Source organism: Paramormyrops kingsleyae, chromosome 24 (genome assembly GCF_048594095.1).
Source record: "Paramormyrops kingsleyae isolate MSU_618 chromosome 24, PKINGS_0.4, whole genome shotgun sequence".
NCBI lineage: Eukaryota > Metazoa > Chordata > Actinopteri > Osteoglossiformes > Mormyridae > Paramormyrops > Paramormyrops kingsleyae.
Genome location: NC_132820.1, coordinates 14,281,725 through 14,353,813, shown reverse-complemented (window position 1 = coordinate 14,353,813; position 72,089 = coordinate 14,281,725). Strand labels below are relative to the sequence as shown.

The 72,089-nt window shown below is 40.7% G+C and overlaps 1 protein-coding gene across 1 annotated transcript; it reads left to right on the top strand.

Annotated features, from left to right (window-relative positions):
* The first annotated feature begins 29,646 nt into the window (after window positions 1-29,646).
* On the top strand, window positions 29,647-50,431 carry LOC140582485 (interferon-induced protein 44-like). Its single transcript, XM_072706903.1, has 6 exons — window positions 29,647-29,660; window positions 29,755-29,950; window positions 38,904-39,056; window positions 39,313-39,484; window positions 44,606-44,706; window positions 50,255-50,431. Exons 1-6 carry the CDS (start codon window positions 29,647-29,649, stop codon window positions 50,429-50,431), a joined length of 813 nt encoding a protein of 270 aa, XP_072563004.1.
* The last annotated feature ends 21,658 nt before the right edge of the window (window positions 50,432-72,089 follow it).

Sequence of the window (72,089 nt, the reverse complement as noted above, 5' to 3'; positions counted from 1 at the left end):
GCCATTGTAGTACAGTGAACTCATTGTCATGTTCAAGAAACCAATTTGAAATGATTCGAGCTTTGTGACATGGTGCATTATCCTGCTGGAAGTAGCCATCAGAGGATGGGTACATGGTGGTCATAAAGGGATGGACATGGTCAGAAACAATGCTCAGGTAGGCCGTGGCATTTAAACGATGCCCAATTGGCACTAAGGGGCCTAAAGTGTGCCAAGAAAACATCCTCCACACCATTACACCACCACCACCACCAGCCTGCACAGTGGTAACAAGGCATGATGGATCCATGTTCTCATTCTGTTTACGCCAAATTCTGACTCTACCATTTGAATGTCTCAACAGAAATCGAGACTCATCAGACCAGGCAACATTTTTCCGGTCTTCAACTGTCCAATATTGGTGAGCTTGTGCAAATTGTAGCCTCTTTTTCCTATTTGTAGTGGAGATGAATGGTACCCGGTGGGGTCTTCTGCTGTTGTAGCCCATCCGCCTCAAGGTTGTGCGTGTTGTGGCTTCACAAATGCTTTGCTGCATACCTCGGTTGTAACGAGTGGTTATTTCAGTCAAAGTTGCTCTTCTATCAGCTTGAGTCAGTCGGCCCATTTTCCTCTGACCTCTAGCATCAACAAGGCATTTTCGCCCACAGGACTTCCGCATACTGGATGTTTTTCCCTTTGCACACCATTCTTTGTAAACCCTAGAAATGGTTGTGCGTGAAAATCCCAGTAACTGAGCAGACCCCTAAATGTATTGAAGCAACTGCCATGTGATTGGTTGATTAGATAATTGCATTAATGAGAAATTGAACAGGTGTTCCTAATAATCCTTTAGGTGAGTGTATATTAGGTCAGCATTCACGGGTTCGACTTCTGATATTCAGATCGAGTTCTAGGTTGTGACGGATCATAAGCCGCTAGCTGGGCTCAAAAAGCTTCCTCTGGACCACGACCCCACGGGTAGACGTGCGTGCTGGGCTGTGGAACTTGACCTTTATGATTGGACCATCGTCCATCGAGCGGGTGCTAAGCACCTTAACGCCGATGCTATGTCCCGCCGCCCTGCAGAGGTCCCATCAGACATACCTTGACTCCCAGATGCTTTTTGCCCGACTAGCGTTACGGTCACCACTCAAACCTCTGCAGATTCTCCTACACTGCAGCCGGGGACTACACTAGTCGAGCCCATTGTGACCACGACGCCCACTTTTCTGGGTTGCGCCTTGCCGAACACCACTGCGGGCTTGGTGCAGATACACAGCGATCTGGAGTTAGGTAAGCACCAATGTGATGATCCAGATCTGGCGGTTGTGGTTGCTTAGTTGGAAAATGGCATGAGACCCCCCCTGTGGCGTTTGCGGGCTGCCTCCCCAACGTTAAGGAAGCTGTGGTCACAGTTTTCACGTCTCTGTCTGTGTGATGGCATTTTATGCCGGCATTTCTATCATTCAGCTAGGCGTGCTGTCTGCCATCAGGGGGTTGTACCGAGATCTCTTGTTCCCAAGGTCCTGCACATGGTGCATGGTCACCCTGCGTCCGGTCACTTCAGTCATGCGAAAACGGTTGACAAGGTTACGCGTTCCTTCTATTGGCCTTACATGTCGTCTGACGTGGCACGTCACTGCCAGTGCTGCGCGGCTTGTCAGTCCTGGCGTTCCCCAGTCCCTCGCTTGCAGGCTCCCCTCGTCCCCATTTCTCCGGCCCACCCATTTCAGATTGTCGCCGCCGACATAACAGAGCTGCCAGTGTCCTCTAAAGGGTACCGCTACGTGTTAGTCATGCTTGATCTCTACACGAAGTTTGTCAACCTGTATGCCCTGAATGTATGCCATCAAACGGCAATTTCCGTGGCTCGTTGCATATTCGACCACTACCTTCCCCAACATGGGGTCCCAGAAGCTTTACATTCAGACTAGGGCCGTCAATTTGAATCGGACCTTATAAAGCACCTCTGTGGTTTAATGTCCATCGCTAAACTTCGGACATCCCCTTATCACGCACAATGTGATGGGGCAGTGGAGCGCCAGAATCGTGTGTTGAAGGACGAGCTGTCGAAGTACCTTTTTGACTCCGGTAGGGATTGGGACGAACATTTACCCCAGGTAGCGCTGGCCTACAACACGACAACTCATTCGTCCACAGGTTTTACTCCGTTTTATCTGGCTCATGGCCGAGAGGCGAGGGTCCCTATTGACGCGTTTCGGACACACAGTCCTCTGACCGCTGCCACACCTGGTACCCCTGCGGCATATGTGTCCTCTCTTTGTCGCCCTTTGGACCAGGCTTATCGTGCAGCTTCGGCATTTAGGGATAAGTCTCAGGCCTCTCAACAGCAGCACTACGACCGACACCTGAGATATGTCCCATACAAGACGGGTGATCTGGTGTTAGTTGACGACCCGGCGCACCGTCGCAATAAGCTTGCGCCCCGCTGGGTTGGGCCCTATGTGGCGTTACGCGCCATACCCGTTAGGGATGGATTCCCCCCTGTCAATTTCCAAATCCGTAACCCCTCTCAGCCGAATAGCACACCAAAGGTTTTACATTACAACCGTCTCAAACCTTATCACACCGGCCCCAACTCCATTCCATCTGCTGACCCTTTCGCTACATTTACGCCACCCGGCCAACCTGTTGATTCGGGGTTACGTTGCCCCTTGTGGCCGTTGCCCTACCCTCAGTCACCTCAGTTTCCTACATCCCCTCCACAAACAGACAGTACCACGACCCAAAACTCTCCCCCAACTGCTGCATCAGACACACATGGCCTTAGCCTGTCACCGGTACTACCACCTCCTTGCCTGATGCCACTGGTATGTCCCACGGGACTGGCCCCAGGAATGGAACCTGTGCCTGATGTGCCTGCGCCGCCTCTGCGCGCATCAGACGTGTCATCGGAGGCCAGGGACCTGACGCCTGCGTCGCAGTCCTCATTGACTCTCCCTCGCCGGAAGACCCGCCTGCCGAGCCATCTTCGTGACTTCCGGCTGTATTGACAGAACTCAACACTCCGACCTGTGTTGTATCTCTGACTGCTTTGGGCGTTATGTTTGGGGGTTCTGCTCGATGGGCGGATGTTCCTTACCCTTAGTTTACCCCAGGGCAATGACACCACGGCCTTTGTTTTGGCTGATTCCTGTTAGGCTGTTGTTCCTAGGACTGCCAGTACTGTGTTGCCACCTTATCACTCTTGTCCCCTTCTGTGAGTGCATCTTTGGCACTGTTCTCTCCCTTCTCTTTCTTTATTTGTTTTTATTTTTTTTTTTAAATGAGGACATTTCTTTTTGGGTAGGAGAGTATATGTAAGAGTATAATTTGGTTATGTTGATGGGGAAGTGGGTCTACTTTTCTGAGCTGGCGGATGGAGCGGAAGGGTGAGATGAGGGGCGGAGGAGAGTGAGAGGTTGTTGGCGCGGGAGCGGGGAAGCAGGAGGAAAAGTGTAGTGCGAGCCGGGAAAGTTTGTACTGTAATAAGGGGAGTAAATATATGGGTATATCTTAATAACTATCGCCTGCCTCCTTATTAATCACGAAGCCAGAACGAACCCCAGAGATAGGTATAAAGGTAATATACCTGTGAGTTGACGAGGAGTAAGCGTCACAATAATACTAAACCTTGAGATCATGGGAAAGTGACATGGGTTATGTCGAGATCACAAGAAAAAAATAAGTCGTGATCTCGAGAAAACGACTTTGGTTATGTTGAGATCACGAGGAAAAGTCAATTGTGATCTCGAGATAACGACTTTGGTTATATGGAGATCACGAAAAAAATAAGTCGTGATCTCGAGGTAATGTAAAGAAAAAAAAAGAGTTTATGCATGTCCTCTACAGACTTCCGTACTGTTAGAGCATTTATGTAATTTATTTAAACTTTATTTTACCAGGTAAATGAACTGAAAACCAGTTCTCATTGCTTTACGTGCTTTTCGGGAGAAATAGCAGATAACGCATTGGAACTTCCTGGGATACAAACGTCACGCGTGTGACTAAAATCTTCAGCCAATAAGGGCAAAGTAGTGTTGTAGTCAAGACCACCTAAACCAAGACCAAGACATTGCCGAGACCGGAGGGTATCAAGACCAAGACACTGCCGAGACTTGAGGGTACCAAGACCAAGTCCAAGACCAAGACACACTAAGGCGAGACCAAGACCAAGACTGGTCGAGACTAAGACCAAGGCCAAGACCAAAAACAGACTAGGGCTAGAATCAACATCACATTACTCAGATCAGCTGTAGAGAAAAAAGGCATTGCTGTAAAGTGTCATTACTCGTTAAATCAAATTCATTTTATCTTTTCAATTATATTGTCCATATGTCCATATGTCTCTCATTTAAAATCTCCCAGATTTGTCATAGGTACGAGGCCTGATGGAAAATAATATTCTCAGCAATCCTCTCCAATAACCATTTTATCAGACCTCGTCAAGGGAAAGAGATGGGATGTACCAGAAAGATGTTCATATTAAGTCTCTTATACCAGGGACAGAGGCCTCGGGTAAGCTATGAATACGGCTATGTAATGATCCTCTGCTTTGAATTGAAGAGAATGAGCCTCCAGATTGACTTGCACCTCCAAGACCGTGCTTTCTAATGAATGTAAAATACCTAATTTAATTGAATTATAACTATGCTATTAGTGCTGGGCGATAAAACGATCTCAATTTTTTATCGATAAAAAATAAGGACGATCACGATACACACAGACTATAAAACTCGATCAACCAAATTTGCTCCGTTTTAGAGAATGCGCTGAGACAGACAACTCGATTGCCTTTTTGTGGTCATTGTATCACATGCTGTTGATCCTGTGCTTTGTTCCTGTGTGTATTGGATTCCTGTGTAGTTATTTTCCCCTTAGTTCTGCTCCCTGGGTTGCTGCTCTTTACTAGTGTTCCCCTGTGTTTTGTTGTTGTGGCCTTTTGACTAGGGATGGCGAAAACTAAAAAATTTCTTGACCGACCACCGAGCCTCAGTAGCCGGTTGAAACCGGTTAACCGATTAGTTTAAAATATGGTACGCTATTTGAAATAACAGCCATTTCGAGCCGCGCCTGCAATTTCGCAACTCTGTCGCATCTCTCTGCCGCTCTGCCTCCCGCACACACACACACACACTGCCACTCACGTCACTTTTTTAAAATCCCCTACACCGCGAAACATGAGTCCCGCAAACGCGGCGCCGAAGAGCTTGTTGTATGTAATTGTAGGACAAATGGCTCCTTAGTTTCAAATGGTTTGGGTACAAGGTGATCGCTTTGAAAATAAAGGCGTTTGTCTAGGTTAGAAGCTCATTTCAAACATTGCCACGGCTCATTTAAGGAAATGACAGCTCCGAAGAGACGCTGCTTTAGTTGAGGTAGTGCTAACCATAATAAAGAAAGATGATGATCATCATCACCTTATCGGTTACCACTGAAATGTAGATGTAATGTATTTCCAAATCTAAGCCCATCTTATGCGGAATGTTGCCTAATAGACTGCAACATGATAAAACCAATGGATAAAACAGGCACCTTCAGAATGCGTAAAAGACGCACCAGCCAAGGCAGGTCTAACTCACTGTGTGCCTTCTAATAACGGACAGGACAACTCTGTTGTATAATTAATATTATTTTTTTATTTTTCAAAAAGACAAGTGTCAACTTCTGTTAAGGGCAACATCTCCTAAACCATAACAGACAAAAACCTACAGCTATTCTTAAGAATAACATTAAATAAACGAAAAATTATTAGAATCTATGAATGAGAATACTGTAGCCAACAAACAGCTCACAGACAGGTGTTAAGGGTGCTAATTATTAAAACATAACACAACGATTTGGCCATTAGTTATTCTTGGAAAATAAATTAACGAAAAACAAGTTAAAGTTAAATTTCGCAAACCTTGTGAGCGTGCGAACACAAACGCTGTGACCTCGCGCAAAATGTTTTTATTGGTTTATTAAGTACAAACAGGCGAGTTATGAAAAATTGAGTGTGAGGGATAATTTGTTCACTTAACACAAAAAGATGAGGAATGAGATGGCTAACTGTAGTAGCGTATAGTCCACTGTCTATAATAGCCTAATTTAGATATCACTTTTTTTTTTTAACCGACTACCGACAACTTTGACCGGTTAACGTTGATACGGTCAACCACCGGTCAAACGGTCATCGGTTAACATCCCTACTTTTGACCTCTCGTGGTTCCCTTTTCTTGTAGCTTGTGTTTGCCTGTATGTCTTTTGACTGAGAGTCTGAGTGTTTTAAACAATGTTTTAATGTATATTTACCTTTGATCTGTAGGAAAAGGTCTTTCTCTGAAGCGGATTGGTTTGTCCATTGACCAGTCACTCTTCATGGAAACACAGCTGGGTACAGGTGAGCCTGCTCTCTCCATCAGGACACTGGACAGGCAGAGGAAAGATCCTCATTATATAAATATAACCCATATACTGTGGACAGGGTTGCGTTAAATCTTCAGCTGTTTAGCCTTCTGCTCTGTCTTCATGTACTTTGATATGCTGTGAAGCTCTTGATGCAAACATGCTTGTTAACATTAAGCTTTAATGTGAAATAAAGTGTCTCACCTAAAACGAAGATCCCAATATGAAAGGTTTAGTTTCATTGTTGCAGCCTCCATTACTAGACTTGCCTGTTGTTGCTTGATATTATATAAATTTCGCCTTAAATTGGGTTCTCCACAATTAGTTTCACCAAGTTACCTCGATCTACCAAATTTGCTCCGTTTTAGAGAATGCGCTGAGACAGACAACTCGATCGCCTAACGAGCAGAGGTTTACTGAACGCCAGCACAACAGCCAATCACCGAAGACGTTGTAATTTTGCCCATCCTCCCTTAAAGAAGCGATGGGTGCGTTCGACTTGGGCTTAGGTCTGTCTGCAGCTGACGCAACGTGGAACGCTATCTGCCAGTGGCTGCAGGGGTATAAACTGACTGCAGCCAAGTCGGACAACTTCTACTCCTCGTAGTCTGTGAGACCTGACTGCAATGGCAGCACTGCCAGAAGGGTGTAGATCAGGGTACTTCAACTCTGGACCTTGATTCCAAATCCAGGCCGTGTTTTCAGTTCTCCCAGGTAGTTGTTTAACCCTGGTGTAGATAAATCTATACAAATATCACCTGCATGTCTTCTTCACAGATTGGACGATTAAACAAATAAAGCAGCACATTACAGTAACTAACAATAAATAAACCACTAACTTACGTGTACTGTTAGAGCATTTATGTAATTTATTTAAACTTTATTTTACCAGGTAAATGAACTGAAACCAGTTCTCACTGCTTTATGTGCTTTTCGGGAGAAATAGCAGATAACGCATTGGAACTTCCTGGGATACAAACATCATGCGTGTGACTAAACTCTTCAGCCAATAAGGGCAAAGTTGTGTCGTCATGGAGGCGGTTCCAGTTTGTGCTGCACGGTCTGTCTCAAGTCGTCTTGCTCTCGCGAGGATTTTGTACCATGTGACATGGTGACGCGTGGTGACGTTTTTGAACATTTCTTTGCCAACTTCGCTATCATGCGATGTGTATGAAGTGTGTGGACTGTGAAGCACTGGCAGTGTCCATTGAGAAACTATATACAATGTAACATTTTTAAAGTAGATGCATCTGACTGGTTGCATTTGAATTGAGGCGTGTAATAAATAATGATACTGTTCTGTGAGGATGTGCTGTTTTCTCTTTTTTTCCCCATCCCATCGAGACCGCTATGTCTGAGACCAAGACAAGACCGAGACCAAGACAAGGCCGAGACCAAATAGAGTCGAGACTAGGGTTGGGTACCGAAATCCAATATAACCGGTATGTACCGGACCGAAACAGAACGCGAATTTCGGTGCCTTATTTCGGTGCCGCTTAGATGCCTGAACTGTCGATTGAAATATTTGTTCTCTGGAGCTATGATGACACAGTTGTAATAAGCATCAGATTCATCAACACACACGTGACATCATCAGGAAATGAGACCATCCGAGATGCGCGTGAATGCAGCAACTAACGTTACACTTGCTCTGACGGCAGCAGGTGGTCTACCGCTATCTTAGCTTGCTAAATTAAATAACTTTCGTTATTACACGGCTCTCTGGAATGCTTGATTCTGATTGGTCAGTTGAGACATTTGCAGGTTCGTTATTTTCAAATAATAACCGCTCCAAAGTAATAACGCATAGTGACGTGGTACTATATTGTTTCGCGGAAAGATAAAAATGTTATTTTAAAACAAATATGCCAATAAAATGTTTCAAATGTCAGAATCCTTTTTTTTTTTAAATATAGCCTCCGCTTCGCGTCGGGTCCTGATCACACTGTCGGGGCTTATTTCTGCGATAACTACCGGCTGCCTGTACATTATCCCTTACTTAAAATGCCTAAAATTAAACGGTCGAAAGTGTGGCTATATTTAAAAAAAAAGGATTCTGACACCACGACGTGCAGCAAATGTTTTACAGCAGTTGCGTGTAAAGGGGGAAACACGTCAAATCTGATTAAATATTTGAGGGCACACGGAATAAATTTAAAAGCAGAGGGATGCACTATGTTTGACAGCTTGTGGACAACAGCTGGCACTATCGGTGTGGATAACCCCAGCCCCAGTCATACCAACCGTAGCAAAAAGGAGTCCACCGATTATGATGCCGACAGCAGGCTTTCCGCAGGTTAGTAGTAGGCTAATGTAATGTTAAATTAACATTACATAGGTGGCGCATGTTTTGTTGTTGTTTTTTGTATTTACATATACACTCACCTAAAGGATTATTAGGAACACCTGTTCAATTTCTCATTAATGCAATTATCTAATCAACCAATCACGTGGCAGTTGCTTCAATGTATTTAGGGGTGTGGTCCTGGTAGGGATGTGCGGTATACCGGTACTGTGAAAATACTGGTATTTATTATTTTTCAAACGGTACAATATCAAAAGTTTGCTCAGTTCGGTATTTCATCCGCTGTTCCGATTTTCACCACTATGCGGCAGTGTTGCGCAAACTGGCGCAAAACTGGCAAGCGTGAAAACAGACAAATGGCGATGGATCACACAGATGAAACGCGCTCTACACGTCCGAAATTAATAAATAACGAGAGTGGTAGAAGTGAAATATGGCATTACTTTGCCTACAAAAGTGATGAAAAGGGTGAACCCACAGACCTCAATGCACCAGTCTGCAAGCGCTGCTATAAATCATGTGCTGCCAAGGGAGGCAACACATCAAACCTTAGCAAGCATTTGTCACTTGCCCTTCCTGATTTGTTCAAGACGTTAAGAGAACAACAGGTGAGTTTCAACTGATTTAATTTAGACTTTTATTTTAAAGAAATCAGTATTATTATTTTTAGTAATCCTACTCTGTAGGGTTTTTTGTTGTTGTTGTTGCATTCTGGTTGCATTCACATTTTCTTTGTGATAAAGACTGAAAATATATTAAGAGATTACTTTATTTTAATTAGATCTCTTCAGTTTTGTTTCTTCTAAAATCAAAATTGTAGTTTTTATTATTTTTTTGTAAGAATTTCTTTGCACAGTTGTTCATAGAGTTTCATGCACTGTGTTTAATAAAACTGTTTTCAATTCACCTATATTTGCCTGTCTCCTGTTTTTTTATATATGGTATCGATACCAAGGTATTAGATCCTAGTATCGTACCGAAGTCAAAATTGTGGTATCGAGCCACTCGATAAATAAAAGAGTTAGAATAACCTTTTTGTTTCTTGGGCTGCCGCAAAGTCTTTTTGTCTGCTGGCAAAATAGCAAAATGGTTTGGACACGCCCATAACTGTTAGTTCCACTTTGCGCTGTATGCTTTGCATTCGATCATCAAAATAGAGCCCTATATATTTCTAGCACTCCTACCAGTCATGGTGTAGCAGTGTTCATGTGTTCAAACAGCAGACTGTGAACTCAGGCAGTGGCCAGCAGTATAAAGACCAAAATTTACACAACCTGCTTGTCATCCATAGTGGACGAAAAATATTTCAAGGGGGATGATGGAGTCCAGTTTGTGCGGTGGGGGGGGGCTTAGTAGTACATATTTAGCTAACCCTCCACAGTTGCATATTAACTCTTTAGCTGCCGGTAATGAAGCTTTCCACGCTTGCTGGTGCAAATCATCAAAATGACCGATCATAGTTTTTTATTGTGTGGAACATAAAAGATCAATCTGCTGGCCAGATTTAATAATGAATTATAATCATATTGAGGGCTGGTAATTTGTGACCTCTACTAAGAATGTATGTCCTCCACTACGGATGGCTGATTCTCCAATGTAGTCATCTCCATCATTGTAGTAGTTATGTATTTTGCTCTGGTGGTGCTAATTTTGAAAGTTTAAATATCGACTAAAATTGACACATCAAGCCATTTCAGATATCTTGATTTTTAAGGAATATCACCATATATCAATATTTTAACCAATATGTTATGCATCTAGATCAATACATATTTGTAATTTTCAGTCACATCTCTAATTTTTTTGCCTGAAACACGATCTATTTTTTTCCCTAAATTTTGCATATTTCAGACGCTTATCATAGGCTATGCTCAAACTTGATTATTTAGAGGTGCCGAAGCCAAATGATAAGGAGAGTATCCTCCTTAGACGAGTCGGAACTACCAGGATCCATGCGGAGCCATAAATCTGTGGCAGACTTCCAGGTCAGGCTAGGTGCAACACTCAGGGAACCATCTGTCTCTGGCAGGATTCCCAGCCGGACTACCCCCTCCTGAAGGACCCTTTGGATCACACTTTTGGATGCATCACAAGGGACTGAGCTGTTAAAGAAGCCTGCTATGGCCAGCAGGTCGTCTTTATGGCACAAGTTGAATTGCTCCTGTGTAGGAAAGAGGCTGACTTCAGCAAGATCAAACTGGGCCATCACCAAAGCTGCTACCCTTCACAGTACAAGTCCCCCCCCCCACAAAAAATACACCTGACAAACGCAGGAGAAAATCAAACTAGAATGAGGGATGTTACGATTTTGGCAGCACTGTGCTGAAATTTTCATTTGAGACTACCATGACTAACCTCTGCAAGCTTCACCAGTGTAGATGCAGTATAGCCAGATTTAACAGGGGATGCTTTTTCTGGTGGCGGGGTGCTAAAACAGGCATCCCCTGTAATCCACTGCTCCTCCAATAAAACATTTTGTCAATGTGTCTGCAAGTATGATCAGAAATTTTTTGACAGGGAAGGGAGGGGAAGAGGGTAAACTACCCCCCTTTTGCTAACCGGCACGTCAGTGTGTGTGTGTGTGTGTGTGATCCTAGAGTGGAAATAACAGTTTTTACATTGTAAAACTGCCCCAACTTCTTCTTTAAGCGATTGCGCATAGGACAATGGTTCAAGATTTATTGTCATATGTATAAGTACAGGATGTACTAAAATAAATGAAGTTCTTACTTTCCCGCAATGCAAATATTGTTGGTGACTTATAAACTGTAACATCGTGGGTGCAGCCTTCAGTCTGTCCCCCTACACAGGCCAGTATGGAAAACATTGAAGGACTTTGGCCACCTTACTCAAGCCAACATTGATAACAGAGTCATTGGTGGACTTTGTCTTGATCCAGCTTACATCTTGCATTTAGCAAGCAAGTCCATTCTTTTCTGTTTTCAGTAATGTTATCATGCCCAGGGGGGTTGAACAGCCAGCTGACCTTGGACCCCCAGAAGTTTTTTTTCTCCTACTTTTTGGTTCCTCCCCTCCATTCCTTTCTTTATTTAATTTCTTTCCTCCCTTTTTCCCGTTCTGCATTATTGTGTGTATATTAATGTATCACAACACACTGATGTAAAGCACCTTGGGGAGAGACTGTTGTGAATTACGTTATATAAAAATAAATGGAATTGAATATATACCGTACAGAGTGTAGGCTAGTAAACCACATAACTCCTTCATTTAGTCCTTATGTTTTACCTTTTACCACCGTTATCCATGTGACTATATAAAATGATTTTGAAATTCTACTTTCACTTTCACAACCTGCAAAGTACTGTGGCGGTCGAAGGTCGTAGGAAAACTGACGTTGGCAAATTCATTATCTGGGAGCCAAATTATAGTTTACACAAACCAGTTTTTAAATTATCAGCTACAAAAAAAGATTTCACAGTTGATTTGCTTTTAAGCAATTTATTTGATAAAGTGTAACTGCTTTTCTGTTTATATTAGGCATTACCATAGCATTTTAAATCAATAATTTAATGGCAACCCTGAAATGAGAATTGCTGCAATATTAAATATTCATGAACAGTGGTGTGGCCACCGTTATCTGTGAGTATATAAAACACTTTGAACTGCTTTCATTTTCACAATTGTCTGTAAAGCTGCAGCTTTCAAGGCTCATTTGGAAAAGGTGAGTTTGTTAAACAAATAGGCCCATATATCGTATAACTTTATAACTCCTTAATTTTGCCCGCGTGTGAAAAGTTTTTTTCCTGTTTTTAAAAACATTTGAGGTATTTTTCTGCTGTTCTTGAATAATATTATATCAAGGGAAATCATGTAGATGTGTAGAAGGATTTTAAAATCTGTATTAATATAAGAACTTAGTCTAGCAATTATACAACTGATAAATCCCAAACGTACTTATATTTTACCTTTAACCATCGCTCTCCGTGTGAATATATAAAATGCTTTTGAACTTCTACTTTCACTTCCACAACTGTCTACAGAGTACTGCTACAGTCAAAGGTCGTTTGGAAAAGGTGAGTTTTTCAAACAAATATCTGTATATTTCAAGATCGTGCAAAATGTAAGAAACCCCCATAACTCGTCCTGCTAAACAATCTTTTTTGAAAAGTCTGTGGATGGAACTGATATTTACCAAACTTCTCAGGGAACTTCCTAACCATGTAAATTTTAAGAAAGATTTCAGCATTTGTATTGATATAATTGCTTATTATAGAAATTCTTAAACGAATAAATATCAATCGACCTTATATTTTTCCTTGTAAAGTAAAACTGATGTTGACAAAATCCATTACTGCAGAGCCTAATTCTAATTAACACAAACGAAAAGCAACTTATAAAATAATTCATGAACTATGGTGTGGCCAATTATCTGAACTATTATATGTGACTATTTAAAATGCTTTGAACTTTGTACTTTCATTTTCACAATTGTCTCTAAACCTGCAGCTTTTGAGGGTTGTTTGGAAAATGTGAGTTTGTTAAACAAATAGGACTGAAAACCGTACAAACTGTAGGCTACACAGCAAATGTGCCAGTGTTAAATTAACACTGCATGGTGTCTATATGTGTCCACACCATTCAGTGTTACCTTTAACACTGTACAGTGTGCAGTGAGTGTTGGTTTTACAGTGTTAAACTTTATGAACTCTAATAGTGTTCAATTTACACCATAGTGTGTTAAGTCAATGAGTCTCCAACTCCACACATCTGCCCCAATTTAATATGCGCAGAAGAAGTCATGAGGATCAGAAAAGCCATCCCAGATTTACCCACCGTCATGAGAAAGACTCTGACCAAAAAGGACGTTACAGTTTTTTCTCATTTTATGTTGAAGATTTGCTGGCTCAGTTCTGACTGATCTTGGAGGTTAGTGATCTGTGGTTTCTTAGTATGTTTGTGTTAAGTCTGAGTAAAGCTCTTGGGGACGTACTGGATGTGTCTTCTAAGTGGTATATATTTTAATAGGATGGGGATGCATTTGATTGCTGGTCCTGCCCATGGATGGTTAACATATGTGGAAAAGTGTTAGGACAGTTGTGATAGTCTTTTCTGTGCAGCTTCTGATACTGCCCACTCCCTTGTAGATCAATGGTGTTGGATGTATATTTGCATAACATGACACACTACTTTTTTTGACTTAAAAGTTTTTTTTTTTTTTAAATCCACCGCAATTGTGACGAATAGGGCAAGAGAACAAAAACCACAGAAATGGCTCTTGCATGCCATATATTTCAACTCCTGTATTAGCTTAGTCATATCATCTTGTTTGTTTGACTCATCTGCCGGTCCCTGGAGGATGGGCTCCCCCTTTGCGTCTGGTTCCTCCCAAGGTTTCTTCCTCTTAGGTAGTTTTTCCTTGCCACCGCTGCCTTTGGCTTACTCACTGGGGGGTCCTTACGTGGCAGAAATGTAAAGCGCATTGAGACAATGTAATGTTGTGATAATGCGCTATATAAATAAAATTGAATTGAATTGAATTGAATGCTCCCCAGTGACTAGGCTAGATGGTTAAGCCTCTATAGCTTAACTAGAGAAAGCATGAAAAACAATTATTTTGTTTCTTTTCTAAGTCTAAGGCCATATGTACCTTTTCAATTCAGAAGGCTTTGGGGATGTGCACACATAAGAACTGCACTACTCAGTATGGAGGGAAATCCCGGACATTTTTCAAAAAGAATTGCAAAATGCATTTGCAATTGCATTTTCCATATGTGGACGCATAAAGTGTGACATAATTCAAATGCAATTGCAAATTTTGCATTAACGTTTGCTTTTTCACTTTCGCAAACGAACACTGACTGCCACATTTCAAATGAAAAAGCAAAGTCCATTTGCAATTGCATTTCCCATGTCTTACAAGGGTCAGGGGTGGGTCTATACTGTGGGGCGTGATTGTATGGGGAGTGACGTCACTCGCAGTCAACGACCAAGAGGGGTGTGGAAGTAAAGTAAAAACAAACATTAATGCAAAATTTGCAATTGCACACTTTAGGCATCCACATATGGAAAATGCAATTGCAAAAGCAATTTGCAATTCCTTTTGAAAAATGTCCGGGAACAAAAAATAATTAAAAAAGAAAAAAAAAAAAAAGTGGTAAAGACTAATTTCAGAGTCATACCATACCCGATCGTGATGGGTTTCTAAAAATGAAGCTTAATGAAAATCTGAATATTAAATGAGCAAAGTTATTTGATTTGTTCTTTGATCCCAAGTTGTGGTCTAAAAGCAATAAGGAACCACCCATTATATCTGCTTTAGGGGAAATACACTCCTTAAGTCATTAAGATAGCTCTCACCTTTTCTCAGCCCTGCTAAATTATATTATGCTGTGTAACACAGTCTAATTTCATAATCTGTGTTTGGTGATTGGTGCCATACATCACTCTCTTTTATATACAGGCAGTTATCAGGAGAGCTTGACTGGTACTTACTAATCCTGACAAGTTTCTTCAATCAAACACATACTTAAATAAACACATTTATAACAACAGTTTTTCCAATGCCTTTCTACTTACATGAGCACAGTTTCTTGGGTATCAAAAGCTGAACTGAAATTAAACTTGTATATATACAGTATATAAAAAAAAGAAATGGCTATGTTGGTCTGAGTCTTTCTTATTATGTGGTTTAGTAAAGCAGCTGAATGCCAAATGAGTTCAAATGAGATTACATTAAAATGGGGCAGATATGGGCTACCCATTTTGTACTTGTGTGCCACCCATATGGGCTTGCAATTTGGGAAGAGGTGGAGACACATTGTCCTAACACTCTAGGTTGTAAATTGAAAACTATAAGAGTCAATACTCATTAACACTATAAAAACAACACTCACCGCAGACTGTAAAGTGTTAAAGGTAACACTGAATGGTGTGGACTAGAGCCCGACCGATAAAGGATTTTGAAGGCCGATATATATATATATATATATATATATATATATATATTATGGCAAGCCAAACAGGAAATATTTAATCATCTTTGATATATATGGAATGAAACCTGATATATATGGAATGAAACCTGATATATATACAATGAAACTCGGAATATATGGAATGAAACCCGATATATATGGAATGAAACTCGGAATATATGGAATGAAAGTCGATATATATATAATGAAAGCCGATATATATGGAATGAAACCCGATATATATATAAGGAATGAATGTCGATATATATATAATGAAACTAGGAATAAATTGAATGAAAGCCGATATATATACAATGAAACTCGGAATATATGGAATGAAACCCGATATATATGGAATGAAACCTGATATATATACAATGAAACTCGGAATATATGGAATGAAACCCGATATATATGGAATGAAACCTGATATATATACAATGAAACTCGGAATATATGGAATGAAACCCGATATATATGGAATGAAACCTGATATATATACAATGAAACTCGGAATATATGGAATGAAACCTGATATATATACAATGAAACTCGGAATATATGGAATGAAACCCGATATATATGGAATGAAACCTGATATATATACAATGAAACTCGGAATATATGGAATGAAACCCGATATATATGGAATGAAACTCGGAATATATGGAATGAAAGTCGATATATATAATGAAAGCCGATATATATGGAATGAAACCTGATATATATACAATGAAACTCGGAATATATGGAATGAAACCCGATATATGTGGAATGAAACCTGATATATATACAATGAAACTCGGAATATATGGAATGAAAGCTAATGGTATCGCCCTCGGTGAACAGATCGAGTGAACGCTGAAAACTGCCTAAAAAGTTTTTTTTTTTTTTTTTAATTATCTTTGTCGTTTATATGATGAACAATTTCTGTCTTTACACCGAATGTCTGTAAAATTTATATTTTGAAGAACTGCTGTTCGTACGCTAAAAGCTAAGATGATTTTGAATGAAATACATCCACAAACAAAGACAAAACCAAGAACTGACGTCAATGACCGGACTGGGGAAAACATACCTAATGCAGACAAATACAAAAGACTAATGACTACAACAAGAAACAACTGATCACATGGGGATTCCACACGGGCTTAACGAGGGGGCGTGGCACACGGAAGGAGCGGACGATCGGGGCATGACAGTGCTGTTGCTGCATGCATTTGCAACAGTTTCTATACAACCTTCATTGTTTAAAAGACACTGCACTACAGCTCGCGCTCTTTCTGCTATGTTTAGACTTCAGGCATCACAATGATACGCCTCCCTCATCGCGCGCCTTGAAGTGGAAGACCCAACGAAGTTGACCAAAGCAGTGCCTATCTGTAATTTCACGTTCATTGTATATATATCATACTTTTCATTCAATATCATCTTAGCTTTTAGCGTACGAACAGCAGTTCTTCAAAATGTAAATTTTACAGACATTCGGTGTAAAGATAGAAATTGTTCATCATATAAACGACAAAGATAATAAAAAAAAAAAAAAAAACTTTTTAGGCAGTTTTCAGCGTTCACTCGATCTGTTCACCAAGGGCGATACCATTAGCTTTCATTCCATATATTCCGGGTTTCATTGTATATATATCAGCTTTCATTCCATATATATCAGGTTTCATTGTGTATATATATCGACATTCATTCCATATATTCCGAGTTTCATTGTATATATATCAGGTTTCATTCCATATATATCAGGTTTCATTCCATATATTCCGAGTTTCATTGTATATATATCAGGTTTCATTCCATATATATCGGGTTTCATTCCATATATTCCGAGTTTCATTGTATATATATCAGGTTTCATTCCATATATATCGGGTTTCATTCCATATATTCCGAGTTTCATTGTATATATATCAGGTTTCATTCCATATATATCGGGTTTCATTCCATATATTCCGAGTTTCATTGTATATATATCAGGTTTCATTCCATATATATCGGGTTTCATTCCATATATTCCGAGTTTCATTGTATATATATCAGGTTTCATTCCATATATATCGGGTTTCATTCCATATATTCCGAGTTTCATTGTATATATATCAGGTTTCATTCCATATATATCGGGTTTCATTCCATATATTCCGAGTTTCATTGTATATATATCGGCTTTCATTCAATTTATTCCGAGTTTCATTATATATATATATCGACATTCATTCCTTATATATATCGGGTTTCATTCCATATATATCGGCTTTCATTATATATATATCGACTTTCATTCCATATATTCCGAGTTTCATTCCATATATATCGGGTTTCATTCCATATATTCCGAGTTTCATTGTATATATATCAGGTTTCATTCCATATATATCGGGTTTCATTCCATATATATCAAAGATGATTAAATATTTCCTGTTTGGCTTGCCATAATATATATATATATATATATATATATATATATATATATATATATATATATTTTTTTAAATTTCAGAAACGTGCAACAAAACATTAACAGATTTCCCTAACATTATTTATTTGTAGTTATTTATGAGTTTTAACTAACATAATATGATAATGCATTTTAAAAAGAAACTTGTTTCTTTTATTGTCACAACAGAACAGAGGAACATCAAAATATATTAAAGTTCTGTTAAATAAAATGTATAAAAATACAAACTTAAGATATGAAACGTAAAGTCCTTTGAACAAAAACACAAAAACAACAACAACCTACTATTTAGCGATCTAAATCCATTATGTGACTCGTTAATGCTGCGGCTGAATGACAGTCTGCAACGCACACTTGGCGTCATTGGATTTCACACACGTAAAAGAAAAGCTAACTTTTATGCACAAGCTACGTTTGATACTTTTTCTCTATGTCTAAATGTTCACTCCTCGCAAATGTCTAACTTACATTTTACAATGCAGGGACTGTAACTAGAGATATGCTAGTTATAAATACAGTAATCATTACTTTATTTAGGCAGAATAAGTTCGTTGTGGTTTCCAAGCTCATTAATGTTAACGTTAGCGGTCTTCCACTGATAGTGGCATTAGTTAGCTTTGTGGTTAGCTAGTCTATGATGAGCCATAATTTAGCAATGGATAACGTCATACTGCAAATTGTAAAACATACATTTTCAATATAATAGGCCAAGGAGAGATGATACATCTCACTGCTATAACTGTCACGCTATTAAAGAAATACTTCAGTCTCATTGTCAAAAGTTAAAAGGACAGTCAGTCAACTACACTGTAACAACGTAACGTAATTACTAGCTAATTCCGCTTCACTCTCGGTTTATTTAACAGCAGCAAAACTGGACATGATAGTCACGAATTTTGTCATGCTTATTTGAGTTAAGAGAACTGATGGGGATGTTCTTTTAATTGTTATTCAAGCAATGTATGTCTCGTGACCAACTCACCATGAACACACTTCACCGATGATCTCACTGGCGGATAACTGGTTCTCTCTGCCCGACTCTGGCTGGATCAGCAGGTTGCAGGATGTGTGGCGCGTTATACACGAGTGTTGCCAACAGGGACGGTGTAGAGTGCCCTCTGGTGAACAAACTATACAACGCCAACACTCATGACATGGTTGAAGGGTGTTTCGTCCGTTTTTATTTTATTTTTGAAATATTCATTTATCGGCCATTATAAATGCCGATACCGATAGTTTGGAAAATGCCTAATATCGGCCGATAATATCGGCCTGCTGATAAGTCGGTCGGGCTCTAGTGTGGACCCATATAGACACCATACAGTGTTAATTTAACACTGGCACATTTGCTCATGTGTATGTCATTTCTGTTCGAACGACAGAATCCATCTTGTCACGATAGATTACGACTTGCCGACTGCCGCTACAGAATCAATCTTGTCCCGCATATAATTCTTAAAACGCGGTATGTATGGCTTAACAGTTAAAAAGTTAATCCACATCGAAATACGCGTGTTTCTAACTCCTCTCCTTACTACAGGCAACTCGTGTTTACCTTAAAGTCCTAAGACTACTGCTCAGTCACATAATAAAGTCAGCGAAAGTCTGTTATACTGTATTCTGTTGGGTTTGAAAAATAAACAGCTTTCCTTTTGCTGTATTGTGAGAAAAAATTTTTTTTTATTAAAAACAACATAGTTTGTATATAACTAGAATAGTAGTTTATCTTGTAGAAATTTTAATGAATTCTCATCGGCTCCTTGGAAAAAAATGTCAAACATCATAAAAATATTGTATTATGGCCAGTACCATATGGAGGGCTAAGAGTGCCAAAATTAAATAAATAAATACACCAATAATTAATTAATTAAATGTGTCATGAATTGTTTAAAATGGGAAATATAAAGATAAATTATTACTTAAATGTGTCATGAATTATTTAAAATGGGAAATAAAAATATCGTTAATTAAATGTGCCATGAATTGTATCTACCATTAGAAATAAAATCATTATTAATTAATTACATGTGTCATTTACAATTATTTCACTATTTATTTAATTTTGGCACTTTTGGCGCTTTCACCACATCATGAATTAATTTTATCTGTCAGTGTGACCCATCAAAGTCAGTAGGCGGGTCACTGCGGGTCGTCAACCGAGAGTAACATCTGATTGGTTACCCTGTACAGTAAGTCAAAACAAATAGATCCCAGATAATGGATCGGTACGGGACCCGTCAACATACTCCGAGACAATAGATGGCAGTATTTGTTTTTACATTGCTACCTATAATAATCAAGAAGAAGAAGAATTTCGCAACGGCCTTAATTGAGCTACTACGTATGCGCACGCTTGCGACTTCTTTATGGCATCGCGTCACATTTCATCGTTTGTTGATTTTTGGTGATAATGTCGACAGAGAGGAAAGAGAATTAACAGGATAATGATGGAGTCCTTCGACTTTAAAACATTTTATTTCGCATTAGGCCTTTAATGCCAAATGTGCTTCAGAAGGAGCGACTTAAATACAGGGTATGGCCATCAATTTTACAGTCAAAGGTGACATTACTTTAATGTTACCCAGTTCGATGTGCTGTGAAGTTACTTAAACTAAGCCTGCTTTTTTCTCCTTAGTCATTTCTTTTTTTATATGTATCAGTGTAATTACTACACACTCGTGTCAGTTACAGTATTGCAGCTGTGTCTTGTGGTGCTAAATGAAGCAAATTATATTTGTTTCTGACAGACGACCGATTGTGTTTATCTTGGGCCAAACCGCACAACATAAACATTGTTTATGCTGTGCAAATAAAAGTTCTTAACTATTATTTTGGAGTAACTTTTTTTTTTTTAGAAAATGCTGTACATATATCACAGCCCCTTGATAAGCAATATGGGTACACAAGATTGATATACACTTCAATTTTATTACAATTTCTAAAGAAAAGGCATCTATTCAGCAATACCATTGGGAAAAACTTTATGTAAGATTACTGTCAGGCACTAATAGCAACGCGCACACAGATGCAAATATTACAATCTGCAAAACAATATGGTTTAAATACCACAATAAAGTGACGGCTGAACTATAAATATAAACATCAATGACCCATCTCACAATACGTGACCAATGAATAATGATACACGAAATCCATGCCCTGAATCACGGTCTACCGCAAAATGTGAATACATGCGCAGTATTGGGCCTGGTCCATGATTGGTAGCGCCATGTTGGAAATGACACAGCTTCAGACCAAAACAATCGGCTGCACAAGATCCAGATAGATCATTGTTTGTCCCGCCTACTGACTTTGATGGGTCACACTGACAGATAAAATTAATTCATGATGTGGTGAAAGTGCCAAAAGTGCCAAAATTAAATAAATAGTGAAATAATTGTAAATGACATGTAATTAATTAATAATGATTTTATTTCTAATGGTAGATAATAATTCATGGCACATTTAATTAACGATATTTTTATTTCCCATTTTAAATAATTCATGACACATTTAAGTAATAATTTATCTTTATATTTCCCATTTTAAACAATTCATGGCACATTTAATTAATTAATTATTGGTGTATTTATTTATGTAATTTTGGCACTCTTAGCCCTCCATAGTACCAAAGCACAACTATTATATTTATTGGCAAACGTTTATTTAAATTAGGCAATTGTACAACTATTGCAACTTCACATTATATTATTGTCTTCACAATGTAAAGTATGAGTTCCCACCTACGCACGCACGCACACACCCACCCAGTTCACATCCATACGTTCACCAGAAGTAAAACTTATCAGAAGGAACTAGAGTGTGTTGAACGATCTCAGTAGTCCTCCACCATTGCACTCGTTGCTGGGAATTGCTCCTGAAGATCGCCACCGCAAGCCAATCGTCGCATGAATGTCAAACCCGTTCCGATCGTCCTTCCTGTCACTCCCGCCGCTGTCGCTCCCTGTGGTGTCTCTATCTCCAGTCCTGCCCATCCCACAGCTCAATAACGTTCGGCATATCTGTCATAGGAACTCAGACACACCCATGCATGCCACCCCCACATAAAAACAAAAATATTGCCATTTGCTGGTTTGTTTGCGACCCCCTTCCGCATAATACATAGTCACTCCCCGTGTACAATTCCCTAATAACAACTCTATACAAACATTTAAATGCTGACATTATTAAAGTACAATATTTCACGGCATAAATATGGCACAAGAAAATAATTATATAAAAGTACATATTAGCTATAGTCTGATGTCTCACAATAATAACACATACAATAGCACTATATTTATACACATATGTACAACGGTATTGTTCCGGTTTGAGACGGATTCTGTCGTTTTAATGGAAATGACATAGGGGCTTAAGAGTAGGCATGGCTCGATACCACAATTTTGACTTCGGTACGATACTAGGATCTAATACCTTGGTATCGATACTAAATCGATACCATAGGTAAAAAAAAGGAAACAGGCAAATATAGGTGAATTGAAAACAGTTTTATTAAACACAGTGCTTGAAACTCTATGAACAACTGTGCAAAGAAATTGTTACAAAAAAATAATAAAAACTACAATTTTGATTTTAGAAGAAACAAAACTGAAGAGATCTAATTAAAATAAAGTAATCTCTTAATATATTTTCAGTCTTTATCACAAAGAAAATGTGAATGCAAACAGAATGCAACAACAACAACAACAAAAAACCCTACAGAGTAGGGTTACTAAAAATAATAATACTGATTTCTTTAAAATAAAAGTCTAAATTAAATCAGTTGAAACTCACCTGTTGTTCTCTTAACTTCTTGAACAAATCAGGATGGGCAAGTGACAAATGCTTGTAGGGCTGGGCGATATCATACCGGTATTATATCACGCATGCGCAGTAATCACTAGGGCTTCAGATGACAGGCGCAACATTTGGCCGTGCGCCAGCTTTTCTGTGCTATACGGACATTTATTTACGCCCACAATTTAAGCAGCTTAGTATAGCTAAATTATTAATGAGGCTTTGTATCAGAGCATGTGAGCGGAGTGGAGCTCATGAGGCTGTTGGCCCGCTTCTCCGCTCATAGATCTTATAAATTTCACGTAACGCTGTCAGTGAAATTTTATTTTATAGAGACGCAGCAGCAGCATCAACAGAAAAAAATTGAGGAATTTAAAATGTGGATGCTTAGCCTGTATATTCTTTAGGCTATTAAGCCCGCTGATTCCTTTATTTTTAAGCCTATTTTTGTATGGAATGCCATTGCCAAACCTGTCAGTTGTTGCTTATATGTTGCTTAAAAATAATTATTTTCTGAGTGGCAAAGTTGCCGTTACTCATATAGCGGCTAAGTGCGAATTAGAGCAGAGAAGCGGGCGGAGCCAACAACCTCGTGAGCTCCACTCCGCCCACATCCTCTGATACAAAGCCTCATTAATAATTTAGCCATACTAAGCTGCTTATACTGTGGCCGTAAATAAATGTCCGTATAGCACAGAAAAGCTGGCGCACCACCAAATGTTGCGCCTGTCATCTGAAGCCCTAGTGATTATTGCGCATGCGCGATTTAATCGCGATTTGATATCACCCAGCCCTAGTCCGAAGGACCTGCAGGCATCCACCTAAACTTACGGCACGTAACAATCTGTACAATTGAAAAGACTCCTTGAAAGATACCAAATCATAAGAAAAACTACACTACTCATACCTATTAGCACACACGCACACACGCACACACGCGCACACACACACACACAAACAAACAAACAAAAAAAAAAACCAGCAGTAACACCATGTGGTAAAGACTAATGTCAGTGCCATACCATCCTCGATCATGGTGGGTTTCTAAAATATAAGCTTAATGAAAATCTGAATATTAAATGAGCAAAGTGATTTGGTTTGTTCTTCTATCCCAAGTTGTGGTCTAAAAGCTATGTTTCACTCACTTTTATACTACAAGCATTTTTCAGGAGAGCTTCACTGGCTCTTTCATACTCTGATTGAAAATTACTCATGCGCAGACTTATTTTTTTGACAGTTTTCCAATGTTTTCCAAATTATATGAACACAGTTCTTTAGTTAGTAGGAACTGAGCAGAAGTAATGCTTACATGAAAAGAGAAAAGGCTATGTTAGTCTGAGTATTTCTTATTATGATGGGTTAGTAAAACACAGCAGCTGAATTCCCAAATGAGCTCAAATGAGAGTACATTAAAATAGGGCAGATATGGGCCACCATTTTTCTTATGTGCCACCCATATGGGCTTGCAATTTGGGAATATGTGGAGACATTGTCTTAACACTGTATGTTGTAAATTGAACACTATAATAGTTAATAAATATTAATACTGTAAAAACAACACTCACTGCACACTGTAAAGTGTTAAAGGTAACACTGCATGGTATGAACACCATGCAGTGTTAATGTAACACTGCCACTTTTGCTATATACCCACTACTCAGACCATCTGACCCAAGTCTGTCAGTCAGTTTTCTGTCATTTTCTGTCATGTTTTGGTCAATATCTCATTAGTCTCATTAGTCCTACATTTAAAAAAAATTTCTGCACATACAGACAAACATGCCCTACCAAGTTGCCATTTGGACTATAAAGCTCTGCCTACTTAGTTTTTTTGCTAATTTGCTACTTCTGCCTTAAAATCAGACAAACCAAAGTTTTATTTTAGTTTAGCTCTTAATAACCAAAGAACTGTGGATATGTAAATTGAAGAACATTGAAAGACACTCATTATAAATGTATTTATTTAAGCATGAATAAGAGGTTTCTTCAATCAGGATAAAAAAGAACCAGTCAAGCTCAGCTGAGAACCGCCTGTAGTATAAAAGTGTGTGAAATGTATGGGACCAGTCACCAAACACAGATTATGAAGCTAGACTGTGTTAGACTGCATAACATAATTATTTAGCAGGGCTGAAAAAAGGTAAGAGCTATCTTAATGATTGAAGGAGTGTATTTCCACTAAAGCAGATATAATGGGTGGTGGCCTCATTGCTTTTAGACCACAACTTGCGATAGAAGAACAAATAAAATCACTTTGCTTATTTAATATTAAGATTTTCATTAAGATTTTTTTAGAAACCCACCATGATCGAGGAGGGTATGGCACTGATATTAGTATTTACCGCATCTCATTAAATGGTTTTTGTGGTTGTTTGTGTTCGCTGATTGGTCTGAGCATTGGAGTTGTTCTTACACATGTGCATCCCAAAATAAATCGTAATTGCTGAAGTACATAAAGACCCAAAAACCTTCCTAGAGAACCCAGGTTTTGAAAAAAAACAAAATGATTGATAAAGTTACACCCGGAAAGACGAAACCAATTCCAGCTGGTCTTTGGCCGGCATACAAGAGCCATTTCCGTGGTTTTTGTTCTTTTGCCTTACTCATCACTATCGCGGTGGATTAAAAAAAAAAATTACATCAAAAGCAGTACTGATTTATGTTATTCAAATATACATACAGCACCATTGGTCTACAGGGGAGTGGGTGGTACCAGGAGCTGCACAGAACAGGGTGTTGCAACCGTCCTAACACCTTTCCACATATGTTAATTGTCAAAGAGCAGGACTAGCACTTAAATATACCCCCACACCATTCAAATATATACCAGTCGATAGACATGGCCTGTGTATCTCCTACAGTTCTTCCTCTGACTCAATAGCAATATACTATAAGACCACAGCTCTATAATCTTCCAGATCACTCAGAACCAAGCCAGTAAAGATTTAGTGCAAAACAAGAAAAAGTTATAAGGTCCTGTTTGGTCTTTCTCATTATGGTGGGTAAATTTGGGATGGCTCTTCTGATCCTCATGATCCTCTGATCCTCATGACGTCTTGTGTGCATATTAAAATGGGGCAGATATGTGGAGGTGGAGACTCTTTGACCACACTCTAGGTTGTATATTGAACACTATAAGAGTTAATAAATATTAACACTAAAAACAACACTCACTGCACACTGTAAAGTGTTAAAGGTAACACTGAACGGTGTGGACACATATAGACACCATGCAGTGTTAATTTAACACTGGCATATTTGCTGTGTAGGAATAGGTCGGCCTCGGTCTTACGGTTTAGGCTGCCAATTCAGTTTAGGGAAGAAAAATTATAAAACTTAAAAAAAACTAAGAAATACAATAAGGGTCCATTGTAATACGTACTTTGGACCCTTAACTAGAGGGCTACAGCATCTGAGTTGCATGCTCAACCCACTGGGCTGTGTGCCGGCCAGAGGAGCAGGAAAAACACACTAGGGACACAAGATAGTGAGGGGGGGTGGGAAGCAGGATGATGAATGACACCTGCTGGCCAAAAGGGGGCAAGACACATAGGACAGGGTCAATGGGCACCGACCCTTACAGATGTACAAGTACAATACTTGAAGTGCACTGACACGGCTTTCTCTTTTTCTTCAGAGTACTAGGACTATTTCTTGTTGGCAGCAGCACCTGTTTTTTCTCACATCAAGCAATTTACAAATACATTTAATGAATATTATACTCCAACACAACCCTTAGGAAGTATTGAAAATGTATAAGGTACACAGCAAATTTGCCAGTGTTAAATTAACACTGCATGGTGTTTATATAATTCTCACCAAATCAGTGTTACATTTAACACTTTACAGAGTTCAATGAGTGTTGTTTTATAGTGTTTCATTTAATTAGCTCTTATATGGCCAGTTTCCCAGTCAAGGATTAAGCCTAAGCCTAGACTAGCTTTGAATTACAATGGTGAATCTCCATTGAAACGGCAATTTAGTCCAAGACTAGTCTTAATCCTAGTTCGGGAAACCGGCCCATAATAGTGTTCTATTTGATACTACAGCGTGTTAGATTACTGTAACTCCACCTCTTCCCAGATTCCAAGCCCATGTAGGTGGCACCCAGGTAAATAATGGGTGGCCCCTATCTGCCCAATTTTAATGTGCACACAAGAACTCATATGAGACTCATAAGAGCCACCCTGATTTACCAACCATCATGAGAAAGACTCTGACCAAGAAGGACCACCCAGCCTTTCTTGTTATATGCTAAATTTTTCTTGTTTCAGTACTGATTTCTTTTCGAAGATCGAAGAGCTGTGTGTCACGATGTTAGACAAAGCTTTGCTTTTCATGGCTTTTTCTTGCATATGATTTTTGAGTTAGATAAAAGCTGTGTTTGTGTATATTATAATGGTGGGTGTGGTATATTTGTTAATATAAGCTGATTTTGCTTACCCGTTCTATGGGTTTTATATATGGAAATGTGTTATGTGCTACTATGCTGCTCCTGGTACCGCCCACTTCCCTGTAAACCAATAATGTTGGATGTTTATTTGCATACCATGATATTGTACAGCCTTTTAAGAGATTTCTGGGTTTTTTTATCCACCATGATGGTGTTGAATAAGGCAAGTATAAGAAACCTTAGTAAACTCGAAGACTCTAAACAATCAGAGAAATGGAATTTTCTGGAGCCTGTTTGAGAGTGATTGGTGCTTTCCGGTGCAGCTTCCTGGAGCCTGTTTGAGAGTGATTGGTGTTTTCCGGTGCAGCTTCCTGGAGCCTGTTTGAGAGTGATTGGTGCTTTCCGGTGCAGCTTCCTGGAGCCTGTTTGAGAGTGATTGGTGCTTTCCGGTGCAGCTTCCTGGAGCCTGTTTGAGAGTGATTGGTGCTTTCCGGTGCAGCTTCCTGGAGCCTGTTTGAGAGTGATTGGTGCTTTCCGGTGCAGCTTCCTGGAGCCTGTTTGAGAGTGATTGGTGCTTTCCGGTGCAGCTTCCTGGAGCCTGTTTGAGAGTGATTGGTGCTTTCCGGTGCAGCTTCCTGGAGCCTGTTTGAGAGTGATTGGTGCTTTCCGGTGCAGCTTCCTGGAGCCTGAAAGATAAGGCAAATATTAAGAGATGTGGAATCTAAAACAATAAAGCTAAATTGTTTTCCAGGAAAAATGTCACATTGCATGTATTTAAAATAGAAACAAACAAATCTCACACCTACCATAGTCACTACACTAACCAACTGGCATGCATCAACTAAACCATAGGCAAACATTCATAATGTTAAAATGTGATAGAGACTAATATCCATGACATACCATCCTAGAACACGGTGTGTTCTAAAATTTAAGCCCAATTAAAATATGAATATTAAATGAGCAAAATAATTTGATTTGTTCTTCTATCCCAAGTCGTGGTCTAAAAGCTATAAGGCCACCACCCATTATATCTGCTTTAGGGAAAATGCACTCCTGTAGCCACTAGGGGAGCTCTCACCTTCTCTCAGCCCTGCTAAATAATTATATTATGCATTCTAACAAGTTTTATTATCTGTGTCAATAAGCACTGCTTTTACACTACCACTCCCGCTGAGAGGCTAGTTTGATTACCAGTCTTGGCCTTCTCATTAGGAACACATGACAACTTGCACAGTGCTCTCTCACTGGTTTTCCCCAAGACTGGTACCATACATTTTATTCAGTTTCATACCACAGGCAATCACGAGAGGGCTCAATTGGTTTACTTTTGTACTGGTACAATAAAACTATTTTATAAGTTAAAAAAAAAAAAATAATGAAATTTGAAAACATTATTCCACTAACTCAATCCCAACTTTAATGCATAAGCAAAGTAAGAGTCAGAAAGAAGAACCGTGTTCAGCTTGCAAAAACACAATAGGCTGGTCTTCTGAAAAATCAAAGCTGAACATGTAAAGTTTACATAACAGGTGACAAGGCTTTGTTGGTCATAGTCTTTCTTATGATGGTGGGTTAATCAAACACAGTAGCTGGCTGCCCCAGACATAAGCCACCCATTATTTACCTGGGTGCCACCTATATGGGCTTGGAATCTGGGAAGAGGTGGAGTTTCAGTGATCTAACACTCTATGGTGTCAACTGAACACTATAAGAGCTAATAAAATTTAATACTATACAAAAACACTAATTGCAGTGTTAAATGTAACACTCATTTGGTGAGAATTATATAAACACCATGCAGTGTTAATTTAACACTGGCAAATTTGCTGTGTATATTGTTAAACTGGTTGATGCATATGGGTAATGGGTAATTTGTGACAAACCTGTTTTGAATTGAAAAGCAAAACACAGTACTTTCATTTAACAGGTCTGGAAGTTGCTGTTGGAAAATGTCTGGAAGTTGGTGGTGGACAAAGGGAAATGGAGAAAGTACCCCAAAGACAGTAGAGAAAAAACCAGAGCTCCTTGATAAACCATGGAGGAATGTTATATGGGAACCTAGGTATAAAACCAGTTTTTATCAAATTTTATATACAGCTTTTATTTTTTATTCGTAGCAGTTTTATAATTTTTTGTATATATTTCTAAAATATGTTTGAGCACTCCTCCCACCGCCCGTGATCGGAGGGTCACTAGTTAAAATCCCGTGGTTCACTGTTGGGCCTTTGTGTGAGACCCTTAAGTCTAACTGCTCCAGGGCCTGGCTGACCTTGCTTTCTTATATGTGCATAGCTTTGGATAACAGCATTGCTACATAAAGAATTAGGCACTTTCTAATTAGAATGCAAGATATTTCATTATACGATTTCAGTAACAGATGGCTAATGAGATGTAAGCTATTGTAATATGTTATAAGATATGAGATTATTTATATTCCTGATGAAAAACTAATTCCTAATTCTAATTCAAATATCCACTCCTTTAGGACAAAAATCGAGCTCAAGAAATCCGTGCAAGAATACACACCCACTATTCATTCAGTGCCCCAGGCTCGGATTCTTCTAATTGGTGCTATTAGTGCTGGAAAATCAAGCTTTTTCAACTCCATCAACTCCATCTTCCGTGGTAATATAGCAGTCCAAGCAAGAGCAGGATGGAGTCATTTCAGCAATACAACAAAGGTAATATGATCATTTGTGCTTTCGTGTCATGGTGTGAGATTTTAGCATCCATCATATAATATTCTTGCTAGAGAGGAGGGATGATATTCTCATTTGGTGTTTGCTCTACATCTGCTATGTTTAGTTGTATGACGCAGACTGGGAATACACATGATCATGGGACCAGTTCACTGCTGCAGGTGCTTTCAAAAAGTATTCAAATTTTCAGAATGTATTTGACAGATCTTTTCCAAACTTTGCATGCACGTTGTCTGGGGGATGTACTGGAACTGATCAAATTTAATATTGCACCAACTAGGGATGTTAACCGATGACCGTTTGACCGGTGGTTGACCGTATCAACGTTAACCGGTCAAAGTTGTCGGTAGTCGGTTAAAAAAAAAAAGTGATATCTAAATTAGGCTATTATAGACAGTGGACTATACGCTACTACAGTTAGCCATCTCATTCCTCATCTTTTTGTGTTAAGTGAACAAATTATCCCTCACACTCAATTTTTCATAACTCGCCTGTTTGTACTTAATAAACCAATAAAAACATTTTGCGCGAGGTCACAGCGTTTGTGTTCGCACGCTCACAAGGTTTGCGAAATTTAACTTTAACTTGTTTTTCGTTAATTTATTTTCCAAGAATAACTAATGGCCAAATCGTTGTGTTATGTTTTAATAATTAGCACCCTTAACACCTGTCTGTGAGCTGTTTGTTGGCTACAGTATTCTCATTCATAGATTCTAATAATTTTTCGTTTATTTAATGTTATTCTTAAGAATAGCTGTAGGTTTTTGTCTGTTATGGTTTAGGAGATGTTGCCCTTAACAGAAGTTGACACTTGTCTTTTTGAAAAATAAAAAAATAATATTAATTATACAACAGAGTTGTCCTGTCCGTTATTAGAAGGCACACAGTGAGTTAGACCTGCCTTGGCCGGTGCGTCTTTTACGCATTCTGAAGGTGCCTTGTTTTATCCATTGGTTTTATCATGTTGCAGTCTATTAGGCAACATTCCGCATAAGATGGGCTTAGATTTGGAAATACATTACATCTACATTTCAGTGGTAACCGATAAGGTGATGATGATCATCATCTTTCTTTATTATGGTTAGCACTACCTCAACTAAAGCGGCGTCTCTTCGGAGCTGTCATTTTCTTAAATGAGCCGTGGCAATGTTTGAAATGAGCTTCTAACCTAGACAAACGCCTTTATTTTCAAAGCGATCACCTTGTACCCAAACCATTTGAAACTAAGGAGCCATTTGTCCTACGATTACATACAACAAGCTCTTCGGCGCCGCGTTTGCGGGACTCATGTTTCGCGGTGTAGGGGATTTTAAAAAAGTGACGTGAGTGGCAGTGTGTGTGTGTGTGTGCGGGAGGCAGAGCGGCAGAGAGATGCGACAGAGTTGCGAAATTGCAGGCGCGGCTCGAAATGGCTGTTATTTCAAATAGCGTACCATATTTTAAACTAATCGGTTAACCGGTTTCAACCGGCTACTGAGGCTCGGTGGTCGGTCAAGAAATTTTTTAGTTTTCGCCATCCCTAGCACCAACACTCAAGCAGCATAATAGAGTGATGGGAAATGGCAATTTTGACATTTGATCCTGTTTGTGCAATAGCTCAAACTATGCAGACACGTTATATGGGTGAATAACTGGAACTGATCAAATCTTGAGGCAAATTGCCCCAAAATTGAAGCAACACCTCATACTGACAAATAAGGGATTAGTAATGTGCTCAAGTCACTTACAAAGTGAGTTAACGGGACCATAATTGTTTGAAAAGACGGCCAAGTAAATCTGAGTATCATCTGCATAGCTGTTGAAAGATATTGTCTTGTAGGATTTGGCTACAGAGCAAGAGTCAAACCCTTGGGAACACCACCGGTTACTGACACTTTCTCAGAAATATTATTTCTTATTTTGACAAAGTAGTTCTATTCTGTCCCCTGCTTGCGTAGCTTGCATTAAGTGACAGATAGCTAAACAGTTGTGCTGGCCACTGTAAGGATTAAATGATGACTCAGACGTTGAAGCAAAGTTGAGCGCTGTTTACTTGTTAGTCTTCATCAAAGCTTTCTTGCATTGTTCCTAGCACTTTCTTGTGAAACTGTAAATACACAAATTATCTCAAAGTTAAATGAACCCTTAACAGTGTAACAGTCACTTAATGCTACATACACATATCAAAATAAGGTTTGGATAATTATTCATAAATTTCCTCAATATCACAAATATATATTAATCTTTAATCATTAATAAAGACATACAAATATAACTTACAAACAAAGCTTCTCCAGGGGCCTCATGTATAAACGGTGCGTACGCATGAAAATGTTGCGTACGGCCGTTTCCACGCTCACGTTGAGATGTAAAAAAACTAAACTTGGCGTACCGCTACGCACATTCTCACAGCAGCTCGAGACATGGCGTATGCACATTTCTGCTTGGTTTTGTAAACAGACGGCACTCAGTGGCAAGTCATTGCTACTGTGGTTTCCCTTTTTAAACTCACAATCATGAGTGACGCTGACTTTATCAAATACACCGACATTAATTGTATGTTGTTTATAAATGTACGGCACCTGATTTTTACTCAATTTGTAACAATAAAACGGTGCATAAAATGACTGAAACATTATAACTACCATGGCAACTCTTCCGTTATTGGAAGACATAGCTTATGGAAAAATTAGAAGAGAGTGTGTATTCAGGCCCATTATGATAACTGGCTTCTAAGTTGATTCAGATTTCCAAGAGCAATCCTTTTGGAGCTGTGTACTAAACTGGGGCCAGTATAACAAAGGCAGATGATGAGGAATTGTGTTATACCTGTCCCTTTACAAGTTCTGTCCACTCGCGGGTTCTTAGCCACAGGTGCTTTTCAGCGAGAACTTGCGGACCGATCGGGTATTTCTCAGTCGACACTGAGTCGCGCCATGCCAGCTGTATGGGACGGCATAATCCGCTTGTCACCCAGATATCCTACTGAGACCCAAGGAAAAAAGTGTCTTTCAATTGTAGGTTATTTGTCTTTGGAGGAAATAAGACATCTTACAATTTAGATTTTTTCAAATTTATTCTTATTTTAATTTCACAGCACAACAGGAATAAATACGTTTCCCAACATCAGTGAAAAAATAAATGCAAAAATACAATGTCCACTACAATGGAAATAAATGAATAGGTCAGGTCTCAGGAGGATATATAAAATTTCCTTACCCTGTGGTTGAACAGGCAAATATTAAAGCACAATTTGCAGTGATGTCCGGTTTTCCCAACGTAGTCGAAGCTATCGACTGCGCGCGCATTGCTATAAAGACACCTTCAGAGAACGAATTTGCTTATGCTTATGTACTGTAAATAGAAAGCACTTTCACTCTATTAATGTACTCTATTAATGTACATTAAACGAAATAACTTTCGTTTATTGCTGATGCTACTTATACCACCAAATAATTACACTTTTCTTTTCTTGATTTCTGTTAACATGACCTCCACTTTGCACTCGCTGAAATACTTCTTTTTCCCTCGTGGTTTATCCATTGTTGTTTAAGAAAAACATAGAACAAAGCGGGCATTTATACAGATTTACATATGCAAATATACATAATTATGGGCTGTGGGCTTGTTCACATAAGAAAAATTTCACGCTCATTGGGATTTATAAAGGAAATGTTTATAAATGTTTTATGCATCTGGATTTTTTCTTGCTTACGCACATTCCTAGTTTTGTCCGTACGCCATGTTTTAGTGTGAATTCTACGCACGTCGTTATACATGGGGCCCCAGGTCTCAATGGATGCAAAGAATTAAACAGTGTGAAACCTTCCAACAAAATGTCCTGTCTGAACTATAACCTTACCCATGTGATCACACACAACCAATAAGAAGTAACATGAACCAAACTGGCTAAAGATTTTAAAGGAGCCACCAGGGGGCACCTAATACAAACATCCCCAAGTAGCACCACATTTCTCACCTGGTATTTACCACAATACCACTAATAGTCACTTACATAAATCTAGCAGATTAATATAATACATGAACACCACCAAATCAACATTCAGAAAGACATAAGCTCCAATAAATCAGTTACAGGCCTGAAGAAAGTTTTAACAATTCCTCCTTTGGAAACCTTCAGTTCAAGCTTCCTGACCTTTCCATCATCATCATGGTGTGCTTTGGCCACATGGGCCACTGATTACTTTTTGCTTGTGTGTCTCTGAGCAGCACCAGGTCTCCGTCTTTGACGTTGGGCTGACAAGCTTGCCACTTGCTTCGGCTTTGGAGAATAGAGAGATATTCTCGTCGACACCTATTCCAAAAGACACTTGCCAAATGCGGGACTCGTTTCCATTGCTGGTGATACATATCTGCCTTTTCAAAGGATCCAGGAGGGGGAAGCGGTGTACAAACCTTCTGCGTCAGAATCATTGCTGGGGTCTATAAGAAACGTGAGTCTGCATCAGTCGAGATAGGTATCAGGGGTCTCGCATTTAGTATTGTAGCGACTTCGGCCATGAGAGTCGAAAGCACCTCATGAGTAAGATGTGAAGGGCTAATCTGCAAAAGCATGAAATCAAGGATTTGTCTTGAAACCCCGATCATCCTTTCCCACACTCCACCTATATGAGAGGAGTGGGGTGGGTTAAACAGCCACGTACATCCTTCCTCGCCGAGATACTGTGAGATGTTAGTCTCATCTTGCAAAAGGATGTGCAGTTCTTTGCAGGCTCCCTTAAAGTTTGTGCCACAATCTGAGCGGATCACCTTAGCAGGGCCATGAACAGCAAAGAAGCGTCGCAGAGCATTAATGAAGCTCGATTTGTCCATTGATTCTATGAGCTCAATATGAACAGCACGTACACTTAAGCATGTGAAGAGTACCACCCACCTTTTACTGTTTGCTGCACATCCTCGAGTATGACGAACATATATGGTCCAAGGGCCAAACACGTCTAGACCCACATTCGTAAAAGGGGGTTCAGTGCTGAAACGATTGGGTGGAAGATCTGCCATCTTCTGTTCCACAGCCTTACCGCGAAGTCTATTGCATGTAATACACTTATGCAGGTTACTCAAGATACATTTCTTTGACTCTCTTATGGTACACAGCAAATATGCTAGTGTTAAATTAACACTGCATGGTGTCTATATGTGTCCACACCATTCAGTGTTACCTTTAACACTTTCCAGTGTGCAGTGAGTGTAGCTTTTACAGTGTTAATGTTTATTAACTCTTATAATGTTCAATTTACAACCTATAGTGTTAGGACAATGTGTCTCCACCTCTTCCCAAATTGCAAGCCCATATGGGTGGCACACAAGTACAAAATGGGTGGCCCATATCTGCCCTATTTTAATGTAGTGTCATTTGGGCATTCAGCTGCTGTGTTTTACTAACCCACCATAATAAGAAAGACTCAGACCAACATAGCCTTTTCTAAGAGCCGTTTCAGTTCAGCTGTTAATAACCAAAGAGCTGTGCTTGTATAAATTGAAAAACATTGAAAAACATTGAAAAACACTAATTATGAATGTGTTCATTTAAGCATGAATAAGATGGGTTTTTTTCAATCAGGCTAAAAAAAAAATCAGTAAAGCTCAGCTGAGAACCACATGTGGTATAACAGTGCATGAAATGTATGGCACCAGTCACCAAACACCGATTACAAAGCTAGACCAGGGTTCAAATCGAGGTCCGAGCCCTGCTGGTTTTCCAGCTTTCCTTTACCTGTCAGTCAGGTGTGATCACTAATCAGTAATTATTAAACTAACTAGGAGAACTAAAAGAGGTGACTGACACAGGCTGCTCCACACAGCAACAGAGAAGGCTCGGCTGAGCGAAAAAAGACAACTGCATCACTATTTTTGTTGAATAGATTTTTGTACCTTAACTGGGTTCCGGAGGCAGTTTATAACTTTCGGGAAGCGGAGTTTGATCGGGAGATTATTCCATTACGCTGCATTATTGACGTCTGCAGTCAGGTGCTCTCATGTTCGCTCTGTTTACGTAGCTTTGTTAGCTCGGTAATTTAGAGAATAGGCTGTTGACAGAGTAACGTTAACGTTCTTTAAAAAGGTTAAAACAATGCTTGTGTAGTTGTGTCGAATTGTATGCACTCGTGGGAGTTATATGGTATGTTTAAGTTAGTCTGTCTACTGCATATCCATAATTATTATAATAGATATAATTAAAGAATAGTGGCGGCATGGTGGTGCAGTGGTTAGCACTGTTGCCTCACACCTCTGGGACCTGGGTTCGAGTGTCCGCTTGGGTCACATGTGTGTGGAGTTTGCATGTTCTCCCCATGTCATTGTGGGGTGTCCTCCAGGTACTCCGGTTTCCCCCCACAGTCCAAAGACATGCTGAGGCTAATTGGCATTGCTAAATTGCCCTTAGGTGTGCATGTGTGAGTGACTGGTGTGTGAGTGTGCTCTGTGATGGGCTGGCCCCCCATCCAGGGTTGTTCCCTGCCTCATGCCCGTTGCTTCAGGGATAGGCTCCTGATCCCCCGCGACCCAGTAGGATAAGCAGGTTGGACAATGGATGGATAATTAAAGAATACTTACACTGTAACATAAATTATAAGTGTAAAGCAAAAAACCTGGATTTCCACACCTATTTTGAATTTTACTCAATACATATACTTTTCCCCCCTCAACAAATACTGGCTGTTTTGCATACTCCGATATGCAAACATGTACTGAGAAGGAAACGGTACCAGAAGCTGCACAGAAAAAGGAGGCATAGCATTCAACAATTGTAAACCTTCCAAAGGCAGGACTGACAGTCAAACATATCTCCACACCATTAACATACATACAACTCTGGTGATATCTCCAAGAGTTTTTCTTCTGACTCAACAGCAATACGTTACAAGAACACAGCTCTCCAATCTTCAAAATGAAGCAGTAAAGCTTAATACAAAACACGAAAAAGCTGTAAGGTCCTGTTTGGTCAGAGTCTTTCTGATGATGGTGGGTAAATCTGGGATGGTTCTTCTGATCCTCATGATGTCTTTTGCGCATATTAAAATGGGGCAGATATGTGGAGGTGGAGACTCATTGACTTACCCTATGGTGTAAATTGAACACTATTACAGTTAATAAACATTAACACTAAAAACAACACTCACTGCACACTGAAAAGTGTTAAAGGTAACACTGAACGGTGTGGACACATATAGACACCATGAAGTGTTAATGTAACACTGGCACATTTGCTGTGTAGCATGGATCTGCGCATTGATGTGACAGGTGAATACTTAGATCGTGTTGCGGAACCTGAAAATATTAACCTATTTTAAAGATATTTTGCACGTTTATTAACGAGGTCCAGTGACAACTTTTCCGCACTATTGGAAATTGCTATTGGAAATTTAGATTTTTTCACCCCACCCTACTGAACAATATTGTGATATTAGTCACCTTTGCGCTGTTACGCGTCCAACTGATAAAAAACTGATAGCCCCCGATCCAATATTGTTTTTCTTTATTTTTTGTAAGTACATGAAGTTTTATTTTTTTTGTTAAATATATACTGATATCACATTAAAAATCATATCTCAAACCCTCTTCTCTATCCATTGCGGCTCTTTGTAAATCTTGGCTCAGACATTTACGATGAAATGGCTCTTTGCTTTAAAAAGGTTGTCGACCTCTGCACTGGGAGAAGACCCCGGGCCAGACCCAGGACACGTTGGAGGAATTATACAGTATCTCCTGGTTGGTCTGGGAGTGCCTGGGTATACCCCCAGAGGACTTGGAAGTAGGGCTGGGCGATATCATACCGGTATTATATCACGCATGCGCAGTAATCACTAGTACTTCAGATGACAGGCGCAACATTTGTTGCCAGTACCCTGTCATGCTATGCAAATATACATCAGGACTATTGGTCAAATAAATTCGTTTTGTCATTCAAAGTAGGTCTAATAGGATTTTTTTAATTTCACGTAACGCTGTTGGTGAAATTTTATTTTATAGAGACGCAGCAGCAGCATCAACAGAAAAAAATTGAGGAATTTAAAACGTGGATGCTTAGCCTGTATATTCTTTAGGCTATTAAGCCCACTGATTCCTTAATTTTTAAGCCTATTTTTGTGTGGAATGCCATTGCCAAACCTGTCCGTTGTTGCCTATATGTTGCTTAAAAATAAATATTTTCTGAGTGGCAATGTTGCCGTTGCTCATATTTCTTTTTGATATAAGGCTTCGGTTTAAGGTGACATTTCTTAGGCATGCAGATTATTTGTCCCTCTTTTAAATTGGAGCGAGCGTGGAGCGATTTGACTGAAGCGGGAGGAAATTTTAGTGGAGTGAGGAGCGGTGTTGAGCGGAGCGGCTTAGTGCGAATTAGAGCGGAGAAGTGGGCGGAGCCAACAGCCTCGTCAGCGAGGAGCGGAAATTCTCACTGCTCCACTGCGCTCACATACTCTGATACAAAGCCTCATTAATAATTTAGCCATACTAAGCTGCTTAAATTGTGGGCGTAAATAAATGTCCGTATAGCACAGAAAAGCTGGCGCACGGCCAAATGTTGCGCCTGTCATCGGAAGCCCTAGTGATTACTGCGCATGCGTGATATAATACCGGTATGATATCGTCCAGCCCTACTTGGAAGAGGTAGTTGGGGAGGGGAAGACCTGGGCATCTCTGCACAGGCTGCTCCCCCTGTGACTCAGACTCATATAAGTGGTGGTAAATGGATGGATGAATGGAAGAACCTTTTTTTGCTTGCTAGTGTTTTGTTTTTACAAGTTTGGGATCTGGTATACAATACAGATTTTATATACAAATTTTCCGACAGCATCTTTTCTAGTTCCAGTCTGTTATTCAGTTGTTATTTGTTGTCCTCATGTGCATTTGGAAGGGACTGAATCCCCAGGCTGCCCAGTAACCTGTACTGGATAAGTAGTTAGAAGATGAATGACATCATGTATTCTCCTTCCAGTATCGCACTTACCAGGTGAGGGCGGGTCGAGATGGACAGCCACTGGCATTCCTACTGTGTGACACCATGGGACTGGAACAAACTGATGGTGGAGGGGTGAAAATTGAAGATATTGACAGCATCCTGAGGGGCCACATACCAGACAATTTCCAGGTAAGAACTGTGTATCTCACCTGTATACTAACCCTCAAGAACAACTGCTATCAAAGACTACAAAGGTCACATGTTTATAATTACTGGTCTTTTTCTCCCCAATATTTTTTACAAGGAAACCAAATTGATTTGATTTTAACATAAATAAGATACTGTTTTTACATCCAAGTATCATATGAAATTCTGTACCATTTTACTTGAGTTTCTGATGGACTCTGTGAGTGTCTGTATGTGTCGCATATTTTTGTCTGTTTAGTTCAACCCTCTAGACGCATGGAGACCTACTGACAGTGAGACGAAGTACCAATTGCCACTTAAGGACAGGATCCACTGCATGGTGTATGTGATGGATGCCAGAACATTTGCAGTTATGCCAGAATCAACATTGAAGAAACTTCAAGAGATACAAAAGAAACTTCATTCATATGGTTAGTGAGTTGGGAGACCAAGAAGGGAGGTGACATCTGTGATTGTGTGTGGTGTGTTGTAAGGGTTTGGATCTGGAAATTTCATTTTCAAGACAAACTTTATTGTTGTTTCAAATTATGCAGGCATGCAGTGAATCAAAATTGTGTTTGTCCAAGACTTTTAAAAGAATTTTACACATGATAGATTATATATTAATCAAGTTAATTAATTAACCAATGAATCAATTATGATCGATTGATAGATAAATAATTTTTTTAATTAACTAACAAATATGCTCCACATACTGCATCTTTCAACTAGGGCTGTGCTGTAGATTTGACTTAGCATTATCTCAGGTTTGAAATGTGCGTGTAAACAGCCTACACAACAAATGTGCCAGTGTTAAACTAACACTGCATGGTGTATATATGTGTCCACACCATTCAGTGCTACCTTTAACACCTTACAGTGTGCAGTGAGTCTTGTTTTTCTAGTCTTTAAGGCTTAACTAGAAAAGGCATTGGCTGGAAGAAAAATGCTACAGAAAACTACTTATTTTGTTTCTTTTCTAAGCCTAAGCTTGGACTTTATGCACCTCTACAATTCAAATTGAAGACACACATAAATAACTACACTGCTCAGACCAATTAGTATATACCAACACATACAACCCAGAAAAGCAATGTGGTAAAGACTAATATCAGTGCCATACCATCCTTGATTGTGGTGGGTTTCTAAAAATTAAGCTTAATGAAAATCTTAATATTAAATAAGCAAAATGATTTGATTTGTTCTTCGATCCCAAGTTGTGGTCTAAAAGCAATGAGGCCACCACCCATTATATTTGCTTTAGTGGAAATACACTCCTTCAGTCATTAAGATAGCTCTCACCTTTTTTCAGCCCTGCTAAATAGTTATGTTATGCAGTCTTACACAGACTAGCTTCATAAACTGTGTTTGGCTACTGGTGCCATACATTCATGCATATCACAGGCGGTTTTCAGTACAGATCTTTGGTTATCAAGATCTGTACTGAACTCAAAAATAAAAAGAGGCTATGTTGGTCTGAGTCTTTCTTATTATGGTGGGTTAGTAAAACACAGCAGCTGAATGCCCAAATGAGTTCAAATGAGAGTACATTAAAATAGGGCAGATATGGGCCACCCATTTTGTACTTGTGTGCCACCCATATGGGCTTGCAATTTGGGAAGGGGTAGAGACACATTGTCCTAACACTCTAGGTTGTAAATTGAACACTATAAGAGTTAATAAATATTAACACTGTAAAACAACACTCACTGCACACTGAAAAGTGTTAAAGGTAAGACTGAATGGTGTGGTCACATATAGACACCATGCAGTGTTAATTTAACACTGGCACATTTGCTGTGTAGAGGGAGTTCTTCCTTGCCACTGTCACCTCAGGCTTGCTTGGTGGGGTTCTGGCCAGTTAAATATAAAGTGCTTTGTGACAATGACTGTTGTTAAAAGCGCTATATAAATAAAATTGAATTGAATTGAACTCCGTTGCCGATTCATGCAGCAAAAGGACCATGAGTTCACTCAGCTTATGACATTTGTGTACAAACATACAGTACTGTGCAAAAGTCTTAGGCAGGCAAAGAAAATGACATTTAAATTATCTATGTGTTGGTGTAAAACTATGATATTATGCCTGTCAAAGTGTGTCAGCTTAGCCATTTCAGAGCCTCTGCTAAAATCACCCCAGTATTTGCAGCAACCATCCAGTACAGCCATGTATTTTTTGACTAGGCCACTAGCACACCCCATACAGCTAGACAATTTGTCACTGACTTTTTAAACAATTTATTTAATTAATTAATTGAGCTGTTGGTGAAATTTTACAAAATCATGGTACGGCTGAGGTGCCCCCGAGGAGAAGTTTGGGAACTGAAGCGGTGTTCATCTAGCCATCCAACTAGATGTCAGTAACTTTTTAGAAAACAGAAGAAATTATTACTAGTTTTTATTGTTACTCTTAATTTGCACATGTTCTAATGTTAAATTGTGTTTTTTGTTCTAAGCCAAAGTACACTTGCTACCCAGATAAACAGCTTTAAACATTTCTTTGGACTGCCTAAGATTTTTGCACAGTACTGTACATTGGAGACTGATGTGGTATCATGTCTTCATTCTATTCATTTCATTCTATTAGCAACTTTTCATTCTATTTTCACTCTATTTTTTATAAATAAAACAGACTTGTGATTCAATATATTTTGTGAATGTGTGTCTCATATTTGTAGGTCAGTCAGTGTGTGGAATATTTTGCATAGATATGGCAGGCTTTTGTGAAGGTTTCCATGTCACACACATAGCTTTGGGCTGCCTTGGATTTGAGCTAGCAGTCTGAGTAAATAAATGCAAATGTGCCAGGGTTCACAGGTGATTAGTTTGTTTGCACAACAAAAGCAGGAGGACAATGGAGCTGAAAACCTGCGCAAATCTGCGCAGGTTTAGTAGTTCTAGGGAATTTACGCAGATTTGCGCAGGCTTAGTAGTTCTAGTGCTAGTCTAATAGATTCTTGACATGTTCTGCCCCCCTCAGTCCTGTCCTGTGCCCCATTTTGGCCAGCAGGGGTCCTACTTTCCTACTGACCATCCTGAATCCCCTATCATTTACAACTTGTTACAGCTCATCCCACAATGTGGAACAAGATTCATAAAATACATAAAATATCACATTTTAAACAATGATATAGCTCTTTTGGGCATATTCCTGTATTTAAAAAAATTTTACAAAAGAGTTTACCAGAAGCAGTGGTAATCTAATGGGGTAAATATTGTTAGTGCTTTATATGAGAATGGGGTGTCCTTGTCATAGTTGAAACTGAATAAAAATATTATATTGAAGGTAATGGGAATTTCTGGAAATATTTACAAGTGATGCACTTGTAATGTTATAAGTTATAAGATGTCTTTATAATGTTATAAGTTTGATGTCAGTGACAGCAATCATTTGATTGATTTGTTAAGCTCTAAAAGCATCCATATTTTATATAAAAACTTATCACATAGTTGATGACAAATGCAACACTCTTAAAACAATTTGGCAGAAAGATCTGGGCAGTACTATCTATAATGATGACTGGTTGAGATTTTTGTCAAATGTGAGCAGGAAATATTAACAAGGCCAAGGGAAAATGTATTCAGTATAAAAGTTGTTCACTGATATTGCTGGACATTGTCTACACTTCAGAGAACAGGATTACTTTCGAATGATTTGTTTTGGAGATGTCATAAGAAGTAGGGACATATTTCCATATGATACAGAAATTTTGTCTGATAGACCCATTTTAGTGTAAAACTTATAACCTCTACGAAAATAGGAAAATCAGCAGGTGGAAATCGATTTTATATTTCAATTCAATTTAACTTATAGCACATTTTCACATTACATTGTCTAGTATCCCATGGCAGTGTGTTGTGTTTGTACTGAGGCTTTCAGTTTGTGTATTAGAGTGTACTCACAAATGCCCACCTCCACCTTTCTTACATTCTCCCACATTCTCCCAAATATCTGAGCTTATACAGACTAGTGTTGTATAGGATACCCATACTGTTATATCCCGCCCGTCTTCTCCCTGCCATGGCCCTAACAAGCCACGCCTAGCCCTCTTATATTTCCTCTCATTCCTAACCCTAGCACAGCCAGCTGTCTCTTGTTAGTTCCCTCATTACTCTTGTATACATGTGCTTTCCCACTCCCATGTTGGAGTGAAGTGAGGCTTAATTTATTAAAATTAAAAGGGTAACAACTGAAATGCATTTGAGATAAATATTTCTTGAAAATCAGTGTTATAAGTGCATAGCTTACGATGAATAATACTGTTTTTTCTGCATTGGTATCCTTGCAGTACCGGTAATGTGATAGTTGAAGTACTATCTATATAGAGGTAATAATTTTGGTATTGTGACAACACTAACTGTAGACCAAAGTGATCCTTTGTGGCCATATTTGTGAAATGTGTTTCGCTATCTGATCTGCATGCATGTTTTTTTTCGCAACACAGTTTTGCAAATAAAATATAGTGGTACCTCAGAACTCGAACTTAATCCGTTCAGAACTCTTCTTTTGTGTGTGTGTGTGGTTGAGCATACCATGCCTAGACACAGTAAGGAGCGATCACACTAGTCAAACATACTGGACTTTGGGGCTCAATCATGCTCGGGCATAGTATGCATTGGCTAATATGAGTACACCCTTATTGTCTGTGGAATTACTGTGTTGAATGCTGAGCTGAAGTCTATGAGCAGCACCTTGTCAGAGGCATTCTTGCTGTCAAAGTGTGCCAGAGATAGATGGAGGCCAATTAATATTGTATCACCTGTGCACAAGTTGTAGCTATGGAGAGTCAAATTAAGACACATCTGCCATTTCTGAAACATGCATAGTACCAAACTATCACGAGGGGTGTAGCTCAGTGGGCCAGGCATCTGGACTTATGATCGGATGGTCGCCAGCTTGAATCTTGCCTTCGGCAGAAGAGTCACATATCTGTTGGGCTCAATACAAAAACTCAAAAAGTAACTAAAACACCACTTAGTGGCAGCATTGGGAAGGCTGGCTGCAGAAGTCACTTGATTTTCAAATTTCCCAGGAACATTCTATAGATGATGATCTGGGACTTTTTTCAGTTTGAAACAAATTACAGCATAACTGAAGCAGCAGTCCGAGGATGGAAAGAACAGTTAAAGACACTTGATCTTGCAAACATGGTAAATCTATTAAAATTACTTTAATAACGTATTTGTATATTCAGAAAGCCAAGAGAAATTCACTTTCTTGGAATGGAAATCTGAATACTTTCCATAGCTTTAGAAGACAGTATTCAGTAGCTCCTGGATGCTCTTCCACACAGAGCCACTACATCTGTGAGAAACTCATGGACTACCTTTCAAATATAGCCCACAAAAAGGACTAGGAATGAAAGATAGGACAAGAAAATGAACTTAGCTGAATACGTGTGCATTCAGGAAGGGCAGAGTGATGATGACAGGTGCTTCTGAGTAAGACAGACATCAATGCTATGAGTCTGCTCAAAAAACTGTCACCTGATGATGACTTATTCCACAGAACATAAATGTGACTAGTGAGACATTTCTCTTGATGTTTTTAGATGTCCCTCTAATGGTGCTACTGACCAAAGTGGACGAAGCGTGCCCACACGTTGAAAAGGATTTGAAGAACGTGTACCGCAGCTGCTACATAAAGGAGCAGGTGAGTTTCGATGTCTAACACTAAAATTGGTTCTTAAGGCTGCACAGACGTATTAGGGCATCATTGGTGGAAACCTGCAGCAGGTCCCTTGACAGGGAAATTAACCTGAATTTCTGTGGCAAAAATATTAGAAATGTTCTAATTGCTCGTCAGGCAATTTAAATTGGCAGCCGATTTTAAATCAGTCGTAATTACTCAATAGCAGCCTTTAATTTGACCAATCTTAAGAGCCCATTTTACAGATGATGTACAATATGTGTAATGAGGACTCAAAATATTTGCATGGAGCTTCAAACACAGCAGTAGCACAGTGTTGTCCCCAGACTGGCAGTTTTACTACATATCTATTAAAGATGAAAGATTTGCCATTTTCAGCATATGTGCAGATGCTCATGGAGGATCATCTGCTAAAGCATTCAACTCATCATGAACCTCATTTGACATATGTGTCTTCACCGAGTTTATCTTTGTGCTCCATGTAAGAAAGCGGATAGGGAGCGGTTGTTCTGTACAGCTGTGCAAATTTTGGATGAGGAAAGCAATAGACTCTCTCCACAAAATTTTTTCTTAAAAAAAATCAACCTTCATTTCTTGGAAAAGCCTAGGCCTGTCACCAAGAGCTGTATTCTGACCCATGTTGTTTGGTAGTAAATGTAATTTTACCCTGTGACTGGTGATGAGTATCGGCGAGATCTGATTCCAGCAAATAGTGATCAGCCCCAAAAATCTTGATTGCAGCATCCTTAAAAAATATGGAACATTATGAGGTAAAAGTTGATTTGGGATACAGGTTGATAAGATGCCAACTACTGGACAGACACACATAATGACCAAATGAGAGATAGCAGTTCACCTGGTTGAATGTTTGTGGACTATAGAAGGAAACAGGACAGATTAGTCAGAAACTTCATCACCTCTTCTCTACCTATCGCCCTGGACCCACTACAATTTGCATACCATCGCAATTGCCCCACCGATGATGCCATAACATATCTGCTATACACTGTCCTGAGTCATCTAGGTATAAATGCTGTTAGTTGCTGCATAGACATTTGCTGTGTTTGAGGATCTGGGTCTCAGCCCATCAGTATGCATGTGGACCTACAACTTCCTGACTGAGAGACCACAAGCTGTATGGGTGGGCAGACATGTCTCATCCTCAGCACTGGAGGCCCCCCAGTGTTGTGTATTGAGCCCCCTGCTGTACTCACTGTACACCTATGACTATGTGGTGCCTTTCCAACTCTACCACCATGGTCGACTTTGCTGACAACACTATTGTTGTGGGCCTAATCACTAACAATGAGGAAAAGGCCTAACTGGAGGGGTTTAATTGTAGACTTCAGCACAAAAGAGAAGAGGAGGTACCATCCGGTCATAATCAACGAGGCACCAGTGGAGAGAGTGGAGAGTTTTCGGTACCTATGTGTCAGCATCACACAGGATCTGTCCGGGTCCTGTGGTGAAGAAAGCTCGCCAACACTTATGCCACCTCAGATGTCTCAGGGACTTCAATCTTTTACTTTTGGCCCATTGAGAGCATCTCAGCCTAGTTCAGAAACTGCACCATACAGAACAGATGAGTTCTGCAGCAGGTGGTACAAGCAGTGGAGGGCACCATTCACACCAAGCTCCCTGACCTGCAATCCATCTACAACAAACAATGGTGGACTAAGGCCAGAAACATAACGAAGGACCCCAGCCACCCAAACAGACTCTTTTCTCTGTTGCAGTCAGGAAAGTGCTTCACTCTCTGAAGATCAACACACACTACAGTATAAAACTGGATGAATTAGTTCAACTAACTCCAAAATTTTTTCCTCTGATTCAATAGCAACATCTGAGAAAACCACATATCAGATCAAGATCAGTCAGAACTAAGCCAGCAAAACTTCAATATAAAACAAGAAAAAGCTGTAAGGTCAGAGTCTTTCTCATGATGGTGGGTAAATTTGTGCTGGCTCTTCTGATCCTCATGACGTCTTGTGCGCATATTAAACTGAGTAAATAAAACTTAAATAGTAGCATTTGCGTAAGGAGGATGCATTTAAGTTATTGTTACTCAAGTCATTTAAATCAAACTAATGAATGCTCTTAACTTGATTTAACTAAGTTGCTTAAATTATGAATACTTGTTACTTTTACTCAACACAAAAAATATTTTTACTTTAATTGTTTGAGTTCATAAACTTAAATGATTTAAAGCAATCGGTTTCCTCAAACAGTTTGAGTTGAACTAACTCGTCAGTTTTTAGTGTAGTGATCATGAAGTCAACTAAGAGAAAATGAGTTAATGCAACAAACTGGAATCATATCGCCACAACTTAAAATGTTCCAACAATCTAAGTACACTCAAAACAACTGAGTTACTACTCAAACAATTAATTTTTGTATTGCTATGTGTATGGTTATGCGTGCTTCCCATGTTTGCCTTCTCGTCTCCATTAAAAACCCTGTTTACCCGGTCATCTGGCTTCTCTCGCCTGCTTCACCGCTCACCCACCCGCCTGTCGTAACAGAATGACGGATCTCACAAACAAGAAGCCGGAGCTGAACGAGGCTGAATACCTCGCCCTTGTGGACGAGGTTTTGTATTGGCTTCGTCAGCCCGAAGTCCAGGAGGATCCCCTGCTTCTGGCTACGGCCAGCCGGAGCAGGGACGTGTTGGAGACGTCTCTCCCCGGAGACGCGCACCTCGCAAGGGAGGCGTGGGGTAGCAGAAACCAATATGCGGAAGGCAGCCCTTGCCAGCGGACTGCCATTTGGTCCGTTCTTCGAGCTGCCGGAGGTGTCCCAAATGCCGCTGCCCATGGCAGGTAGGCGGCCAAAAAAAAAAGCGGAAGAAACGCGGACAGGGAGACGCACCTGAGGAAGCCCCAACCATCCGCCTGGGAGCCGCTTCTCTCTCCCCAGCTTCTCTCCTGGTTGATGATCAGGGGGAATCCGTGATCACCATGGACACCCCCGCAGCGATGCCCCCGCAGGTACCCAAAGCCCCCGTCGCAGTGACAGAGCAGCCACCACCCCTGGCTGCTTCCCATTACCGGTTATCGCGCCTGTTTAACAGGGGGGCTAGGGCCTTCTGGGACTCTATTCCCCGGATCCCCAAGGCCCTTATAGGGGCAGCACCAGCACGCCCGGCGCCAACCCTGGCGCCTATTCTTGATCTGCCCGACGTCCCTGATTTGCCCGTCTTATCTGCCCTGCCTGTCTCGCCTGTCCTGTCTGCCTCGCCAGCGCCCCCTGCTGGCCATGCGTTGGCGGGGCCCACTTTTGCTGCTACGCCGGCTGGCTGCGCGCCTGAGGTGCCCGCTGAGGCGCCCCCTGCTGGCCGCACGCCTGAGGTGCCCACGGCCCCGCCTGAGGCCGCCGCTCTGCCCGTCCAGCCCGGCTCTTCTGACCTGCCCGTCCTGCCTGTCCAGCCCGGCTCTTCTGACCTGCCCATCCTGCCCGGCTCGCCCGTCCAAGCCGCCACGCCCGCAGCCACACAGGCTACCTCGCCTGAGGCCCTGATTCCTGTCCCTCCCGCCCTAACCCCTGTGCAGGCTCCTGAGTTCCCCGCGGCTCCTGAGCTCCCCGCGGCTCCCGAGGGCCCTGTCCCCGAGGAGGTCCCTGACTGCTGCTCTGACGCTCCTCCCTCCATAGTGGAGTCGGAGGGGGAGCTTGAGTGGGACCCCTCGGGGATTGCCTTGACTTCCCCCATGGCTTCCCCTGTGACTGCCCCTGTGACTTCCCCCGTGACTCCTCCACTGTCACCCCAGTGTGACAGACCCCAGCTGGGTCCCCGCCTCTCAGTCTCCCGGAAATGGCGGGGACACCTGCGCCGGGTCCCGCCCGCCCTGCCCCCTGGCTCGCCCTCGCACGCCTTGTCTGGGGCTCCGGGATCGCCTGCTGCGCCTCCGGCTCGAGGTCGGCGGTCACCTTCAGGTCCCCCCCCGGTGCCTCGGTGCCGGTCCTCGGCATCACCTCTGGCTCCATGTCGGTCGCCTCCGGGTCCCCCTGCTTCGGCGGGGTGTCGGACGGGGCCATCGCCGGCTCCGGCTGCGCCGTCGCCTGCCGCGGCTTCCCCCGCCTGCCTGCCTTCGCTGGTGTTCCCTCCTGCTCCCTCCGTGTCCCCTCCGTCTCTCCCTCGTCCCGTTCCCTCGGCCCCTGTGTGGTTCCCTCCTGCTCCCTTCTCCCTCCCGCCTGTCGTAACAAACAGTCTAAAATGTTAAAACTATGTGTGCGTTATGCAAAGAAACAGGAAAAACTTTTACTCAAAACATATTCTGGAATTGCTTTCAAATTATGTAATTTATTGCCTTCAAATCATTTTTTGTACACCTGGCCATTCATAGAGTTGAAAGAATTTGTGACAATGGGAGGAGTTCCCAGTCATAATAGAGATCATTTAACACAACCCATAAGAGCAGGTGTCCCAAAAAGGCAGGTAATTGGGTGCCCATAGTTTCTACAAGTAGCATTGGTGGTCATGCATTCTCCACACAAGCGTAGGCTTAGTTGAGTTTCCCAACATGGCTAAAACAGCTGAAATATCCAATGCATTGAGAGAAAGAGTTGTAAAATTTCACAATCAGGATCTTTCTGTTTGAAAAATTGCCACCAGACTTGAAATGAGGCACACTACCATGCACTACATCATTCAGAAGTTCAAGAAGACTCATGAAATTGTTACTCTGGAGAGAAGAGAAAAAAAGAAAGACCAGTCCAAGGACAGACAGGTACATCAAAGCAACCCACCAAGCAACAAAGAGAATTTGAAAGACAGGCTCCACCGCATATGGGAGAGCCTTGAGCCCAGGAGGTTGCATGCTCTTGTTGCTGCCTACTGTACCAAATGCGGAGCAGGACTTTGAGAAAACTCCAATGGCCAGGTGTACAAATAATTTTTGAAGGCAATAAATTACATAATTTGAAAACAATTCCAGAATATGTTTTGAATAAAGGTTTTTCCTTGTTTCTTTGCATAACAGACACATACTTAGTAACATATTAGATGGGGGTCTACAAAAGTTTGCTCTTCAATATCTTCAGTTTAATTTCCATTTTTGACCATTTTTTTGCAGTGTGCAAATAATTTCTGACTGCACTGGAAGTGCAGACTTGGTCACTATCCACCCCCCATGATAAATTTCATTACTCAAATCTTTATTGTTCATATTTATTACTTAATTGCAGACTATCTCTGCTTGACGTTGTGCTGCCTTTTGTTTATATCATAACTGCACATCTGCACGTCATTAAGTTGACATCTGTAACCCCCCTCCCCCCCACCAGACTATTGTCTATAGGTGTCGTGTCAAGTGTTGTGAAAGAACATTTCACTGCAAATCAATCATGTATGATTATTATGAGACAAACAAAATTTGAATGTGAAGACGAACACACAAACATCATACATGGAACATTGTCAATCCACATTCGGCAGATTTCTTCCATTTCAATGCTGGCTTTTTACAATACTGTTTGACAATAATCTCCTGATACAGCAGCGGAAGGAAATATATTTCAAGAGGAATATGTGTGTGAACTGCATGTCTTTCTGCAGATCTACAAAGCGAGTGACTGTCTGGGCATTCCAGTGTCGCAGGTGCTTCCAGTGAAGAATTACTCCCATGAGATTGCGCTGGACACGTGCTGTGACATCCTGCTTCTCACTGCAATGCAGCAGATGCTAAACTTTGCTGACAATCATTTGGATAATTTTTACAGCAGCACACAGTAGAAGGTACACCATGAATTCATTATATTTGGGCAGTTCCTTCGGCTCATTCTGATGGTGTTAGGAGCTGCTGTCCAAGTTTTTGTGTCCTACAGCCTATAGGTATAATCAGATATAAACTACTAAAAATGACCTAGTGATTGCAGCATAGGTCAGTGTCTGTCTCAGTCTTAACTGTGGTTTGGTTCAGTGTTTTATGTCTATATTCTGAGTTTGCCTCAGTGTCTCTGTCAACTTGATTACTAGATTACAGGTTTCAATCTGGCTTGTGTACACCACCTATTATTCAGTGATTTTCTGAGATAGCCTATTAACTACTTACTGATTTAATTGCTATAAATATATGTAATAGACATGTTAGTTTGACTTATGTAAACCAAAAAAATGAGATATAAAATTGGCAATATTGTCTTTTTGTGAAGATTTCACAAATATTTCCATGTACATGAAACCGGTGAAATATATAAATTGGAAATAAAGGGAAATACTATGGGAAGACAATAGGTGGAATAAAAGTGCTTGTGCAGCTGGGAGTGCCTGTGGACCTGTATGTGAAGGGGGGTGGATTTATTTATTATTAAAGCTCCTGAGAAACTTTCTACACAAGTTTTGGCACCAATATGGGAAATCGCTTCAGTATCTCTGTCAGTTAGATTGTGGGTCTGGAAACAATCAATAAAATTAATTTAAATGGTCTCAGACACAAATTATTAATCGCTGGAGGTTTTAATCGAAGGATGTGTCACATGTATGTAGGAATTGAACAGCTCAAATGGGGATGGTTTCCCACCAATGTTCAGGGGAATTGATTATGAATTAATTAATTATTAATTCATACACAATTAAATAGGGAATATTAGGTTTGAGTTGTTGTTCCGATATCACAGTCTTTATATTAGTCCCACTTGGTAAAGAGCTGGATGATTTAAATCCAGAATGTGAATGGAATTCATTCGTTGGTATCACTACTCAGTCTAAAGATAGCTGCCCGTCCACCGGGTTAGCTTCTTTCTGTAACCTAGCGACTCAGCTCTTGGCCAAAGAGAGAGTCTCGCGATACTTGAGGACGCGAGTGGGACTTCAAAGCTCAGTAACGGGATTCAGACCAATAAAGTGACTTATTGTAAGCACAGAGAGGGAGATTTAAAATGTGAACAGCATGCGTTTATTCTAATACTACACTAAAACAGGACAAACATTAAACATAACATAATACATACAAACACAATAACGAAATTACGGAAAATGGATTTACAGTAGGAAACAGTGATCAGCTTTGATTAAATACTGTTCTGCAACGGCAAGCCTAGGATCTAAACAGGCAACCCAAATTTCAGTGTAAATCAGCCGGTACTAGCTGCCTATGAGAGAGTTGACGGTGAGTTTACGTGATTGCAGCGGGGATCAGCTTTGTCTTTTGTTGAAACTCGCGGCGAAGAGGCTTCGTAGTTTCGATGGTAGATTTATCTTCTCCGCGCGTAGTTTCTCCCGCAGTCTTGGATTGGAGGCTTTGCGTTTTCTTCTCCTTTTTCGATGACTTTGTTTCGATGACTTTTTCTCCTCCTCCTCCTCCTCCTTCCGATTCTCTGGGTGTGAGGTTTTTATGCCCCATGGGTCCCATGAATATTCATGACCCAGGGTCCAACTCATACCCAATGAGAATTGGTACCTGGATCCGAGGGGCCGGTTGCAGGCTCCCCGAATGGCACCATAGATTTATGGTGGTCTTTTGCCAAATTTTGTGCTGATTTTAATTCAGTAATTTAGCTTTGGATAGGTTCAATTGTGTAGTACAGATCCAGCCGCTTAAAATTTCCCCACTTTCCATGACAGGTCCTTGACAGGACCTTGACTGGCTCTTGGCTGGTCCTTGACTGTAATGAGATCCCCCACGATGATGTAATGAAAAAGGGGGCCGGCATGATCCACCCCTCAACTCTCTGTGTGTAAAGTACTTGCAATGATCTATCCATCCACCAGGGAGAGCAGTAATCTGAAGTGACTTACCTGAAATCAGGTAAGATACCTGAATCAGGTATTGTAACTACACTGCAAAAAATGAAAATCTAAGCAAGTACAATTTTCCTATATTTAAACAAAATTCCAATTTCATTAATAAACTTACTACACTGCAATAAATGGCCTGTGAAATTTAGAAATAGTTTCTGTTGTGAGGCAAAGATAGCCTAAAACTGTCAAAATGTGTTTTTAGTGTTTTTAGGGAGAAGAGAGTGACCCAAGATGTTTGTGACAGACTAATTACAGGTCTAAACAAAGTAATAAGGTTTACTGTGGAGAATAAAGGTGTGTTCTTTCTTTCTGTCTGGCTAACAGCCGGATAGGCTGCTGGTGGCTGCGCATCCACGGGGGGGGTGATGTGTGAATGTATCATTAACTTCTCTGCTTGGCCACAATGAAACAATGAGACAGATGAGACAGATGTTTGAAGCGGTCAAGGTGAGGTTATTTTTTTAACATAAGAAACACTGCTTTCAGATCATAAGAACATAAGAACTATACAAACGAGAGGAGGCCATTCGGCCCATCAAGCTCGCTTAGGGAGAACTTAACTAATAGCTCAGAGTTGTTAAAATCTTATCTAGCTCTGATTTAAAGGAACTCAAGGATTCAGCTTGCACTATGTTATCAGGAAGACTATTCCATATTCTGACTATCAAGCCAGTCGGTTAAATAAACACTACTAAACAGTCATTACACACTACCAGTCAAAACTGTTGTTGGCATGTAAATTAGAAACCAGAAGACTATAGTGGGAAAAAAGTATGATCGTCTACCAAAAACATTTATACACTGTATAGTCATGACTGACATGCTGAGGCTGGGTTTGAACCAGTGACCCGGGGAACACAAGCACACAGGCTTAGCCCACTGAGCCACACAGGGACCCTGAAAGTGCAAATGTTTTTTGCATGAAAGTTCACCATAGCAAATACCCTGAGCAAGGAACTGCCCACAAGCACAAGAAAAGTGGTGGGGCTGGGGGCTGGGGGGTCAACTGAATGTGTGAAAGTCATTAACATCTCTTTTGACTGGTAGTATGTGTGTGTTTGTGTGTGGGTTTGCATAGATCACATTTGAGGACCAAATTGCCCCCAAAGTGTAGTAAAACCTGAAATTTTCCTACTTTTGGGGACATTTTTTGAGGTCCCTATTTGGATAAACACTTTTAAAGCCTCTGGTCACAAATTTTTCTGAACACATACAAATCGAATTTCAATGAAAAAGTTGGCCAAAACTGTTCACGACTATACGCTCAGGTGGTGAACAAAAGCACTGGCAAAGTCTTGCATTTCTGAAAAGTTTCAATACGCAGAAAAAGGCTAGTCACATTAGAAACGCTATTTCGTGAAGTCTGGTCCACCATCTAAACGGCTAAACACACCAGAAGCCCCTGAAATAGAAGAAATCACAAGACAGAAAACACTTTAACATCCCTCCATCACAGAGCCAGACTCGCCATCAAAACTGTAAGCTCCTCTAAACCCAGCTTATTGTACCTTGATACCTTGTACGTTGCTTTGGATAAGTCTGCTAAATGCTTTAAATGTAAATATAAATATTGTACAGTGTAAAGCCATGTAGCAGAAATGACTTGGGGTCAGTAATCCAGGAGACATGGAGGTGTACAGTAAATATCCATTGTCTTCCCAACATCAGTCACTGAATGGTATTAAAAAAGCACTGGAGAGTTCAAAGCATACAATTCTCACAGTCTATCAGCACCACCAACATTCAGATGTAAATGAGCTTCAGATGTAAATGCACGCTGGCCGACCAGATCACCCCCCCTGGAAAGAAAATATCCCTATTCCCTTTTATTGTCCTTGGTGATTTTAACAGAGTGAATCTACACCAGGAACTTCCTAAACACAGACAGCATATTGACTGCCCCACCAGGGACAACATCACACTGGACCACTGTTACACCATTTTAAAAGATGCCTATCGCTCTGTCCCCCGGGCAGCTTTAGGACATTCTGATCACTGTATGGTCCATCTTATTCCAATTTACAGGCAACAGCTTAAACGTGCCAAGCCTGTAGTCAAAACTGTGAAGAAGTGGACCAATACAGCAAAGCAGGAACTGCAAGACTGTTTTGACTGCACTAATTGGACTGTCTTTGAAGCTGCATCTGATAATCTGGATGAGCTGACAGACACTGTGACATCATACATCAGTTTTTGTGAAGATGTGTGTGTCCCGACCAAGACCTTCTGCACATACAACAACAATAAACCATGGTTCACTCCCAAACTGCAACATCTTCACCAGGCCAAGGAGGATGATGCCTACAGAAGTGGTGACAGGGCCCTGTACAGGCAGGCCAGGAACACGCTGACCAGGGAGATCAAAGTGGCAAAAAGAAGCTACTCTGAGAAGCTGAAAGAACGGTTCTCAGCCAATGACCCTGCATCAGTGTGGAGAGGCCTGCGAGATATCACCAGCAACAGACGACCCCTACCCCCCGCTGAAGCAAACAAAGACCTGGCAGACGAGCTGAACAACTTCTACTGTAGGTTTGAGATAAACAGATTCACACCCCCCATCCACCCCACTCCAGAGACAATAACCCTCATCACACCTCTCACCCCCCTATCCTCCCCCCTGGAACTCAGAATACACGAAGCGGAAGTGAGCCGGCTGTTCCAGAAACAGAAAACCAAGAAGGCCCCGGGATCAAACGGTGTATCCCCCTCCTGCCTCAAAACCTGTGCTGATCAGCTGGCTCCCATCTTCACCCGCATCTTCAATAGATTTCTGGAGTTGTGTGTAGTTCCCTCCTGCTTCAAACGCTCCACCATTATCACGGTCCCCAAAAAACCCACCATTACAGGACTGAATGACTACAGACCTGTCGCCTTGACGTCTGTGGTCATGAAATCCTTTGAACGCCTGGTTTTAGCCCATCTAAAGGACATTACAGGACACCAGCTGTACCCCTTGCAGTTTGCCTATCGGGCAAACAGGTCGGTGGATGATGCAGTGAATATGCAGTGAATATGGGGCTGCATTATATCCTGCAACATCTGGACCGTCCAGGAACTTATGCCAGGATCCTGTTTGTGGACTTTAGTTCGGCTAAACGAGCATAGATTTTAACGAGCAGTTAAAATCATTTCAGATCCGTCACATCCTGGACACAATCTTCTCCAGCTACCCCCCTCTGGCAGGCGCTACAGATCTGTTTACAAAAACTGTTTACACTATACCTCGCACCTTAAAATTGCACAGTGTTACTCACCTGTGTATATTTATAATATTTATAATTTTTCACATTTGTATTGTATGTGTGTTGTATTGTACTGTATTTGTACAGTATTTCTTGTATAGGGTATTTTGTTTTTATAGTGTCTGTGGTCATGAAATCCTTTGAACGCCTGGTTTTAGCCCATCTAAAGGACATTACAGGACACCAGCTGTACCCCCTGCAGTTTGCCTATCGGGCAAACAGGTCGGTGGATGATGCAGTGAATATGGGGCTGCATTATATCCTGCAACATCTGGACCGTCCAGGAACTTATGCCAGGATCCTGTTTGTGGACTTTAGTTCGGCTAAACGAGCATAGATTTTAACGAGCAGTTAAAATCATTTCAGATCCATCACATCCTGGACACAATCTTCTCCAGCTACCCCCCTCTGGCAGGCGCTACAGATCTGTTTACAAAAACTGTTTACACTATACCTCGCACCTTAAAATTGCACAGTGTTACTCACCTGTGTATATTTATAATATTTATAATTTTTCACATTTGTATTGTATGTGTGTTGTATTGTACTGTATTTGTACAGTATTTCTTGTATAGGGTATTTTGTTTTTATAGTGTCACTTATTGTAGAGCTGGGTGATATGGCCTAAAAATAAAATCTCAGATTTTTTCACAAAAAATCTGATTTCCGATTTCAATCGATTCTCCCCTCCCCTACACAAAATCAAACTACTTTATTTAGCTTTTTTTACTTTAGACCACACCGTTAGGGGCAGTGTGTGGCTCAGTGGGCTAAGCTGTGTGCTTGTAATCAGAAGGTCACTGGTTCAAGCCCAGCCTCAGCATGTCTGCAGCTCCTTGAGCAAGGCCCCAACAGGTGGCCTTCACAGACAACTTATTCTTCAAAGATCAAGTTGAGGGAGGCATAAACACAATTTCCCCACGGGGATCAATAAAGTGTCAGTTATTATTGTGAACACTTTTAGAAAGGTTTCTCTATAGCTTATTTTAAAACTGGCAACAACACAATACACCCTCAAACTTATAAATAAAAGTAATAAGTAATATTGTAATAATAATAGAAAAAAAACACATAATTTTATCATGTCAGCTTAGTATTAAGTAAATACTTTATGCCATTGGTGACATATTATATTACAATTCCATATTACAGAAGTAGCAACACCTTTCTTTGGGCACGTGCCATCTTTTCCCCTGTCATTGCCATGTTGTTAGTGAATCTGCTACAGTGTTAATTTACCCGTGAGGAATGGTGCATCGCATTAGTTCCGCATTTGGCGCTTGTGTGTAAAAAAAGTAATAAAATCGATTTCATGAAAACACATCGTCCTGAACTGTAAATTCGAATTAATCAATTAAATTGATTTATCGCCCAGCTCTAACTTATTGTTTGTGTATGAGAGAGTATCAAACTGTGGGAAACTAATTCCTTGGCGAATAAAAGCTGATTCTGATTCTGATTCTGATTGCTGCAGCAGGTGAGGATCATGAACTCCCAATCACCTACTGTACAAATTCTTTAATCAATCAACAGTTACAGTATCAACAATCAATGGCTGGACAGTTGATACAGGGACAATGATCACAACACACATCAGAACAGCCTTCCCAAAGCCAACAAACTGAACCCTATTGAAAATTTGTGGACTATGCTTAAAATAAAGCACTTTAAAACAAATCAATATACTGTAGGACCAAAGTGCTGTACAAAGGATAAATAAGAATAGACAATAAACAAACCAATAAAGCATATTAAAATAAAATAAAATAAGTAAATAAAATAAATTAAAACAAAAATGAGCTTTTTTAAGTCATAGCAAAGACCATTCAATCATTTAACCCTGTAAAAAGAAAAGTAAAGTTTTTGTAAAGACAGCGCCATCTAATGGTATCACCCTGCAAGTGAATGAATGGGTGGGTTTATAGTCAAATATAGGCCCACCCCTAGAAGAAGGGGGGCTCTAGCTTTCGGATGGTAATTGGAAGGAACTTGGCTGGGATTTGGCTGCCAGCCAGACTGGAGGGGAAATTTTAAGTGGCTGGATCTGTAATCCGTCCCCGGATTCATATTCGGACATAATTTAGGATGACATTGATACCAAACATGATATTCCACCTTTGATCCAAACCTTTGCTAATTTTCATTGATTAATTTATAATTCCTCTTATGAGGTGCATGCTTATTATTGCCATCAATGTACAGAATACATGGCTAGGTGGCATACCTCACAGCTGTGACAAGTTCAGGTATATTTTACTGAAGCTGTACCCCATTGCATACAGTGTGTCCTAATTAAGGATGGCTTGGGTAACTTTCTTTACTTCAGTAAAAGAACAGTGTTGATTATACATTGCAAAATTATAAAATGTAGCAAATTGGGCTATTAAAAGGGGTTCAGTACAAAAGTTTTAACATACATTGCATAGTCTCTTTCAGACAAAGGGAGGCAGGAAAAGAGCGCGAATCTCTGATTTACGACTGTAAGGCATAGATAAGCAACCGCATTTCTACCCCTTCCCCCCCCCTTTTTGGTGAGGGGTGGGGGCCTTCCTTAGTTCTATTAACTAAATAACTATGTGCTCAAACATTTCTACCTACTTGGTTACACCACTTAAACTCATTTCCCCTATTCTCTGAGAGAGGTGTGAGCACGTGGTTGGATAACCCCAGTGTTTACCTATCTGTGCATATTAATATATATATATATGTATATATATATATATGTATATAATTGTCCAAGTGGCAAAGATACAATGGGACATTCATAAGAGGAATAGAAGACAATGGTGACTGACACATACACATCCATCAAGTTTAAAGTAATGATGCCAAATAATAGTGAGGATAACACACAGTCAAATACACAATAGATGGCATATGATTTTAACTTTGTCCCACTCCAGATAGATGCAGGATCCCCCCCCCTTTCCACTATCTGGGTCCTCCGTTTGAGGGCCATAAACATTGGAATGCGGGCTTCGGCTTCCTGGAGAGGGGCCCTGGGTCAAAGAGGTACGGAGGGAGATCTTGGCATGGCCGACTCACTCCCTCAGCGGCCATAAAATACTGGCTGTGGGGCCTGCGTGATCCTACATGTACATTCTTCAGAAGATCACATCAAAGTGTTTAGCTTACGAGTTGAAATGTACTTCGGCCCTTCTAAACACACACTGCTAAGTGATTAGAGGTAATAAAATCATCTTATGTAATATGTCAGGTCATTAAGCTATAGCACTGAAATGAGAATCACTGCAATATTAAATATTGATGAACCATGGTGTGGTCAACGTTCTTTGGATGACTATATAAAATGCCTTTGATCTCCTATTTTCCTTTTCACAACAATCTGTAAAAACTGTGGTGTCGAAGACCATTTGGAAAAGGTGAGATGTCAAATAAATATGTATATTTTAATTGCGTATAAAATGTAAGAAACCCCGTAAATCGTCCATTTAGTGGTTTTGGGATAACTCCAGCTACTAAATGTTCTTTTGAGAAGTCTTTGGCTGGAACGGCAGTTACTGCTGTTCAAGAACCGTCTCATTACTTTGGAACTAATATCGATGAGTAGCAAGATTTCATAACCAATATGAATACAAAAACTGCTTCTAATAATTAGTAAATGTTAAATAAGAACCATACTTATATTTTTCCTTGAATAAAATGGTGTAGTATTTGCATATAACCTACGCACATTGGCACTCAAGCCACGAGAAAAAAACTCACACTGGTCCATTAGGACTAGTGGGCTGCTGAGGCATCACCCACTGCACAGCTGCATTCAGGTTCTCATCCCTGAGGTGGTTTGTCGTGATCAGCGTGTGCTTCTTACCGCTGACCTCTATACGCACATCCTCTCCTATACTTTAAATTAACTCTACATTAGTTATTAGACCAAATACAATGTAAATGGCATGTAAAAAGCGGTTATAGGCCTAATGCATTGTTTTGGGAATAATGACTGTACATGTTCAGTACAGACGAGGTCATTAATTGTAGTACATATAGATTTTTTTTTTTTTTATTGCCCACCACCACCCCCCCTCTTCGGAGGACAACTTTATTTTACATTACATTCAAGAGCAAAGAGTGTGGCCGCTCCGAACTCACCCGTCCCGTGGAAAAAGGAAAAAAAAAAAGAAAAACAGGGGGGGATACAGAAACAACAAGCGTAACAATAACAGACATTAATCACCATGGGGAGATGGGGAGAGGGAAAAAAAAAAAAGGTATACAGAAATAATAACACTAATAATGTAGGTGGGATGGAAAAAATTAAGTATAGGGGAATACAGAATACAAACAACCATAAGAAACATAACACTCATCAAACAACAAAAATTATAACAACATCAGTGATAATAATAATTAATAATGTGACCTACACATCACCTCATTCGCATGGATACAACCCAGTGCTTGGCCAACAGCAAATTAAAGTTTTGCTTTTTGGAACTTTCGGTTTTATTTGTTCATTTAACTTATTTATCAACAGCTTGTTGAATCCGCAGGTACGGGACCCGCGGATACAAAGCGTTTTCTGTATATGAGAATCCATTTGAGAAATGATTTACTTTAAAACTACTAATAAGGTGATTTCTACAGTTCAGAAGACTTCTTCAGAATTGTACTTTCCACAAACATATAAGAACAAATACACTACTCAGACAAATTATCACACACTAACCCAGACAAAATAACAACAAACTGTGGTAAAGACTTTATATTAGTGCCATACCATCCTCAATCGTGGTGGGTTTCTAAAAATGAAGCTTAATGGCATTCAGCCCCCAGTAATCTAGACTGCCATCGTTTTTCCATACAAAAAAGAATCCAGTTGCAACCGGTGAGGTGGAGGGATGAATAATACCTTGCTTTATGGACTCTTAGACATAGATCTTCATGGCCTCCTCCTCAGATCTAGAAAGGGAAAAAAGGCACCTATATTTTGAAAAATATAGAGGGCTGCCCCTTCAAGGATGTCAATGGCACAGTCAGAGGGGCGATGAGGGGGGAGCCCGTAAGCCTGTATCTTGCTGAACACCTGATGGAAGTCACGATAAGGCTTGGGGATGATGGATAAATCCTCATGTAAAGTACTCTCAATAGATGAAACACGACAGGGCAGGGACAAACAGTTTAGAAAACAGTCGGGGGACCATGCCTGGATCTCACCTTTTCTCCAGTTGATCAAGGGATTGTGCCGCCTTAAGCAGAGAAAGCCCAATACTATTTTGTCTCTTAAGGAAGGAACAAACATGAACTAGATTGTTTCCATACGGAGAACTCCCACCTTTAGCATTAGGGGAATGGTATGGTAGGTCTCTAATCCGGCTGAAAGTGGTTTCCCGTCTACTCCTCGTACCATAAGAAGCTGAGATTGAGTTTCTCTAAGGGGAGGTGGTGTTGCCGGGCGAAGTCGGCATCCAAAAATTCCTGCCGCTCCTGAGTTGAGTAGGCCCTGTTCCTTAATCATTACTTCACCCCAACTAAAAGTAACAGGCACCATCATCTGCACTTTAGTCAAATCAGGAGGGATAAGCGATCTTACCTGCATTCCCTCACTCCACTCCGGAGGGGTGGGTTTTGGGCAGGAACGCATAAAATGCCCTGCTTCGCCGCAATATATACATAAGGCCCGGCTTCAGCGTCTTTCGCGTTCCTCTGCAGTAGGGCCGCAACTAATGATTATTTTGATAATCGATTAATCTGTCGATTACTTTTTTGATTAATCGGGGGGGGGGGGAAACCAATTCCATTTCCAGCAATTTTTAATAACCCAGTCTATCTTTCTACAAAAAAAAAATCTTGTAACAGCTGAATCTATGTAGCTAATGAAATACACAAAATCTTGTTTTATGAAGTGCAACCAGCATGGTGCTTTAGATAATGTATTCAGTACTCCAGTTTTTTAATGTAAAAGCACAGACTACCGCTGCTGCTACTAAGAATATTATTAAGTAATTGTCTAATGTTATTTAATGTTGATACACATATGTGACAGGGGGAGCGAGCATGCAAGCGAGTGTGTCTGCATTTATTATGGACAAAAAAGGTAAACATTTATTGCGGAGAAAAAGCCTTTTCCGCATTTTACGCTAAAAATGTGCCGGCTTGCACTCTCGTGAAACGGCATAGATTTTAGTGACTGAGCGACGTAAATAAGACGATTGGTGACGAAAAGCCCGTGACCGGCAGGCAGCAAATTTCGTTTTAAAACGTGTCCGGTTGTTTCAGCATACTACAGTGATGAACTGTGAATAAGATAAATAACATATTGCTACTTAGTTTGTTTAATAAAAGGACAAGATATAAACCTGTTCCATAGGAAAGGTAGCCTTAAATGACTTCTGTTGTGATCTGGCGCTATATAGAAAATAAAATTAAATAAAATTAACTTGCGGCGCCCCCCTAATAGAATGGTAGGGTAAACACGTTGTGGTATACACTCACCTAAAAGATTATTAGGAACACCTGTTCAATTTCTCATTAATGCAATTATCTAATCAACCAATCACATGGCAGTTGCTTTAATGCATTTAGGGGTGTGGTCCTGGTCAAGACAATCTCCTGAATTCCAAACTGAATGTCAAAATGGGAAAGAAAGGTGATTTAAGCAATTTTGAGCGTGGCATGGTTGTTGGTGCCAGACGGGCTGGTCTGAGTATTTTACAATCTGCTCAGTTACTGGGATTTTCACGCACAATCATTTCTAAGGTTTACAAAGAATGGTGTGCAAAGGGAAAAACATCCAGTATGCGGCAGTCCTGTGGGCGAAAATGCCTTGTTGATGCTAGAGGTCAGAGGAGAATGGGCCGACTGATTCAAGCTGATAGAAGAGCAACTTTGACTGAAATAACCACTCGTTACAACCGAGGTATGCAGCAAAGCATTTGTGAAGCCACAACACGCACAACCTTGAGGCGGATAGGCTACAACAGCAGAAGACCCCAGCGGGTACTACTCATCTCCACTTCAAATAGGAAAAAGAGGCTACAATTTGCATGAGCTCACCAAAATTGGACAGTTGAAGACTGGAAAAATGTTGCCTGGTCTGATGAGTCTCGATTTCTGTTGAGACATTCAAATGGTAGAGTGAGAATTTGGCGTAAACAGAATGAGAACATGGATCCATCATGCCTTGTTACCACTGTGCAGGCTGGTGGTGTAATGGTGTGGGGGATGTTTTCTTGGCACACTTTAGGCCCCTTAGTGCCAATTGGGCATCATTTAAATGCCACGGCCTACCTGAGCATTGTTTCTGACCATGTCCATCCCTTTATGACCACCATGTACCCATCCTCTGATGGCTACTTCCAGCAGGATAATGCACCATGTCACAAAGCTCGAATCATTTCAAATTGGTTTCTTGAACATGACAATGAGTTCACTGTACTAAAATGGCCCCCACAGTCACCAGCTCTCAACCCAATAGAGCATCTTTGGGATGTGGTGGAACGGGAGCTTCGTACCCTGGATGTGCATCCCACAAATCTCCATCAACTGCAAGATGCTATCCTATCAATATGGGCCAACATTTCTAAAGAATGCTTTCAGCGCCTTGTTGAATCAATGCCACGTAGAATTAAGGCAGTTCTGAAGGCGAAAGGGGGTCAAACACCGTATTAGTATGGTGTTCCTAATAATGCTTTAGGTGAGTGTATGTAGCCACATTTGTAGCCACATAATAGCTGATTGTGTTGACAACCACGACTTCTCCTGCGTTCATTTAAACACGTGTGTGTGTGAAGGGACGGGGCGAGTAACGTGGCTGGCAGTAACGCCATTGGTTGCACTTGAAGTTATTAGTTATCCAATCCGACAGTAAACGGACAATTAATAAGAATATTCTCCGAGTTATGGTCTCGAAATAAAATCCCAAGTCCATGACAAGAACGAGTACAAATACAGCTGATTCAGAGACAAGATCGAGACCTTCAAAAACTGGTCTTATAACAACATTTGATATTATTTTAAATTTCTATCATGAAGAAATGAAGTAGTGGTAACAAGAAATCTAAGGTGGGTACCTATTTATATCCTTAACATTGGTGATCTCAAAAAAGGTGAGTAAACGCTGTTTTGTAAATTTAAAAGGTGCGTAAATGGCGTTTATGTGCATTTACCCTCCACTACACCACTGAATGAAGGATTTGCGTTAAGTAATTTGAATAATTGCAAAAAATAATCCAAAAACTGCACAACGTCACATAATACATCAGTGTCTCTCCGACCTAATTTCAGCTAATTATCGTCAAATTCTGGCAGAATTAAAACAAAACTCTGCTGTGTCCGCCTCCACCATTTTTTAAACGTTTTTTTCAATTCCTCCAGAATTCATCACGTAAGCTACTCAAGGCACGCCATTGGTTCTCGTCACCTCTTTCTTTTATGGCGGTCGGCTTCAAGCTTAATGGTACTTTACTGCCACCGCGGCTTTGGTTAGCTTACTGCTCCCAAATTAGGAGATAGCCACTGTACTTATGTGTATAATAACGTAGACCCAACTAATCCATTATTAAATTAGTTGGCAACTATTTTAATAATCGATTTTAATCGATTAGTTGTTGCAGCCCTAATTTACATAATAATTTGGAACACAGTGTAAGGCAACTCCAATCCACTGCTGAGGATTAAAAGTTCTTTAAGTAAAACCATTACTGATTATGAACTAATACCATGTTCTCTTCCTCCAGCTGTTTCCCAAATATCTGGGGTGAGTTCCCCGAAGCCTTAACATTACATCATTAGTAAGTTCTATGTTAGGCCACTTAAAATTAAGCTACTTTTGGCCCCTTTAAAAAGAGGATGGTACATGTTAATGAGCTGAGACTCCTAAACCCTTCATCCAGTTTGAATGTGGATACCCTAAAATGAAGTTTGAGAGTCTGCACTTTATGTCCATGCCCATTGTATAACTTTAATTGGAATATATTTCACTAAACAGGTAAAATAGTAAAACTTGTGTCAGTGTCCGAATATTTATGGTCCTGACTGTATCTGTCCAGTGTGTGTCTGTCCAATGTGTTTGACACATCTGCCCAATGTTTGAGTGACATAGCTGCCTGAGACTATTAAAGCAGCAGGGGGTAAACCAAGTTGATGAGTTATGAGTTTACAACACAGAAAGACTGTATGGCTGTTTCTGTTTCTAACTCATTTCACCTCAATTTGTTTGTGACTTGTTTAAGTATTTGTGTGCTTTTAAACAAATCTGGCATAAAATACATGTACATCATCTGGGAATGAAACCCCCTGGGGCTGCTACTGTGAAATTTCATGAAGTTTCTGGTCATACCAGACATCCCTAAAGTCGTTGTCACCTACTAAACGACCACATTATGCACCCCAGGGGCATCCATGGGTAATAGTGGACCTGAGTAACCAGGGCCCTGCCTGGGTGGGGCACCCTCCAAAAGCCTCGGAAATAATTTGATTTTGATTGATAATTTTGATATTCTCTTATTATAGGAATAAATATCCACCTGTTGTTTCCTTTAATCTGTTTAACTGGCCTGCTTCCTGCCTGTATGCCCCCCTCCTTGTCCCCCTCCCCCACCTCTAAAAAAAAAGTGGTTTGATCCCCCAGTGCACAGATCTGTCATGTAAATAACAGTCGGTGGCTTTCACCAATTCTGAATGCAAAATGAAACCGAAACTAAAACCATGATTTCAGAAGCAGAAGGAGTGTAGTGAGTGAAAGAGGGAGACAGAGGGCAGACAGCTGCTGAACAGTTTATTTCAGAAAACTTTCTCAGGAGGGGCTTTGGGGGGTGGTTGGGGGGTGGGCAAGGGGAAACGGGGGGGATGTAATGATTTGGCATGGCGAATGATGATCCTCTGAGCCGCTTACAGAAAACATGGGTATTTTTTTTTGCAAACTAAACTCAGAAAAAGAAACAGAAAACAAAAGGAACCAGGAGGGGCCTGAACACAGGTGGGAAGGCACACAAGAACTAGACCAAGAATTTGATACTGAGGCTCGAATTACGTGTCAAATTCACTAGTATCTCTGTCAATGAAGGACTGCTTAGAGGTTAAGTTCATTCTGGGAAAAAAAGCATGATCTGTGAAGCTTGAATGAATTTTTGGTCAAATGTTAACATCAACTGGACATAGAACACCATAATATTCTAAGTACGTAGAATCAGCCCTTGGACTCCTGGTATTCAGATTGATACAGGGAGCCCCCAGTGGGCTGGGTGGTGAGTGACAGTTACAGAAATCGGCTCACAATAAGACAGTAGCCGGGCTTTTGCTGACCACCCCCCAGGCCCGGTAATCAGAGCCGAGGTGGGGGATCTTAAACAAGGCCAGCTGTAGCTACAGCATTTAGCATCATGGTGTGCAACATGAGATGCATTACGAGGGCACCCTCTATGACAGCGGTTTAGCTTCATAGACTACTTGTTTCTTCTCCAGTCCTTACACGAGGGGTGGGCAATCTTATCTGCAAAGGGCCAGTGTGTATGCAGGTTTTTGCTGCAATTCCATAATTAAGTCACTAATTAGAGGACTGATTAGCTGAAGAGTCCTCACACCTGGGTTTAAACAGCTCACCTACAAGTTATCCCAAAAACCTCCATACACACCGGCTCTTTGCGGATAAGATTGCCCACCCCTCCCTTACACCATCTCCTATGCTATCTGTCAAAATGCTCTGCATTTTCTAAGTATGGATCTGAAGCTGGTGAGGCCAAGCCTGCCATGGGGGGACTTAATGTACTGCAGGTCATTTAGAGACTCTAGTGCACCTAAACCACACATGTTTTGACAGAGAATGGAAGCTGGAGGATCTGGTGGAATCCAGCAGAGACACGTCTGTAGAACATCTGTTGTTGAGTTAAGCCTATCCCAGGCCATGAGGCATAGGACACCCTTGATAGGATGCCAGTCCACCAAAAGGCTCACTCTCATACACTGCAGGTGCACCTAAACCACACATTTTTGACTGAGAATGGAAGCTGGAGGATCTGGAGGAATTCAGCAGAGACACGTCTGTAGAGCATCCAGACTCCAGACACACAGGTGCAGGACTCTGACCTCCCTGGAGATGTATGACTACAATTGTCCCTACTGGGCCACCAAAATGGCCCTTATTATGTGGGTATGGTTCAGGTGAAGCACCATATTCTGCTTTTGTGTATTTAAGGTGGAGTAAAACAGTACCAGTAAAACATTCTGATAAGATCCAGCTCTGGGCCATCTGACCAAAACTGCATCTGCTTTGTCTAATATTTCTCTGTAAATTTTGTCAAGGTTGGTGATCTGACTCTTACCTGCTGTGTCATATTGCATTTATACATTTCTACACTGCAAGTTACACTGTGTTTTGGGATCAGTCGACTCATTAGGTTATAGCAGTTAGATCAGTGATTCTCAAGCTTTTTGCAATAAGAATCAGCTCAGAAAATGGCTCTCCAAGTACCACCATATATGACCAGCATTAAAATACAGCAGCGTAAGCCTTATTATATGTGCAAACAAATATAGTTTACACATGTGGCAATTTTATTCCTAATATGAATAATATTTAGCATTTACTGTAACACTCAGGCATTAATGCCACAGGACCACGGAAGGGGATCATGTGATTTTGTCCATCCAATCACATAATTGTCCATCCAGTCACATAATTCCACTCTTCCAATCCTAACACATCGTGGTGAGAGAATAACAATGATTTTGATGATGGCAAAGGTGGTGATGATGGTAGAAATGTTGGAGGTTCTGGTGCCAGTGGTGATGTGATGGTGGTACAGATGATGGAGGTTCTGGTGACTGTGGTGATTGAGGTAATGTAGACAGGTGATGGAGATAATACTCATGGTGCTGATGATGAAGCAGATGATGGTCCTGATTGCAGTTCTATCTTTGCTGGACTGTGGGCCTACAGAAATGGTTTTGGTCGTAGTGGTGGTGTTTATTCTGCTTGTTGCCTAGTTGCCCCGGCAGTGAGGATGTCACTGTTTCCCCTGAGGGGGATTTTGAGCCTCACTTCCCTCCTGGGGCTGCTGCTGTCTGCTCTGCACTAGGGGGCCTCATCTTCTCCACTCCCTGTCAGCCTTCTGCATCCCTGCATCTGTATTCTGGCATCACAGTCTGATTCCATTGCTGCGTAATGAGCTGTGTAGATCTACAGCCCTTCCCTTCTTCAGAAGGTCTCTTGTTCACATACCACCTTTGAGGTCAATTATATAAGTAGATAGCTTGATGTTATTAACATATTACATAAGATTATTTTATCACTCCACTCAGTTAGCAATCTGTGTAGAAGGGCCTAAGTACAGTTAAACTAATAAGCTAAACACTTCGATAAGCCTCCTCCTTGGATTGCCACCTTATCGTGGTGAAGGGGTTTGCGTGCCTCCGTGAACCTGGGGGCTAGGTTGTCGGGGGCAATAGCCCCTGGTAGGGTCTCCCAAGGCAAAAAGGTCCCAGGGGAGGGGCCAGACAGAGAGCAATCCAAAAGAACCCTATGAAAAAGTATAATAACAAAGTCCCGTTTCCCTCGCCCGGACTAGGGTCACCGGGGTCCCACCCTGGACATGGTATATGCAGGAATCCTAAAGTTGAATTTACTACCTTTTACTACCTTTTTTACTACCTCCCCAATATTTTTTACTACCAACACAACATCGATCAGCGGCCTTTTTTTTTTTTTTTTAGCTTAAACATAACCCACCAACTTGACACTTCGTATAACAAATGACAACAACCATAAACGTGAATAAAAATCAATAAAAGTGTGTCATGTCACACACACTCACAAACAGACTCAAGAAATGAAATACTTTCTTAAAAGCAATTCATTATCTGTCAACTCCAAATGAGAATGTCCAAATGAGTCAATGAGCCATAAAATGGTAATGGGTGGTAACCACTGGCATTTATTGGTTGATGAAACTTCAGATAGATATCAGTTTGAATGTGTCCCAAAATCAATTTGGTGTGCAGAACAGGCGTACCATTAGCAGTACATAACCATAATTCTATGTGCAGAACAGATATGCACTATAACACTATTAAATGTAGAATGTAGAAGTTGTAACAATTTTACCTGTATTCATCAGCTGATAACTTCAGAGAGAGGGGGGGGGTGGGGGGAAGAAGGGGTTGAGATTGAGGGGGAGAGATGTGGGAATGGAGACAGCAGAGAAAAAGAGTGACAGTGGAAGAGAGAGAGAGACATACATACATGTGAAGAGGTCCTCCTCTTCCTCCCAAAGACATAAGGGAAGCAAGAGATGAATGGACAGGAAGGGAGAAAATCAGTGGAGCACAAGAGGAGAATAAGAGAAAATTGTGAAACTGAGACAGAGGAGAGACAGTCACAAAAGTCTCAGTTGTGAGGACTTCTCTTCAATCCTTTCCTCCAATTGGCGGAGCTCTTCTTTTTTCTCTTTGTGTCTTCTGCGAAGTGTGTTGGACTTTGTGATAAGTTTAGCCATTTTGGACCCAGCCTTTCCCTCAGCTTGCTCGGCCAACTTGTCTGCGTCATTTTGAAGCGACTCACAGACTCTGCTTAGTACCTCACGCTGGGTTCTGAGGTCCAAAAGCTCCTCCTCTACTGCTTTCCTCTTCAGAGCAAGTGCGGCACTCTCCTTCTTTCTTCTCTCATTCTCCAGGTACAGTCTATATTGAGATCTGGCAGATGAGGCAGAGGCAAGGAGCTCCTTCGTCAGAGGCACCTTTAAAACACCCCCACAACTGCTGATCCTGTCACAGACCAATCTGAGGCATTCCAGTGTGTCATCCTGGAGGTTCCACGTTTCCACTTCCTTGTTGATGGAAAAACCTCTCTCAACCGTGGCTTGGCCATGCGATAGAAGGAGGAGACTCTGGCAAAACCGTGATAACTCAGGGTAAGGTGTGCTGAGATTTGTGTACAGAAACACATCAAGGCGCTCCTTCACTGGCTTGAAGGACAGGAAACGCTCACCCCTTCCTTCAACTGAGGTCAAGGAGGTAAACTGCTGTATGATAACATCACCTGAAATATTGATAAAGAAATTAAGATATAATCATTTATGACATTTAAGTACAATGCAGTATGCTTAACTGCCCATTACAAAGTAGAATATCACAGCTTCTCAAACAGTCAATGTGCACACAGTCATTTATAACAGCAAAACAGACAACGCTCTGAAGGGTAAATAAGGTAGAATAACATCAATGACATCCCTTAAACATGGCCTTCATTTGAATGACCTGTCCTCTTCTACTGTCCCTACGCATACATTTTCTTACCAGCTGGAATTCCACCTGTCAATTTCTTGCCCCGAAGAAACGTCTGCACTATGCTCTTCATGTTCTTGATGCACCACTCTGGCTCTTCATAGATTTTTGTGGGATCAAGACATGCCACATTCCGAACCATGGGAAACTTCAGGGGGGATTTGTCCTGCAACTTCCCGACTACCTTAACAAGGCACTTCAAACATTCCCGTCGGAATGTTAATACAGAAAGCTCCCCTATTTTGCTTCCTGGCTTGCTCTGCAGGACCTAACAAATAATTTATTAATGTTATTAATGTTCATGTGACTTAATGTTCTTAATGGAAGTGAGACTAGGACAAGTTTACCTTGATGGCAGATTCAGCACCCAGGCCGAGGTCCACGCTTTTGATAGAGACCCAGTTCTTCTCATCAGATACCTGAATTTTGATGAGCTGCAGGGGGCTTTGGTCCTGTAAAAGTTCCCATTTCATGAATCGCCGCAGTAAACCCTTAACAATACAAGAAATAACTGTTAGTAATCAACTATAGCAGTTTAATCATATTCAAATGAGTCAATAAATTTCAACAATAACTAATCATTACCATTAGGAGTTCTGTCAGGTCTTTAGCCAAAAAAGGCAGTACAGGCTCATCTGTTTGGTATTTCATCAGGAATGGGCCAAAGCTTCTTGCAACCGACAAGAAGAACTGGAGCTTTGCTATGATGAAATCATCAGACTGTGCTGACAAAATTGTGTCATATGACGCTGTGTTGGGGTTTGGCACCTTTTTCTTCTCAACAGCATCAACGTATTTTGAAAGCATGGGCCAGATGTCGACAGCTCTTTCAGCCACAGGGACATTCTCCACCCATCTGTGGCCACAGAAAGGTCGGGGAAAGGTAGAGGATCCTGTGACACTGGTGAAATCTTCTCTACGTGCAGGAACATTGTGGAAGATGTAGTGCAAGGCTCGCAACAGCTTGTCTACCTGCCATGTGGTGAATCCAGCCTTCATGGCATTATGAAGGGTGTGCAAGCCACAACTGCCAACACTGATGAGTTGTGCATCCCCATGAAGCTCTGAATGTTCACTCTGAAGGAGCTCCAACATTTTCAAATTGACATTTGGGCCATCCATACTGACAGACAGCAGGTGTCTCAAGTTGAGCTGTGTAACACATTCCTGTCACAAAAGAAAATTTTATTAAAATAACTATTTTGACTGAGTTTTTAATTATTCATAAAACTCTGCTAGACAGTTTGTAGCCTAGCCCATGTCCCCGTAAGTATCTGCAAATATGACTTTTCTTTATAATATTCATATTTCAGATATAACACAAAATATTTAATCTGTAAATTATAGACCTTTCCACCAAAAACACACAGTCCCAGAAGTAAGGTGTGGAATCCAAGATCTTGTTAAATGAGTTGAATTAGGACTGAATAATGAGTGTAAGAAATAATTATTTATAGGAACTTTACTGTCCAGTAGATGGCACTCCTACATAAAATTTCATGCATGGTTTGCAAGCTAGTGGTAACATGAACAGACATGAGATATGGAAATCAGGCCTTGGACCCAAGGGTCAGAGAGCCCCAGCCCCCCACCCATCCACCCACCAACTCCAAACCAAACCAACTTTTCATTCTCTGACCAAATTAAATGTGATTTTTAATGTTGATATTAATTGAAAACCATAAAATGTACAATAGCCTACGATAAGAAGTCAACTTACTTTGATGCTTTGCAGCAAGTCTTCAGCCCTTGCGTGTCCAAGGAACTGTGACCCAAAGTATGAGGAAGCCACACGGTCATCCTTCCAAAACCGAACGTGGATATCCAGTTGTTTTTTTTTCGCCGCCTGGTTCAGAGACTCATCGAACATGAGTACAAATGGCCCTGCGTCATTTACGCTTTTTATGAGTAGCTTCTTAAAATGTGGCGCAATGCCAAATCGAATCATGTAGGAAGTTTTATCCTTGCCACAAGCGAAGCTTTTCGCGATGTCAGAGTCACTGAACATAGTAGCGAATAATTCCCCAACCCCTTCATTGGAATTATAAGAATGATGGTTTGCCGCGGTATTCAAGCACCACAGGATTTCAGCTCTGAAAGCCGACATTGGTACCTGTAAAGTCTGCTGTCTATCCACTGCAGCCATAGTGGTGCTACTAATCGTGGTAGGC

Coding starts and splice junctions, on each gene's coding strand:
- LOC140582485 (XM_072706903.1), top strand. Junction 39,057..39,312: donor ACATACCAGACAATTTCCAG/GTAAGAACTGTG, acceptor TTGTCTGTTTAG/TTCAACCCTCTAGACGCATG. Junction 39,485..44,605: donor AAAGAAACTTCATTCATATG/GTTAGTGAGTTG, acceptor TGATGTTTTTAG/ATGTCCCTCTAATGGTGCTA.